At 37.5% G+C, this 72089-nt stretch overlaps 6 protein-coding genes across 6 annotated transcripts in view; 3 read left to right on the top strand and 3 right to left on the bottom strand.

Annotated features, from left to right (window-relative positions):
• Positions 1 to 3639, top strand: part of c2h5orf22 (chromosome 2 C5orf22 homolog) — a 7885-nt gene extending 4246 nt beyond the window's left edge. Inside the window, exons 8-9 of the mRNA XM_043253363.1 lie at positions 953 to 1092; positions 2257 to 3639. Of these exons, the coding sequence (XP_043109298.1) occupies positions 953 to 1092; positions 2257 to 2404 (288 nt within the window). The 3' untranslated portion in view covers positions 2405 to 3639. The remainder of the gene's footprint in view (positions 1 to 952; positions 1093 to 2256) is intronic.
• Positions 3640 to 11385: 7746 nt separating this feature from the next.
• On the bottom strand, positions 11386 to 13195 carry mc4r (melanocortin 4 receptor). Its single transcript, XM_043256894.1, has one exon. It carries the CDS (start codon positions 12871 to 12873, stop codon positions 11893 to 11895), a length of 981 nt encoding a protein of 326 aa, XP_043112829.1. The 5' UTR covers positions 12874 to 13195; the 3' UTR covers positions 11386 to 11892.
• Positions 13196 to 26952: 13757 nt separating this feature from the next.
• On the top strand, positions 26953 to 38066 carry gad3 (glutamate decarboxylase 3). The gene is given in 16 exon segments (XM_043254319.1): positions 26953 to 27085; positions 27624 to 27775; positions 28864 to 29106; positions 29181 to 29271; positions 29845 to 29957; positions 30075 to 30190; positions 30464 to 30543; positions 30633 to 30661; positions 30664 to 30686; positions 33549 to 33665; positions 33748 to 33812; positions 35074 to 35152; positions 36463 to 36612; positions 36920 to 37027; positions 37150 to 37239; positions 37360 to 38066. Coding segments are annotated over 16 exon segments (1638 nt in total). The 5' UTR covers positions 26953 to 27077; the 3' UTR covers positions 37534 to 38066.
• A 4252-nt stretch (positions 38067 to 42318) lies between these two features.
• On the bottom strand, positions 42319 to 48398 carry rnf152 (ring finger protein 152). The gene is made up of 3 exons (XM_043253375.1): positions 48260 to 48398; positions 43993 to 44100; positions 42319 to 43668 (listed from the first exon to the last, which is right to left on the bottom strand). Exon 3 carries the CDS (start codon positions 43540 to 43542, stop codon positions 42928 to 42930), a length of 615 nt encoding a protein of 204 aa, XP_043109310.1. The 5' UTR covers positions 43543 to 43668; positions 43993 to 44100; positions 48260 to 48398; the 3' UTR covers positions 42319 to 42927.
• An 872-nt stretch (positions 48399 to 49270) lies between these two features.
• Positions 49271 to 52462, bottom strand: buc (bucky ball). Its single transcript, XM_043261339.1, has 7 exons — positions 52321 to 52462; positions 52133 to 52190; positions 51903 to 52058; positions 50320 to 51828; positions 50146 to 50247; positions 49949 to 50050; positions 49271 to 49871 (listed from the first exon to the last, which is right to left on the bottom strand). The coding sequence occupies exons 2-7, from the start codon at positions 52137 to 52139 to the stop codon at positions 49840 to 49842; spliced, it is 1908 nt and encodes a 635-aa protein (XP_043117274.1). The 5' UTR covers positions 52140 to 52190; positions 52321 to 52462; the 3' UTR covers positions 49271 to 49839.
• Positions 52463 to 52613: 151 nt separating this feature from the next.
• Positions 52614 to 65893, top strand: LOC122360584 (E3 ubiquitin-protein ligase RNF31). Its single transcript, XM_043261324.1, has 23 exons — positions 52614 to 52860; positions 53595 to 53794; positions 54682 to 54828; positions 54901 to 55056; positions 55140 to 55196; positions 55446 to 55596; positions 55701 to 55860; positions 55939 to 56084; positions 56203 to 56345; positions 57102 to 57335; positions 57424 to 57738; positions 57846 to 58031; positions 58239 to 58445; positions 59080 to 59253; positions 59391 to 59489; positions 59650 to 59739; positions 59950 to 60064; positions 62090 to 62202; positions 62416 to 62526; positions 62683 to 62731; positions 63470 to 63566; positions 65021 to 65186; positions 65276 to 65893. The coding sequence occupies exons 2-23, from the start codon at positions 53597 to 53599 to the stop codon at positions 65324 to 65326; spliced, it is 3165 nt and encodes a 1054-aa protein (XP_043117259.1). The 5' UTR covers positions 52614 to 52860; positions 53595 to 53596; the 3' UTR covers positions 65327 to 65893.
• Positions 65894 to 72089: the final 6196 nt, after the last annotated feature.

Below are 72089 nucleotides of genomic sequence, written 5' to 3'. Positions count from 1 at the left end.
AGTCTGCACACATAAACAAAGCCAAAACTGGGATATTTTAGGTAATATAGAAATCCTGGCCAGGAGTCATCCAAAAAAATCATTCAATCAACATTTTAGTCATGTTTGAAATGTCAGTCATCTCCAGAGGCGGACAAAGTACACAAATCCATTACTTGAGTGAAAGTGTAGATACTATTGGTCAAATACTACTCCATTTATATATATATATATATATAAATATATATATATATATATATATATATATATATATATATATATAAATGCAGTATATATATATATATATATATATATATATATATATATATATATATATATATATATATATATATATATATATATATATATATATAAAATGCAGTATATATATATATATATATATATATAAATGCAGTATATATATATATTTATATATATATATTTTGTCATGTAATACTTTATGCCTCTGAAGCAACCTACTGAATAAACTGACTAGTTAGTAATATCCGTGTAATAAAGAGCTTAATAATATGAAGAATAGGAACATTAAATGGAAGAACATGTCTCCCACAGGTTGCACAATAAACAATAAAATAAATCAAAATAAGCATATGTTAGAAGTGCATTGCAGCAGTGTGAACTAGTGTTAGCAAATCTCTTCATTGATGTTTAATATCTGAGTCACCTCAGACCCTAAACATTAGCAATATTTTTTTATGAAAGATGCCTGAAGTATGTCAGGTTTGAAACCCCTAACCGACTTTGTCTTCTCAAAATCTTTTCTGCAAAACAAAACACAATACTATTTGAACATGTTTCGCAATGATGAGGGAAAATAATGAAGTATCAACCTTTGGAGAACCTCCAAGCAGAACATGAAGGATAACAGGTTTGCCTCCCTTGGATTGTAGTGCTGAGGCACGTCGTTTTGCTCCACAGCCTGATATATCTGTGCCTGTGGTTTTGAGTCTAGGTGCATCAAGCAGGCTTGACCTGTGATTACTCCGAGCTCCCTCATCACATCAGCAGCGAGGAGGAGATTCAGCAAATGATCACGGCCGTGCAGCTCTTCCTGGAAGCCATGCCCAAACCCACCATAGTCACTATATCCAGGTACATCAGTCATTAGAGCATACGGTCGTCTGATCTGTGTCTCCTTTTGAAAAGTACATTGGGTGCTTTAATCTTTCACTTATTATTGGTTAAATTCTCTAAGGTTAAAAGCATTTGGTGCTTCTCCCCCTCAGAGAAGCATCCTATTTCTTGTTTTCTTTTTGGTCTGCATTAATTAGCATTGTAATTTATGATATAATGATAATTCATAGACTGGTTGTTGCCCCAAAAGCAGATGCTTGAATGTGTGCCGTTGAGACAGATGGTGTTATGCGAGACTTGTGTCTCAGTGATCTGTTAGCATGCTTTTTAATGAGCATAGACTCAACACCACACTCATCAGTCACTGTCTTATCTTTACGAGTCAGGGGGAGCTGAGCCCTTCATGGTCCATGGGAATATTTTTTATTATCTAGTCTTTCAATACCAAGTTCTCTGACTGATGGTGCATCACCACGGCTGACATGCACCATTTTCTTTTATCTGTGTCCAGAAAAAAATAAATCAAAATATATGTTTTTTTTTTCTTTTTTTATATGTATTAAAGTATATTACAAATATATATTTGTGTGTGTATTAGGGATGACAAATGATTAATCACAAAAAATCGCACCCAAATAAGTTGTTTACGTAATAAAAGTGTGTACTTTGTGTATATACATAATAAATATACACAGTACACATACATATATAATGTAAAGAAAACTTGTTATTGTGGATGAGATTAATCATTTGACACGATGGATGGATGGATGGATGGATGGATGGATGGATGGATGGATCTTTCAGAGGTTTATCTAATATGCTGATTTGGTGATATTTAAAAATATATATTTTTTTATCAGTTGAATAAAGATGTGCTGCTTTTTATATTTTTGTTGAAATAGTTTTTCTCCTGAATCTTTAATGAATTTAAAATTCAAATGAGCAGCATTTGTTTGAAATGGATTCCTTTTCTACTGTCGCTTTTAATTAATTGTCTTTGCTGATTAAAAGCATTGTTGTTGTTTTTTTGGGGGGGGGTTTAATGCGCTGACATCAAACTTCTGAGCAGTAGCGCGTCTATCATTGCACGCATGTTATTATTGTATGTATAATATTTAAATTAGATTAAGATCATACTGCGTAAGATTTAATAGTTTCTTTTTCGTTTCTTCTTATCAGATCCAGTTTGGATGAGTATTGCCCAGCGGAACAAGTTGATTCCATCCAGAACTGTGTGCTGAACATTCTAGAGTCCCTGTTTGGCTGCTTAGATGTTCACAGAGAGTATGAATCAATACCTTCACAGAGCACATCACAGACCCCATGATAAGGAGGGGTTAAATTCAGCAGCAGCTGCAGCATGTTCTTTAACAGAGGCTGCTTTGAGAGGGTGGATGAAGCAAAGCTTTTAAAAGCATGCTGTGATTTGCCATGTACTCTGATACTGCCTGCATTGAGTGCATATATAACAATGAGACACATGGATGCGAAATGGAAAAGGAAATGAGTTTTCAATTTAAGACATTTTCTTCAATGTATTTTTGAAGTGCATGCATTCAAAATAAGACATGCTGAAACGCTGGGTAATATTTTTCTGTATCGTCAACAAAATATTGCTTTATTAGCACAGTAGATTAAAAAAGACTTTCATATGAATTCCGTGCTGCAGTCATCCGTCCCTCACGTGTGCAGACTTCAGTCTGGCCATAGCAGATATATTTTCTTTTACAAGACTGCACACTTCCCTTCTTCCTGTGTGGCCCCTTGTGCCTCGGCTGTCTTTGTCTGAAGCCTGAGGCGTTTACCAATTCATCTGAGCTTTGTACGCGGCACCCTCCTTTATTGCTCCATGCCCGCAGACTTCTAAACTGCCCCGAATATGCCTGACCTGCCTTTAAATTTCACTGCATAACAACACAGCTATGAACTATAGTAAAAAAAAAAATGAATAAAAATTAGTGGGGTCCAAAACAACAACTTTCATTGCGGACAGTCACAATTGAAATATATTCCAAAATATCTCCTCATACGTGCCAGTCATACTAGACAGACGGTATTTACCAGTTGAATGCACATGAACGCCACCAAGTTGTGGAAGTCTAAATTTTCTATAAGGGCGTGTTAGTGAGTAAACATGTCAGATGCAATGCTTTTATTTTGATGGTACGTTTGTTGAAGTGAATAAATTTGACAGCTAATGTGCAATAAAACTATATAAGTTAGCCTACAGTACATATACAAAACATACTAATTGCCATGGAATATATGATTGAATCACTTTCAAACATGAAACGAAAAAAAGCATTCTTTGTTCATCATTTTGTATATAAAAAGTACATTGTTGAATTTTGTGTATAGAACTTAAACTGACATAAATTATTACACTTTTGACATTCTATTAACTATAATTAACTTTGTAACTACATGTCTACTAACTCTCAAGACTGTTTAGGGGAGGTTTAAGGTTATAAGTTGAGTTTACATACTTGCAAAGTTTCAGATTGAATGTTGTAGACCCATCAAAATAAAGTGTGCATAGTGTTATAGATGCGAAAAACTTTACCTTGGCATGTTTATTCTGAGCAAATGGTAGGACTTTGGGAGGTAGATGTGTAGTTCATGCAAACGAAAACTGTCCATTTTTGCGTAGCAGTTTTTATTTTCATTCAGCATACTATTTATACACATTTTCATGAGATCAAACTGTCTTGTTTTGACCAAATGTGACCTGAACGCACCTGAAGTCGTAATTACGAATTGTCAACAATATGAATTTCCCAGGAAGACTTCAACACAGCTTTATTTTATGGAAACGCAAACATTCAAGTCTTAGATTGCATTGCATGCCTACCACCTCGCCAAATGATTTCAGTAGTTTTTTAAAACATCCTTACCTACAACACAAAAACAACCCAAAAATTCACAACGACACAGACGAAGCAAATAAATATACATATGTACAGAAAGAGCACTCTCTAATAAATTTGTTAATAACTCTTTTAGTCCATTATCAAATGCTCCAGCCTGAGTAGGTCTAAAATGACTTTATGGAAGTAGCATCAGAGGCGTGGGATGTGTAAGAAAATAATCCTACACACAAGCGCTGATGGGTGTCTTGAAATGCAGCGTAAACAATGTCTTGACGTGTGGTAACAGTAGTATAAGCGGAATAATTGACTCTGAAAAATAATGAACACCTGAGGTTTAATGTGGCCAGGATGCGGAGTCGTCGTCAGTTGCAGACAGGTGTGGGGAATAAAAGATGACGACCTTCATTTTTGACAGAGTTCCTCAGCTGTTCACAGGCATTTTTTACCGTGATGCATTCACTTTTAGCAACGGTAAGAATTACAGAATAGAGGAGTTTGAAATTGTGGTGTTACATATAAACTCAGTTCAGGGTTGCACAGAGGGCATGAGAGGACACAATCATCACAATTAGTACTACCAGTCACTTAAAAAGCCCTGGCTGGTTGATTCCTCGGCTAATCGCTTGTGACAGTGGCTCTCCAACAGTAATTGGTCTGAATCCTGTGAAAAAGAGACTACTGCACTGCCAATCTACCTTTGAATCTTCAGTACAATCTATCCTCTAAACCACCGTACAGAGAAAATGTCCCCGCTTTCACAGTCAAGGCTTGAACCTACTCCTAGACTAAAATGTAAATCTGTTTTCACCAGTAATGCTTTTTTTCTAAGGCCCGTTTATAAAAATGACTTAAATGTCCTAACTGAACTATAGCTTAATCCTGGTTTATTCTAAGCCCCGTCTATGAAACCGAGGCTTATATTTTCAACACACTCTTTGCCACATAAGGCTGGAATTTATTCAACGAAATCTCAGATTTGTATATAATGTGTCCATAATGATCTGTTTTTTAATGCATACCTGCAAAGATCATCAAGATGTCTCTGTGCGAACTGATTTTAGAGTCTGGTAAGCAGTTATGCTTGTGACAAACGCTAAACAATGTAATACACGAATTAATTAGTAGGTCAATAGCAGGCCGCCCCAAAGACGCTTTAGCTTGAAGAAAACAGCAATTACTAATGTTCTGTGACATTTACAATTTCTCAACGTAGGAAAATACAATTGCATAAAAATGACTTTATTCAATTTAATTCAGATGAATGCTAGCTTCCGTGATAAATTAATATGACCTGCCATTTTAGATGCTCTCATAAGAGCAACTGTGACGCACACTGGCTTTCTCTCCACAAATAAATATGTTCCATTAACAGTAATCGCAGACTGAATTATGAATCCTCTAATATTGGTCTGAGTATATGGTTTGCACAAAATAACACGGTGCACAGTCTAAATTGTTTTGACCCTGAACTCAACCCAGAACTAACAAGTTTTTATTCCTCTTTTCTGACTCATGCACCCTGCAGAAAACAGCGGTGGTGGTTCGTGGCAGGAGGGTGTTAGATAAAATGCTTTTTTAAAGAAATACAATTAAATGATATTCAGTTAAATGTTACAAATGGCATTCAAACTCTGTTGAATAGTTAGTATATAATAAATAAAGACAAATTAAACCATACCCCATTGTAAAGATACATTGATGGACTAAGACACGAAACAAGCGGTTTGTGTGAGAAAACGAACAGTATCTATATAGTTTTTACCACTTGTACACCACCGTGGCCAAAGGATCTGAGGGCGTATGTGCTATATATAATATATTTGAGGCCCTTAGTGGCCCCTCCTCCCATCCAGTCCCCAGGAAAAATCTTATTCACAACGATAGCCCCGATCTGTGAGAAACGGTTCTGCATGATTTGTTCTATTCATTTCCTATGTTTACAAGTATTGGGTTGGTAACCAGAAAGATAATAGCATGTCATTAATAATCAAAGCTATTTTTAGTTTCAGAGAGAGATCGTTTGTGCGTAGAAGCATAATTATCAGCCGAGGGACATGATGGAAAGCATACTATAGTTTTATTTCAACACTGTAAGGTGAGTAGGTTTGATCAATATTCATTTACACTCTTGCCTGTAAAAATATCCCTCAGTCCGCCACTGCTAAACGGATCAATACAGTGCATTAATAGATTTACATGCATTCAATTAGCAGGCACTTTTATAAAAAGCAACTTCATTTTTGTAAATATATGTATTCTTGCCAAAGCCTTAATGTTGTAAATGTCGCGATTGTCAACTGCGCCTTCAACGTCATGGATGAGTCTTTAAAATGCGCAGTGCAGTTTGCATAAGGCTGGTTTTCATTTGTATTTTGACAGAATGAAAGCACTAAATGGAAGCGTCTTCTTTGAGGTGTGTCATACCGTTTTTGGCATCAGGTCTAAGAGAGCATCGTGCCAGGTTGTGGGTGTTCTCATCTGCACTAAATATCACTGCGATGAGATGCAGATAGGCAGCTCGCCACACAGAACGCCCCATTCCCACAGCGCTTAGACTCCCTAATGGATACATTTTATTCACATCTCATTCCCTATTTTCCTTCAAAGTAATCATGTAAGGAAAAAATAGACCTGCCTCAGCGGCCTGCCGTGATTGTGAATATAATCCTACACCATTAGCCTTGTTATCTTGCAGGTGTAATTGAAACTGGTTCTCATTTTCACGGTTCATTTTGTTTAAAAAAAAAAAATGCATTTTTTCTTCCTCTCCTGAATGTTTATTTCATAATTTTAAATTAAAATGGGGTTTCTATCCGTAGCTAATTTTATAATATTCATTTCAGGCTAATTTTATAAACAGTAATGAATGTTTTGCATTACTTCAGCAAGTACTGCAAAAAATGCACTGCTTTAAGCTTCAGAGAGGAACCAGCGCTTTCTCTCTCTCTCTCTCTCTCTCTCTCTCTCTCTCTCTCTCTCTCTCTCTCTATATATATATATATATATATATATATATATATATATATATATATATATATATATATATATATATATATATATATATATCTTTGGGGTTTCTTTTGACTAAGTTTACACATAAAACATGTACTAAACATCCATTGTTCGATCCTATATAGCATCTTATTTCTTTACTATTTTTTCTTCTCTCAGTGACAGGTTCTCTAAATAAGACACAATGAACAGTTACACATCTGCCTTTCACAGCATTTGTTTTTCTGTCACAGCATACTGAGTGATGGTGCCAGTTGGCTCGGTGGATGTATGTCGTGGGGCTGAACAGCCTGACTGAGCCCAGATGGATGTGGATGATGTTGCTATCCCACAGGTCCAGTATATTTTTCCAGATCAAGATCGTTCATCAAATGCATGTGCCATCAGTCAATTAAGGAAATGTATCAACATGCATGCTCTCTACAAAGTATACTTTAATGGAGTTTCTTGTTGATAGCTCTTAATGGTTTGGTGCTTTGAGTGTAAAAGGAGATGCATTTATTTTTAGTTTTTCCAGTAAATTCAATTTCCTAAAAGGCTCTGCAAATCACAAACTGAGAGAGAATTTTCCCAATTCAGTTTTCTAATAGAAAATATAATATCCTTTATCCTATAGGTTTATTTAATACAAAAGTGTCTGTGTTCTGCCTCTGAAAATTGATTCATATTATTAATTTATTAATTATAATTGCAATGTCTTTCTGTCACAGAAAGTGAATAAAGTCTGCATTTTTAATATAAATACTGTAGTAACAAATACAGATGTCACTGATTATGAAAAAGAGAAATCCCCAAAAATCTAAAACTTTCTGTATTCATGGTGGTTTCATACAGTACATATTTGGTGGTTTCATTCTGATAATTTTCATAATGTGACATAGCAACTACATTTAGATTATACTGGAGATTTCTTTCCCTGGTATATTGGTAAAAAAGTAAATAATATTTTTTTGAACTTGGTCCAGCTAACTTAAAATGACTAATAAAGTAAAATCACCATAATGATGTCTATATGTGAGTCTGACACAAATAAAAACACACTGAACAAAACAGTAAACATTCCTTTAATTACCAACAAATTTTTGCCATCCTTTATAAGCCGCCATTATCTGCCACATCTACTTAATTAAATATTTGAATAAAGGATCTATAGGCATTCCCTGAAAACAACTCATTCACATGAACTTCACTGGCATGAAACTGTTCAATATTTATGATTAATTTTAATTGACATATATTTGCTCAAAAAAAAAAAAAAAAAAACGCTTACTGGTATTTAGCAAAATCCAAAAAAATACTTACATTTTTAGCCACATTTATTTATTTATCCATTTAAAAGCTTTAATTACAAGATTTACTGTCAAGACCATCATGATGCTCTGTGTTCATTGCTGTATTTTTTCCCTTCGTTCTTTACCAAAAAGCCAAGCTCAGATCGCTAAGAATAAGAGTCTTTCGCAAATAAATTCAGGCTATTATGAGGAAGCCTCATTTACCGAGACACGGCCATGGGGTATAGAGCTAATGTGTCAATGCCCATGCTCAATTAGAGCCAATCAATTTGAGTGACCAGAATTACAGAGAGACCCCTTACGCATCTGCTTGCCTGTACAAGATGAAATTGCCTCCATTTCACACATTTGCATTACCTTTTCAAAGAAATCTTTTCATACCTGTAATGGATTTGAAGCTGTGAAAATCTATCATGCACGTGGAAGAAGCACTTATCATGTCACGTGTTAAGAGAAAAGATGTTTTTTTTTTTTATTCAACGAGGAGATAGACTGTGACCTGGGACCAGAAAGATGATTGTCAAGCTGAAATCTGAGACACTCATGTTTCTGGTTTTACATGTGAATGGATTGTGACGTCAAATCAAACGTAATGACAGTAGAAAATCCGGTAAAGCCTTTTAAACAGGGAAGAAAGCCTAAGAGGGGCTTTATGTCACACTTACATTGATCGATGGATTACTCAGAGGTGACCTATCATGTCCTAATGATGAATTCTTTTCTGCAACCAAACGGACTGGAACAACTAGAAAGGGTACCGTATCTAAATAACTTTTATTTGCAATAACAACTTCAAATCAAGTTAATAACAATAGGATAGGTTCCCATCAGATTAATGGGCTGTTTTAAAGACTTTTCAAATTCTTTGAGCTGAAAAGATGGCTGGGCCAGGAGGATCCCCGGGGTTTACAAATGTGAAATGGCTCTTAATTAGGCAGCTGTCCAGGCATATAAAAAGGGCAGGAGGGTAATTCATGTATTAAAGGAGAAGAGGGTCTGATTCAATAAGAACCTGACAAGACAAGTGTTTGAACACAATTCATCTATGTCTTAAATTCTGCCTCTGCTCTGTTTTAGTTGGTTTCATGTGTTATTACATTTGTTTTATACGTGAAACTAATACATTTTGTCATTAATCGCTTACCCCCACGTCGTTCCAAACCCATAAAAGCTTTGTTCGTCTTTGGAACACGATTTAACATATTTAGAATGAAAACCATGAGGCTTGCGATTGTCCCATTGACTGCCAAACAATTACCACTGTCAAGATGCAGAAATGTATGAAAGGCGTCGTCTGAATGCTCCATCTGTCACTGGTGGTTCAACCGTAACATTATGAAGCTATGAGAATACTTTTTGGATGGAAAGAAAACAAAAATAAAGGCCTTGTTCAACGATTCATCACCATAACATCACCGTAGCGCTCTGTTAAGTGCCAAATCATTGAATAAAGCTGTTATTTTTGTTTTCTTTCTGTGCAACAGCTATGGGAAAGTCACAAGCCTCCTGGTTTTTAATCCAAATAATGTTAAAGGTGACATATCATGGAAATCTAAGTTTTAGATATTTTAGGTGCTAAAATGAGGTCAGCGGTGCGTCTATTAACCAAGGAAATGTCAAAAAAAAGCATTAACACTGTAACTTTGTTTTAGTAAAATCTTGCGACAATGGTGTACCAGTTCAAATGCCATGTTGAAAGCAAAACAAAGCCTCAGAGGAGACAAGAGACCAGTGGATTTTATGGATTTTATTGCTGCTTCTACACAGATCTAACTTATTTTCAAATTTATTTTATGTGTGATTTTTTTTATTTATTTATATACAGTTTACCTTCACAGACATAATTAACCGACTGTTTTTGTGTTTTTGACGTAAACGTGAATGAGAAGTTTAGTATTCACACGCTTTTGACAGCCACTTTCTGTCCAGAAAACTGTAACATGGTTAATATTAAACTAATATGGTTTAAAATGCACAATTTCAACACTATAAACAATATAATCAGAATCAAAAATACGTTTTAGCAGGTAAGAGCTGTAATGGCGCAGGTTTGTTCTGGAAAAGGGGGCGGGGAGTAGCAGCTTATTTTCATATAAAAAGACTCTTATTTTTCTGCTTTCACTCTCAAAGTAGGCATTTTCAAAATAATATAATAAATGATCTGCGGGGCTTTTTGAGCTGAAACTGAGATTTAAATTACCTTATGTAAAATAGGGGCATAATATGTCTCCTTTAAATCCTGTTCTAAAGACAAACAAAGCTTTTACGAGTTTGGAACAACATGAGGGTAAGTGATTAATGACAAAATTTTCATTTTGGGGTGGAGTAACCCTTTAACTACACAATCCGGAAGCATCTATCTCCATTGACAGCCATTAAAAAGTATATCCCCATATTCTAACTACAAATTATTTCTTAAATGCATACCTTATATTCATATTATTTGTATTTAAAGACTTAAATTGCATATTGCAGAATAGGAAAATTGCTCCTGAAATATTTGAGACAGCGCGTCCTCATGGTGACATCATCTAATCGGTGGTCATGACATAATGTTCACGGTCGCTCCAGAGAGATTTGTCACATACAGCTCAGGTGATTGGCTCAAACCACCTATAATTAGGAAAGAGTGCCTGTGATCAAATATGGATCAAAATTGTGTACTCCTAGAGGCTCAGACACCAGCTGAGCCATTATTATTGCTAACAGGAATGCCAACTAAAAGCTTCCAGGCCTCAGCGTGCTGATAGAACTAATCTCAATATGTTCTTTAGTGCATTCAGTTGCACTGGCCTTGATTTAAGGTCAATTCATTTTACTGCAGAGAAGAAAATCATGGATATATGAGAGCTTAGTGGTTGTGCAAACTGACAGAAATCCTTCTTTTTTGTAAACGTACTAGATGAGAGTTTATTCAGCACAATGTGGTAACCTTCAAAACAGACTGATAAAAAAGATAGCTTCTAAGTACTTGAAGGCAGTCTTTTACTTAATGATATATGCATTTACTTTTTGAGCTCCATGACTCTGAAGCTGGAAAAGGAAGGAAAATGGAATAAAATTTGTGACTTAAGAACAAATTTCTTACCAGGCCATCAAATCTACTACTTCACAATAAAATATGTGAGCCATAATTGCTGGTTTTGATGTTTTATTTGCACAATGAAATGCCATTGCAAAAGAAAAATAAAATGATCTTACAAAATACAAAAATAAATTCAGAAGTCTGGAACACATTTATTAAGCTGCAACGCCTCTCAAGCTGAAATACAAACTTGATGAGAGAACATAATCACGGTTACCGAATGCTGTGCATGTGCTTGAGTCACTGAATCACAACACGGTGCCATAAATTTGCTGTCATTTAGTGATTTTAAACATTGGCACTTTTTGATGTCTTATTCAACAAGCAAAATGAATGAGACTAAAACAGCATGTCAATGAATCCTTGAGTCATTAACATTAGCATTTTTTCATGGTTAGCACAGTATCACATTTCTCTGGGTATCAAATAAATGTGCGCAGAATAATCACACAAGCTATGCAGCATAATTAGTGTAATGTTCTACAATATCAGCATCGTCCAGTGTTGGTTGCTTAGTGCTGTCTCACAATCAGGATCCTTAAAAGTCATCAAAAGCTTAAACACAAAGAGAGGTCAGTCCATACCAGCAGCAGCAGATCTCCTTGAAGGTCTTCCTCATCTCTTGGCTCCTGAAGGCGTAGATGAGAGGGTCTATGACCGAGTTGCACATAATGAGGATCAGATACATGTTGAAGTGGGACATGAAGCAGATGCAATAAGGGTTCCGGGGGCAGGAGATCATGAGGATGAGATGCAAGAAGAAGGGAGCCCAGCACACCACGAATACACCTAACAGAATAGTAATGGTGATGGCCCCTTTCATATTTGCCGCCTGCCAGATAGGGCCGTTGCCAGGAAGGGCGGCTATGCGCTTCATGTGCAGCCGGGCTAAAAGAAACATGTGGACGTAGAGCGAGGCCATAAGCGCCAGCATGGTGAAGAACATGCTGATAAGGCAGATGAGAACGGTGGTGCTCTCCGAGTACACGATAAAGAGCACACCAGAGACCGTGCAGAAGGTCCAGATGCAGGTGATGATGGTGCCTGCCCGCCGTTGGGTCATGATGTTGTGGTAGCGCAAAGCGTAGAAGATCGTGATGTAGCGGTCCACCGCGATGGCCAACAAACTCCAAATTGAAGCCAACAGTGAGCTGCAGATCATCGAATCAAAAATGTTATCCATGTTCTTGATGATGCTCTCGCGATTGGTTAAGTTGCCTCCCGTGATGAGCGCCATCACTACCGTTTCCGAGGCATTGGAGACGCTGACCAACAAGTCCGCTACGGCTAAACTGCATATAAAGAAGTACATTGGAGAATGAAGGTTCTTGTTCTTGACAATAGCCGCGATCACCAGAATGTTCTCCAGGAGACTGACGAGCCCGAGCGTGAGGAACACCTCTGTGGAGATGAGCAGCTGCTCATAGCATCCAGAGGAAGATCCTCTCTCACCCTGAGCAGGCTTTCCCACTGGTAAAGCTCCCTGGCTGTGATTCCGAAATGAATGGTGCAGTCCATGATGATGTGAGGTATTCATTTCCCTGAATATCCGTAGTCAATGATATGATCTGAGTCTACTTCAGTCTGGTGAATTCAAATTGAACATCATCCGTCACATAGATCAAAGAAAGCAGGTACTGTGTGAGCATCCGTCACCTCACTTCTGTGACAACTCTTCCTGTAAATCAGCAAAATCGTTCGACAATTGTCTGCAAGAGCCTCCTACACAACACAGACACACAGAGAATCAGAGGAGAGGAGACAGCGGCAATTGACCAAAATGCTGACTGTGTTTCAACACTCTTGAAGTGCAAAGAGCGTTCAGAGTGAGGCACTCAGTCTCCAGAGCATCCAGCACTTGGCAGGCAGGCAGGCGAGATACTCTTTCCTCTACAGCCACTGTCTGACATGCTGAGCACAGGCTCCTCCCACAGATTTCTCCACCAATCAGAGGCATTTTGATGGGTGAATATAAACTAATATCAGAAGAAGGGCAGTGTATGAATGGGGTTTCCACTGCTTGAAACAAATAGGTAAAATCCTTTAAGGCAGGCGTTTTCCTTAAGCATTTTGATTGTATGTTTGTAAAATCATCAAGTAAATAAAGGGACAATTAACTGTGCCTTGCATATATCATATTTAAATTTATGTAAATGATTCAGTGATTAATTAGGATAATTGCTTGTTAATTTCTGAATAAATCTGTGTTTTGAATGAATTGGCTACATATCAATAATCCAATGATTTACTCAAAGAGATTTTTTTAATAAATCTGAAGATATTAAATAAGGTGAATGAACTAATGTTGTTGAATACAGTGTTTTTGAACATATTGATTGAGTGAATGGTGCACAATGCAAGAGAGGGGCACGTTACTATGTGTGAAACACACAAGGACAAACAAGAGAAGTGATACATGTAGTGAAAGGTCACGGTGAACTGTGTATATGCTACTCCAATTCGAGGACCATAATTGTTTTATAATATAAATTATTGGCTGTTGTTTTATTTACAGGTTCAGATTAGCATCTAACAAATCTCGTTATTCACATTTTACAAATGCTTAACAAGGCTCATGAATCAAAGCTGACTCTTCTCTCTTTAGCCTATTGATTATACAGTTTTATGTCCAAATGTAGGAAATCAATTACATTCAAAAGGGCCCTAAGAAAGGGACTGACACCTTCTGTGATAACCACATAACTCTGAATACTGCACAAACAACAGTTTAGTGAAGAGTTGAGACAAACAGGGCTTTGTTGGGCAAAAAAAAAAAAAAAAAAAAAAAGAAAGAAAGAAAGAAAAAGCTTGGAAAAAAGAAACTCAATGTTGTTAATGTTGATTTGTTAAGCAAATCTGCTTTTGACATTAAAAGTAACCTATATGAAATAATCACGCTTAATAAAGCGTACTGTATAATATATTGTAATTTGTAATATTGCCTCATCTGTCTCATGGGAAGAAGGCACCTTCAGGCAAAATCTATACATAATCTCATAATCTACCTTATGCCATATTTATTTCATTATAGGTAAATTGCTGATGCCGTATAAATAAATAAATAAATTAAATAATGAAATTAAAAACTTCAACATTAAAAAGCAAATTTGATCAAAGTTGCAATAATGGTTTTTCAAGAACATAAATCACAAATGTTATATAATATACAAGCCAACACACTTTACGTTTCTTGTGAAAGCCTTAAGCAAGCTAGAAGGCTGAATATTAGATATGTCTGTATCAGAGCAGCTCTCTACACCCTTTATAGCTTCATGAGCTTCATTAGAAGTATTCCAACTTGTACATGTCACTAAATTCAGAAACTACCATGTTGTAAACTATAGACGGTTGAAAGTTTGCAATGTTTATCTCACACCAGCACTGTAACTTTATCTTTAACTTAACTTAAGTGTCATGACCATCTTGTACACCTCAGTGATAATACCTAAGAAATGCAGAAAAATATAAAGAAAATATTCTATATGTCTATCTTTCTATTACATATTATTACATATAATAGCCATTTTCAACAGTAGTTACATAAGTCTTGAGATTTTTGACATCAATAGCTCTATGAATGCTATACAGTCCTTGAACTAAACACAACATACATAGAATTTTTATTTTTATAAAATAAAAAAAGTGTGCAGAAAGAGCTGCAGTAGAAAAAATTGTACTTGTGAATGTAAGAAATATTTCAGATTCTTTCATGAAATCAGCAATAATAGAGCATTCTACACACACAAATATGTCAGTGCAAATGAATTTTTTGGCAGCATTAATACTGCTAACAAAAATGCATTTGGATTTTTAATTTAAAAATAAATAAATAAATAATAATAATAACTGGTATATTATTTCATTAATAAACAAGTTTACTGTTATAAAAAATGATCCTGAAACTAGACTGTCAGTTGAAGGAAGAAACATGTACATTTTAATATATATACCTATTCTCAAATTCCTAGCAATACAACATAAAATAAAAACTATTTGGTTGACTAAAGTGCTAATGTGTAACTTCAAGTAAAATACTCTATGTTAGCTCTGCCCATTGGCTGGTACGGGATAATGGGGTCAACCTTACTTGGGGGGATGTTGATGTTCTGGTACCACTCACTCACTGACAAAACATTTCCACATTTCAATGGATTCTATGCTTTATGTCAAGAAGACATGCCACTGTAATGGCAAAGGTCATTTCAATCTGTCATCCAAACTTGTGACTACATTTTGATGGTTATGAGTCATCTGCAGATAACATGCTGCTCAGTGTCTATCTGAAATCATATAAAAATGCCTGGATGTCAGATTCAAAGACAAAGACAAATGAGCTGTCACTAAAAAGATCTGAGGCTATAAGTGGGTTCTCTCTTAACATGTTTAGACTTGTATGCTCTGTAACATTAGTGCTTTACAAATGATTCTCAACATAACACAACATAACATAGGCTAACATAATGTGACATAACATAACATAATATAATATAGCATAGCATAGCTTAAAATAACATAACATAAGATAATGTTAGCCTGACCTAACATAGTAAAAGCCTAGGCTAGCCTAGTCTAACCTAACCTAACGCTGATTTGCTGATTTTATGAATCAGGATAATCAAATCATTCAGTATCATTAAGTAGAAACCCATGTTGTTGTAAAAGGGAGAACAAAAGCATCCTTGCAATTTTAATGCTGAAGTTGGAAAGTGTTTATGTGAAGGGGTATGAAGATTTGTTCTTTACATTTGTCACATAAAAAATGGACGAAAGAACCAGGAGGGTTACTAATCAATTTGTTTCTCACATGTAAGGAGCAAAATAAAAATCTGTAATGCAATAAGACTAATCTGAGAAGGGATATCCAAAGGAAAAAAAAGAGAGTAAACAACACCATCCCTCCCTGTTGCTTTATGACACCCTCCTCACCTCTGCTATTCCTGCTTCCCCTCCTTCTGCCCAAAAGACTTGGCTTAAAGTTCATTAGGAATAAGGCATTATATGTCATGTGTCTTGTGAACCTATTGTTCTTCACTTTCATGTTTGGTCTCATTTGAAAGGTCTCAGTGCGATTGGTAAAAGGTGTGTCTTCCTTTTGGGTCTCTGAACGTGTTCCAGCCAGGTGTGACACTGGAGCACGGGAACCTTAACACCAAAAGGTTTTTACAACTACATTTGGGATCTCTTTGTCTGGTCTAAGTATATAAGTGACAAAACACAACAAGGCGCAATTCTGTAGCCAGATCGACCCGTAGTGTGGTGTGTGTCCCCATACACCATACTATGTACTTTCTCAAGACCATGTATAATGACCTTTATTTTTTTATTTTATTTTTATTTATTTTTTTGTTTTATTTTTGTACTGCTGATCAGTTGTGCAAATGTTTATGAATTTAACCAATTTGGAAACTATTCTTGCCTGGCAAAATAAACGTTAATCTTGGTTAACTTATAATATTGTCTGGAATATCTTCTCTAGTAGGTTAGTGACTTCTGAGGTTTTCCGCATTGTTTGGTGTGCTAGGGTGAGTCCGATCAACGATCGATGGATGGAACCGGGGGCACGTTTTTGAGATCTTGACTTCTGGCCACCAAACTGGCTTAGCATGCTATTACTTAGGGAACGCATAAAAAAATGACTCTTTTTGAGTCTATTGAGGAAATGGCTGCATTAAGGTAAGCGATCTACGGGGTAGCCTCTGACTAAGACTTGGACTAGCCCAGATGTGTCGTGAGTCTGTTCTGGCCAAACAAGGTCTCTAAGCGACCCAGACTCCTAACGAACGATAAGTTGAAACTAGGAAGTTAATTAATGATCCAAATTTAATCACAACTAGAAGGAATCAGCAGTTACATTTAAATATAACTAAAATCACGAAAAGATTGGAGAACAAAATTATGTGAAGGGTCAGAATTAAAATTGGAAAAGCAAAAGATTAATAAATATAAGTGATTTTAAAGAAACACAAGGAAAGGGGAACATTCCGGTCAAAGGGGAAAATTCCGTTCTTCAGGAAAGGGGGGACCCTTACACACAATTAGTCTTTGTAATGATTAATGATTTCCTAATAATCAAATAATGTGTAAAACAATGTGTACGGGCAATTTGGTTTATGAAATGATAAAGTTTTAGCACTCAAATAAACAAAACGACATAATATAATAAAGTTTAGTTGATTTTACTGGATGAAGTTAGGTTGAACATGAGAGTTTGTAACATCACTGATATAAATCCCACTATTTAGAGACATTAGACGATACTGACAATGAATAAGTTGGTAAGAATGATATTAACAAATTATTAAATGTAAACCAAGCTGACGTAAAGGTAAATCTGTAAGGGATAATGTCAGGCATTACTGCAAAATAAACTGTAACAGGGTGATCTGCCAAATATAAATGAAATATTAGAGAAATCTACCAAAGATCAGGTCTTGATGTCTTCACTAATGAGCTGATAAGTGATAAATGTGCTGTGCTGGGCTACAATGGCCTAGATAATTTAGTCATCCACTTGACTTCCCGTTGATGGATACGTAAATTAATTTGTTTCTGAACGATAAACAGCTATGCTTTTCTGCATACCAAATAGATATTTGTCACACTGATATAATGAAAGCAGCTGGCTAAATTGTAGTATTCTCTTAAATGAGGTACTTCATAATAGGCTAATTTAGTTCCTCAGATATGTTTAGACACCGCAGATGCAGTTCTTCTTCACAGGTATTAAGCCTGCGTTTTTAAGATTTACTATTTATGGATATTCACACATTGCTTGTTCACACATGTGGAACTTCATTTTGATACATTTCAGGCACACAAAGCAAGGAGATAATGAGAAGTTTATTTCATTATATTTACAGTCACTAATGTTGGGGAATGAATAAGGGTTGTTAAATAAGACAGCACTGGCTGCAAAAATTGTGGTGTTTCTGTATAAAGCAACATTGTTTCACAATAGGAAATAACAGCAAAAAAAAGTCAGGTCTCACCTTTGAGTAATGCATCATTATTGGGATAAGTTACTTTTAAAAGCAACACATTACAGTATTGCATTATCACCTAAAAAAGTACACTGTTACCTTTAAGTTACTGGGAGGGCTTGCTTGTTTGTGTTTAATATATAAAGTTGTACTTTTGGCAAATGTAAAAGCGGTTTTACACCAGAAGTAAAATAAATATGCCTCAGGCTGAAGGAAATGTCGCTCAAACTAATTGCATGAAGAATATGACACAGGAAAGTTCAACACTATTGAAACTAATGAGAAATCTTTGGTAATTAGCAGTTGTTGTTTTTTTTTAAGTAATGCATTACAATATTGTGTTACTGCCTGAAAAAGTAACTAGTTAAGTTAGTTACTTTTTATGTGTTGCATTACTTTTGTGTTACTTTCACTTTAATATGAGCAGGGCTTAATTGTTTTTAAAATTTGTAGTTGAACTGAAAAAAACGTGTTCGGTATATATTATATTTTAAACAATCGTTACTAAAGCATAGGACGTCCCATTATTTAAAGAGTTTAATTAGCGCTTAGAGCTGAAATGTGGCAATGTCACACTGGACGAATAATGGCTGTGGTAAAGAAGAAGCAGCTGACACATATCTTGAGTTATTACAATTAGTATGGAAATTTAATCATATATTCCAATTATAGATTTTAGATTTTTGCATATGATTATAATGTGCGCTTTCTCCTAATCAGAGCTGATGGCTGATGGCACTTGTACACTACAAGTGTTCTAAATAATCAAAGCACACATCTATAGTTAAAAACTGAGAGACATTCTGACATGGTAGAAAGATTGTTTTAGCAGTCAGGTACATCTTTGGAAACAGCAAATGCATTATGATGGGGAAAAAAAAGCATTTTTTCCCTAAATGTGACAATCTACTGACTAAAGTCTTTGAACATACAATGCAAAGCAAAGTGCTGTTTTGTCTCAAAAAGTGCTTGTCGTTCTCAAAATATCTAACAATGTTTTGAGTTCTCTTCTTGAACTACTGTAGCTAATGCACAATGTGAACCAAATGGTATAAAAAACCATCATGATTTTAGCCATTTCAACCACCATCTATTTACCTGCCACTAGGGATGCACTTAATGAGTTTTTGAGAGGGGCATTTCTAGAGGCTCATATGATTAATCCACAAAGAATACATGATGCAAGTAGTTTCAATACTGTACTTCATATTTTGTCAGGATATGAGATCTTATAATAAACATAATGCTTCATATATTTTTGTCCTGGGGTCAACCACTAAAAAATGATGTTTAAATGAATGCTGCACGGAGACCTTTGAGAAAATATAGCTTTGATGTGACAAAAACAAAGAAATATCTATTTATTATATTTATTGGGTTGCTATACAACGTGCACTCTCTACCAGCACAAATCTTTAAATTGGTTATGTATGAGAAAGCACAGCCGGTCTTGAAAATTCATACATAGTATGCCAAATAAAAATTAAAACTTGCATTGATGCGCAAAAATGGACTTTGGCATATTTACGTCTTTCCTTGTAGATAGGTCAATAGATGACGCCACAACCCAACACAGCCAACTAAAAAAGAGCCAGTCATATATCAGATCTGATTACTGGCTGCACCTCTGCCATTAACACTATCCTACTTTCAGAATCAGCCAGCTCCTCCATTCTAAGTAGCACCTATGCAATGCCTCTTCAATCTTGACTACATGCCTTCTCCTATTAACAAGTACACAGGGTCACCGCAAAGAGAAAATGTCCGGCACATCCTGCAGTGTTGTATTAGGAACAACCTGTCTCTCTACACACTCACTCACAAAACCTCAGTGAACCTCAAGAAGCTCACTCCCACTGGCTTCTCTATCATTCTAGACGTCTAATCGTTCTTTAACAAATAAATTGCGCATGAGCATATTTACTTCATAATAAGCCTATAAAACTTGCAAAAGCCCAGCTTGTCTAGTAAAAGTGTAAAAACAATGGGTCTGTAAAATCAAAAATGCTCTGGGATGCATTTCCCCAACATATCGTGTGCATATTTAGAATACTGTACAAAACATTGACATCACCAGGCTTACATGCGGAAATGAAAAATAGCTCTATTTGTTTCCGCATCAAAACCAGTTTGACAAGATGTATAAGCAGTGGTTTGGGTTTGAGGATGAGGGCATCTGTGGCTATAATGGGAAACATTATTAATATCGTTTTAGCTGCATATTAACATTTGTCGAGATCTACTGGACAACAGTGCATTAGAGCTTATGTACAGCAGCCTCTTGAAGATGTTGTGTTCTTAAAGCTGAAATGATTTCCTGTTTGAAAGCCACACAAAAGCACACGTACAATAAGCTGCTCGGACGAGTAACATCGCTTTTCAAGCGAGAAATGAGTCTAATAAGAATGTGAGGAAAGAGAGACCGAATTAGATGACATCCTGCGATGACCCCTAACATCATGAACATTCGCTGACATAAAGAATTTATTCCCTTTTCATGTAAAAGAGTATACATTAGACATCATTTTTTTTGCATGTGTGTTTTTAAAGTTATTATAATGATATTTAACCTGCACTCAAATCTGTCTGTCACAGGTCATGGCAGTGTTTTGATTCATTTGAGTTGCTTCTTATAATGAATCACTCCAACAGACCTTTACTTGAACGAACGACTGAAACAACAAGGCTTTGCTTTTATAAACAGAAAAATTGGTTTATAGATGGCACAAATAATTTCTGGTCTTTTTAAGTTAAGTTACTGTATCCAACAAAGACTTTACTGCTATCACACTTCACTTCCATTTCAGTGATATGTAGCCATTAGGATGCTTATGCTTTGTTTATGTATTCATTGCAAAAATAAATGTAACTCTAAAATGTTTTTTGTGGTGTTGAAATTACAAAACTATATGAAATATGAAACACTGTATGCAAACAAATTCATATTCAAGTACGTTTGCATTTCTTCATCTGACCTTACAGAAATGACCTTGAATGAAAGCATCTAGGTAGCTTTTTTAATGTTGATGTTTTTAAGTTTTACAGATATTATAAAAGATAGCACTATTCAAGTGACCTCGCCAAATCAGATATTCTGTGTATGTACCTTTCTGCAAAAAAACATATCTGTTCTCTCCCACTTTGTTGTCTTGCTACATTTCGAATCAAAATGACCACACAGAGGTTCTCCTTGGTATCCCTTTCATTTAAAGACCACCCACTCACAAATAAAGCATACCCATGTTCTTCACACCAGGAGGTGCAGAAGAGTGTAAGACCTATAAGAAATTGCATATGAAAACTGCATACTAAGTAGAGCTGCTTTTAGGAGATGAAAGGCATAGCCTAATAGCACACAATAATAGACTTAATGCACTCATCCGCTCTGGCTAATATAAGCATAGGCTTGCTTTTAATAAAATGAAATGTGAATTTATGGTTTGTGTACATTCAACATGTTGTTGATAACTGTGCTGCTTTTTTGGTTTGAAACAGGACATTTTAAACCGAAGCATATATAAATCACTTGTACCATATGTTTGTACTATACGACTGGGAAGTCTTTGTGGAGTTGTAAATTCCTTTCTCACGAGCACCATTTTGCCATTTGCTCATTTTTCAGCTTGCATTTACCGATCCTAAATTTATACAATAACAATAAATAATATCATTTTAGCAAAATTGCATTGATGGAAAAATGTAATACTAATATATATATATATATATATATATATATATAGAAAAAAATCCACCAACGAAATTTTAACGAAATGTGTTGAAACTTTCTTTCCTCGGATGAACTACCATGGAAATAGAAGCAAATTATACAAAATCAGGAAAATGTCATTTAAATTGCACAGGACATCAGAACATGCAAACAACTAATTTGCTTCTAGGAGCATCGCAGTATTATTATGGGTTTTCATTGTTCCTTATTTAAAACTGTTAAGAGTGCCTGCATGTGCTGTGTGTAAATGAAAGACCAATAAACTGAATACTTTTGTTTCAGGGATTTTTTCGTCTGTTAGTGTTCTGTATGTACTTCACATTTAAAAAAGTTTCAGCACTGCTATACTGGTAACATAAGCAATTCCGGAAGCATTTCTGAAGCACTTCTCTAAGGTTTGAAGATCCTTCACTTAATTTGGCTAAAGATGTACTGACACTGACTGCCCTTCTCTTGCTGCTTCTGTTCAGTCCCTGCATGCTTTCATAATCAGCATTCCTACTACAACTCTCTCTAACCATAAAACCCAGGACAGTTAGGCTATTAAAAACACTTTTGTTAGTTATATGGAGTGCGCATTTGGCTCACAACGAGACCATAGCTCACAGATTTTTCATAAGTAATTTTGGTCTCTTCTGAATAACATAACACATGTTTAGTTCTGTGGCAAAGCAGTTGCACAAAAACAAGGATTTATTCCTTGTCATAATATGGCAGCATCTTGTTTGGAGAGAAACATGATGAAAACAGATTTTCCATGACTGTAACGCTTGTTGGTGAAACACTGACAGGCTGGCTGGTAGTTTGTAAGAAGAAAATTGCATCTCAAACTGAATACGCTCAAGATTTTTGAGATGTGGAATAAAAGCTTTCTTATACAATTAAGATCAAATGTGTTCAAAAAAAAAAGCCAAATGTTGCTCTCTCTCTCTCTCTCTCTCTCTCTCTTTCTTCTTTTTTTTACTCCAGCCTTGTAAATATAATGTGGTATTTTCTACTGGCTTTAAACCTAAAATATTCTAAACAGTCAATTAATAATGGTAACAAAAAGGACATCCCTGACATATCTCACTGTAAACCCCTAATCTTTTAGACGTTTACTGATTTAAAACAATAATATCTTTTGAAAAACAAACTTTGTTTTTAAAAGCAAACATTACTTAATTATTACCAAAGCAAGCACAAACACAAATATGTTTATTAAGTTTGTAATAAACATATAAACACAATTGTCCTCATTAGATCAACTGCGAGAGGATTGTTTCAGGCTGAGGACAGTTTTGAACACAGATGGCTGGCTATGACATCATGAACTGGCAAAGCCTTAGATCATGAATGTTAATAAAGTGCAGCATGAATAATTAAACATGTTTTTTTTCAGTGCTTTGATGTAACGGATCAGGTTTATAGCACAATTCTCTCATTATATGAGACATGTATGAAACAACATGATCTCCTAAAAGTACTAAAATGATCTCAGGTTATTATCTTAAAACAAAGCCCTTTATGAACTACTAATAGTTCTTAAAATTTTTGTCAGTGAAAATAATTTTGTTGACTTGTATATATATTAAGCTACCTAGTCTCATGGCATATACTTACCTTGGTGCACTTTTTAGCGAGACACATGTACCAACAAGTACATATCACTGCAGTTTCCAAAAGAAATTAACACTAGATGCTGTAATACTTATTCTTTTTTACACAAATGTAGAGTTTCGATTAGTAAAGCATATTAATATGCTGGGATATTTGAAAAGTGATGCTTTTGAACGTTAACATCACACATATTCAGCTTCAGTATCTATGGGTTTTCGTAGACGTTAAGTTAGGTTGCCATGTTTGCAACATGATAGAGCATCAATTTTTAGCAACAGTCCACAGATATTTCAATTCTCAACCGCCGCAATACAATGCCAAAATCAATGTAATAAAAATGTGCCAGGGTTCACGTCTATGTTTTAGAGCCGGTTCTCTTTAAAACTGTTGCGAAACATAAGTCAGGTAAATACGGTGCTGCACAAAAAGTGCACAGAGGTACATATTTTTATGAGACCATGTTGGTATTAAGACGTTATAAACATGTCATGCTAAAAAGCATAAAATATTAAGAATTCTTAAGCCATTAAGTTTGTCTGCATGAGTGCAGATCTGTAACGGGTGGTTTGAAAAACTCCTTTCCTCAAGTAATTTCACATGGTACGAGGCAGCAAAGCAAATTCATGTAAATAGCATTTAAATTGCAAAACACTGTTTTCAAATGTCTACATTTGCTTAAGTGACTTGTCGTTTACTTTGTTAAAACTTTTATTTACGACCATGGTGCATGTCATACAGACCATTTGGACGGTTCAGAAAAAAATATTTGTGAATCTGCTTATTCATAAAAACTGCCATTAGCAAGCATGTCGGTTGATCCTAGCTTACGTAGCTAATTAACACTAAGCTTGGGGAACTTTAAAAGCTAGCTTATAAACCGTACAGGTGTGCGGTGAATACACAATTTTCACTGTGCATGTGAAATGCTAGGTGCTCAAGCAAGCATACCAGACTGCAAGGCCTGCTGGGATGTGATTACTGAATGCCTGCTTGATAAAACAAACTGCTCTTCAACTTGACTGTGCGCTGGAGGAATGATTTTCAATAAACAGACCTCCTGCGCTGAAGTGCAACCTTTAGATCTAGGAAAAGGAATGAAAATGTAGTTTATTTATTTATGGTCACATTACATGAAATATTGGACAGCGGGCTAAAACATAGGCCAGCTCCTACGTTTTTCAGTCGTATTTGCATACCTCTGAGGTTCCTGAATCTAACGCCAGCGGCACATAGGCCAAGTTCACACAGGAGAAGTATAGTAAATACACTCAGGTAGGCTATAAAATAACAGCAGTGTTGTTTGAAATATTAATACGACCTTGATGTGCTATGGCAAATAAATAATTATACTTTCAATATTTAACAAGTAATTATATTGTTGTCAGACCTATGTCTCAGTGTCTTGTTTTTCTCTCCCTTGTGTCTCCCCATATTTGGAGTTCCTGCCTTTGTCAAAGCTGGCATGATGCCACTTTTGGTGCGCGCTTTTAGCCGGGGCTGGACGACGAGACAATCCGCTGCAATCTTCTTGAGTGTGATTATCCCCTGATCAGGTTGATTATTCTTATTTTCTATTTAATTTGGTTCCGAGGTTGTCATTGAAGAAATACAAAAGGATTGTCAGTCTCGTCGTCGAGTCCCCTCTGAAGCACGCCACGTCTTGCCACCTCACCCTATGCCAGGAACCCCCGCATAGCACCCCAATGGCTCGGACCACCTGCCCAACCCAAAAGATCCCCATGTCTTCCGAAGCTCCAGTGCATCACAGAGATGATTCACACTCAGTGATCCCAGCAGACAAATCAATATAATGTCAGGTTGACGTTGGACATGACGTCAAACAGACACTGCATTTTGGTTGAGAACGAAAATGGGTTCGATGTTAGTATTTGCTGGCAATCTGACTTAACATTAGATTTTGGTTACACAACCTGAAAACAACAAATATCAATGTCAGTTAATGTCGGTATTGGACTTTAAATTATGAATTTTGGTCACTTGACGTTGCAAGTTAAATTAAATCAAATATCAACATCTTATGATGTTGTATGCCTGCTGGGATGTATATATACAACACACTGATCTTATTGATCCGTTTTCCACAGTATTTCAAAGTGACAACACTGAAATGTCACAACTCATTTAATGCAGCAGTGTGTGCTTATAATAAAGAAATATTGATATCTGTTTGTGTGAATGCTAATATAGTTATTATTCTAGTGATCTTAATAGTTTTCATTCTTGGCATAAATAAACATTTACGTGCCCCCATTTTTTCCCTTGTATCTTCTCTCATCTTGATTTGAAGCAAAAATCAACCATAAACATTTACATACTCTTGCCATATATTGGGGCATAATGAATGATCAAAATGAAGTAGTTAAAAAAAAAAATACTGTGTTCTTAAACACAAGCAGTCATCCGTCAGCCAGTGTTTTATCAATACGTGGAATCTTCATTTGCAGATTAATGTACAAAAGGACTATATTCCATTCAATGAAGTTTCCATGGTTGCGCTTGTGCCAGTGAAGGTAACATTCAAGGACTAAACATAGAAATAATTTAACCAGTGAGACTGATGGAAGCAGGATGGTCTGATTAAAACCATGAAAATAAATAATAAAAACACGCCTTCATATCTCACTCGCTGTTCCCTCCATTCAGTTTGCCTAAGCTATTTGCACACCATTTGAAAGACTGGGCGCCTTTGTACTCCTCTTAAATAGGATCTCTGCTGGCCTGCCTTCGCTGAAAAGCTAAGATACCAGCTTTTATATATCAAAATGTAGACATATGGACAAAATGAAATCTGATATGCATCAGAGACAAAACATTTATATGTAATATATAATATAATAAATAATAAAACATCTGAAGAGGTTTTGCATTGTGTCTGTTTATGCAATATTGTGGCATGTTTTAAAACGTGTTTGTTCCCTAAATAACAGTATGCATGGTGGATTTTGAATATAAACAGAAGCCTTCCTAACAACTTCCTAAAATTTGACGTCAAAGTTTTTTGACTTTTTCTTTTCCTGATGTATAGAATGTGAAAAACGAGCGAGCAGGATGTATAAAAGAGAAGCATTTGGCCTTGAAGAGTAGTGTTTCTGCTGTCCGAATGCTTCAAGATTTGACCATCTTCGCATAAACCTGTTTTTTTTTTTTCACAATGCCTCTTACATCTGTCAGTGTGGATGCACTGAAGAGCTCGAACACGTTCATATCAATTAACAAAAGAAGAGAGAGTGAATCTGAAAAAGAGATGAGGTTGTGGGCGGTTTCATCCTTATGTAATAGCGTTCTTTCTATTTGGATGGAACGCTGTGACCACACCTATTTTGACTGAAGGTTGGTTGATTTTTAACCCTGGGGCAGAGGCTAGGACTTTTAGAACTCAGACTCTACATACTAACAGTCTGCAAGAGAGCCTCAATGAGAAGGTAAACTACACTGACCTATTGTTGCTGTTTTTTTTATTGTAAAATGTTAGAATGCCATTCAGTAATTTTCTGAATGTACAATTTCTGAATAATTTTATGCAGTTATTTTTGTTAACATAATAAGTGATTAGTGCTCATGTTCAAACAAAGGGCTTTTCACTGTGCTGATCTTTTTCTGAAGTTGTGTTTGTTTGTATCTGACAGCGTTGTTATTGTTAACTGAGAAGGGTAACGCTTTATTTTAAAGTTGGACATTCTTCTAACAGTAGGTAGCTTTGCAACTACATGTCAACCAGCAGTCAATAGAATATTAGTAGACTGTCTGCTTAATATCTTCTAACACTTTATTTTGATTGGTCCACAGCATACTGCATACTGACTATCAGAAACTTGTTCTACTAACCCTAAACCTGCTCTAACAGTTTATTCTGAGCGTTAGTAGACATGTAGTTGCAAATGAATGAGAATTAGTTGACATGTAGTTGTCATGTAGTTACAATATAGAAATATTTGAGCTTGTATTTTGATGTGTGCGCAGGTCTCCAGGAGTCATTATGGAGTTAACGCAAGCTGATAGGTGCCATTTAGACAAGAGCAAACAGGACACAGGTTCTTTAGGAAACACTGATGACAGCCTGAAATTTGATAGTGGGCGCGTAGCCCATGACTTCAGCTGCATCCACGGCAAAGGTACAGCAAATACTCAAATGAAAGGGTTCATGGTGAAAAGTCTGAGCTTCTCTCTTGCAGCAGAACAATGGTACTAGAAACAATTTCTGAAAAGAAATATGGTCCAGCATTGTGGGATAATTCAGTCTTTTCAGTTTGATACTAAATGTAATGAATGTTTTGATTAAAACATGTTCAAACATGTTAAAGGAAGTGCAAATAGTGTGGTTTGACATTCAATTATCTATTCAAATATTGAAATGAATTGATAGGATGTATAACTTGCACTAAGCCTTTTTTGATAAAAGCTTTTCCACATGAAAAAGCAAATGCAAGTGTAATTTTGACTTAAATTTAATTAAACTAAGAGATTTATTTTTAGTTTAGCTACAATTACTCAGACAAAGTAAATACTTTTTATGCATTCAAATTATTTTCATTTAGCAGTGCTTGCAAAAGGTTTTCCAGTTTCCAAATGAAAAATGCAAATTTAACCACAGAACTGTGTTACAACGGCTCTAGAAACAAGCTGCTGTTGAAAAAATAATGACGCCATGCTGGTAAACAGTAAATTATAACCTTCAGACACTGATTGACAGCCCAACCTAGGCTAACTTTTTGAGCAATGTTGACAAGCAACTTTGGTTAATTTTGGCATCAAAGGCCAACCAGGTCTGACACAGGTCCCACAGCTGAATCCAGATATCATTTTGTTACTCGTTCTCAATAAGAACCCAAGCAACATTGCTCAAAAATGTTGAACCATGTATAATCTGCCTTAATGTCATGCAGATAAACTAAATGTTGTTTTCAACTTCCCTGTATCTAATTCATAGTGCTTGATGATACCCTTGTGAAAATTATGGTTTTACAACCAAAAAAGGTTGTTTAAACCACGTTGACCACAGATTAACCATAGTTTGCTACACAAATTATAATTTAACCATGCTATTTGAAATAAAACTGAGGTTATACAAATCGTAATCAATATGCCAAAAAAACATGGTAAATGCATTTTAAAAGTAAACCAATGGTTAACTTTCATGAGGGTACTGAACCTAAATCACAAATAAGTTGTTAAAACAAATTTGCATTTTGTGTTTGTTTAGATTTGCTCCCTGCTGAGGATGGGGAGGAAACAACCAAGCATTTCCTCCAGGAGCTAGTAAACATCTTGCTGGCCTACATCAGTAAATCTCTCAAATGCAGCTCCAAAGTGCTGGATTTCCACTATCCTCACCAACTTAAGGAAGGCCTGGAGGGCTTCAGCCTGGAGCTCCCTGACCAACCAGATAACCTGGAACAGCTGTTGGTGGACTGTAGAGACACACTTAAATATGGAGTTAAAACAGGTAAGGACGAGCAAAATAACACTGGGTTGTGTTTAGTAGAGAATTTTGTTAATGTTGTCCTTTAATGTTGCCAGGTCATCCAAGATTTTTTAACCAGCTGTCAACTGGACTTGACATCGTTGGTCTGGCAGGAGAATGGTTGACATCCACAGCAAATACGAACATGTAAGATAACGGTCAAAGTATAATTATGAATGAAGAGAAAAATAAATTTAAGGGTGGCTAGAGATGGATTAAACACATTTAAAATTAGGTATTGGGATGAAAATAATTATGTTTCAACATTGATTTACTGTATTCTTTTAACCAAGATAAGTTTAAAAAACTCTTAGTGAAGCCAAAATTGTAGACAGTAGAAGATTTCGAAATGACTATTTTAAGAGTTGAGGGTGAGTCAACGTTGACTCATTATAGGTGAACTATTCTATTAAGTTCCAGGTGTTCCTGGAGGGCAAAAGCCCTGCAAAGTTCAGATTCACTTCTAATGAAATGCACCTAATCCAACTAATTGAGACTTTCAGGCTTATTTAAAAACTACATTGTTTGACACCCCCGCTTTTAGTGGACTAATTGAAAAATCCTGACATTTGTGACATTTTCATTACAAACTATAAAAAAAAAAATCTTAAAATGAATTTAGAAAAAGCATTAAAGCAAACATTAAAGCAAAGTTTGTTTCCATCATGCCCTATTTCTTTCACATTTTATCAAGGCACGTATGTTCTTCTCTGTTTACAGGTTCACTTATGAAATATCCCCGGTCTTTATACTCATGGAGGAGGTAGTTCTGAGAAAAATGCATTCAATTATTGGATGGCCAGAGGAAGATGGAGATGGCATTTTTTGTCCTGGTAACAAGCTGAAAGCACAAAAATACAGGAAGCATTTATATTTGAATTTTGAAAAATGAACATTGGAACTTTTCCATCATTAGTAGTTCATTAAACAGCTAATGGCTTTCTCCGCAGGAGGCACCATGTCCAATCTGTACAGTGTGTTGTTGGCTAGATTTCATCTCTTTCCAGCAGTGAAGACCCAAGGGATGTCTGCGATACCTCGCTTGGCTCTGTTCACCTCCTCGCACGTATATGATCTCATTATTTTTTTCCTCCACTCTCAGCAGGCGTGCTATGACAGTTCCACTTACTCAATGAGACACATAGCACAACACATTTCAGCTATTACCTCCTGACCCGCTGATTGGGAGGTCAGACGTTACGTGTCACAGCAGTGTTTTTTAAAAGTGCTCGTAAACTGACGTTAATTCGAATATTTCATGTCTTGTTATGGTAAAGCAAAAGGTCAGATCATGTTAGCTGTTTGCCTGTGCATGTTTAACATACGCTTTCCTTATTAGAGTCATTATTCAATCAAGAAGTCTGCAGCGGTTCTCGGCATCGGCTCTGAAAACGTTATAGTCGTCAGATGTGATGAAAGGTAAGACCGCTGGATGGAATCATAAGTTCATCATTTGCTATGTGTCCAGTTTACCGAGATTAATCAAACGTTTGGTTTCTCTCTGTGAGGGGGAAAATGATCTCATCGGAACTGAACTCCGCATAGAGGCAGCAAAGTCTAAGGTTGGTCAAATGAGCTGACTTGAGTTTTAGTATACGGACCAGTTATGGCTATTATGGCTATTATTAAAACATTTAAAAATGAAACAATTAAAAAAATTAATTTAAAACATTTAATTGAAGAAGAAACAACAAAACATATAAAATATACAATATATATATATATATATATATATATATATATATATATATATATATATATATATATATATATATAATTTATATGATATTATAAGAAGGCCAGAAAAAAAAGTAATAATAAAGTTGAACCTTACGTAACTGTTCCTGATAATCTGAATGAAAGGTAACATATAAAGGTAACATATAAGCATATTGGGAGATTGTTGCAGAGTTTGGGTGCTAAATATGAGAAGGATTTGCTGCCCTCAGTTGATTTTGATATTCTAGATATTATCAAATGGCCAGTTTTTTAGAACGCAGTAGATGTGGAGGACTATAATGCGATAGGAGCTCACTCAAATAGGAGCTAAGCCATTCAAGGCTTTTTAAGTTATTAATAAGATTTTCAAATCTATACAATGTTTAATAGGGAGCCGATACAGAACCGGTCTAATATGGTCATACTTCCTGGTTTTAGTAAGGACTCTAGCTGCTGCATTTTGGACCAGCTGTAGATTGTTTACCAAGTATGCATTACAATAATCTAACTTTTAGCGTGAATTAGCATTCCTGCATTTGACATTCAGAGCATAGGTCACAATTTGTCAAAATGTTTTTGAGTTGGAAAAATGCAGTTCTACAAATACTAGAAATGTGTCTTTCAAAGATTCAAGATTGATCTGCAGTTGGGTCAAGTAGATTTTTTTTTTAACGAGAGGCTTAATAACAGCCGATTTGAAGGTTTTGAGGACATATCCATATGACAATGATATAATAATAATAGCCAAAAAAGGATCTATGACTTCTGGAAGCACCTCTTTAGTTTATATGGAATAGGATACGAACATACATGTTGTTGGTTTAGATGATTTTATATATTTAAAGTTATAGTTTATATATTTCTTCCTCTCCTGTAGTAGAGAATGAGTGGAATCTGATGTGATAGTGTAGCTGACGGCTGCATGGTTACAGTTTTATTTCTGATAGTATCGATCTTAGAAGTAAAGTTCATAAAGTCATAGCTGTGCTCTTCAGAAATGTCAACACCTGTGTGCTCATTAGACCAGTCAGATCTTCCCTAAACGTAAAGGAGCAACTGTATCTAAAGTGCTAGAAAAGAGAGAGACCATAGTTTTTGTTGCATCATCAAGTTTTTCTGCTCTGTTGGATGTGCTGACGAATTGAGATAAACCATGAAGATTACTCACGAAGCAGTCTTTTGTGGTAGAAGTGCTGGTTCTACCATACATGTAACAAGAAGTGGAATTTACAGTTTACAGCTATATGGAGTTTACAAAAGACTAGATAATGATCTGAGATATCATTGCTTTGCTGCATAATCTACCTACTGACTATAGGTAACCTTTCAAGAACATGTCAGCTTATTCTAACCCTAAACCTACCAGTCTACTAATACTCTACTAACACTCTAATGAAAGTTGGATGACATGTAAGTGCAAAGGTACTTATTCTTAACAGAATGTTCAGAATTTTTTATTTGTTGAACATCAGGGGACAGACATAGTCTCTATAGTGTAATATGAAGGTGAAAGAGCTGAGAATTAACTGGCAAGTCAAGTCTGCTCAAGATTTGAGATAATTACCAGTATTTGTCTGACTAGTAAATGTCTGAGGTTTTATTTAAACAGATTCTATTATTACCATTCTTATAGTCTCAGATTCAACCAAGGTAAAAATATCTAAACGTAATAATGGACGGAGCATAATTGTCTTGTTTTTAGCAGATTTCAGATCTAATATTTATAACTACAAAGAAGCCAGCAAATTCATTGTGCATTGTAAAATAAATGCAATACAAATGCATTGTAAATGCAAAAAAACCTGTACCTTAAATACACTAAAAATAAAGTTCCCGTATAGAATCCATTGCTATTTGCACTTAGTGTAAATATCATTTAAGAACACATGCTATTTTGACTTATTGCAAACAGCATCTAATGGCTATTTACGCTTAGCCTCTGTCTTTATTTACACTTAGTACAAATAGCCCTTGTCTAAAATAAATGCCAGTTCTACTACTTTAAGATGTAAGCTTTAACATGATAAACTGATGGTTTATCTGTTATACTGTAGCCAATTTAGATTTGAATTTATCCTGCAATGTGATAAATGTTCATGAATGGGACATTTTTATGCTTTTCTTTTCCTTTTTCCTAAAATTATCTTGTAGGTTAAATACAGCCATTCCATATTTAATTAAGTTCCAATAAAATGTAAGTTTCTGGATTTTTTTTTTTTTGCACATGAAATTGCTAATGCATTTCGTAAACAATTACTAAGAGACAGTAAGTAACACTGAATTAAATGTGAAATTTTGTATGAATAGTATTTTGATGTAAAGACCAATTCATACTGCTCAGATAGATAAACAGCAAAAGCTTTAGATTCAGGCATCTGTTAGCTTGGGTGTGTGCTTATTTTTGTTGACCGAATATATTGAACTGGCGTTTGTTGGGTGTTGTAATGTACTGAAAGTAATATACTGTAATCTGGTAAACTTAAAAAAATTTAAAAACACGAATAAAATATTATTAGAATATGTTAGACAAGAATTTCTATTTCATTCTCATTCTACTATAACATGTCATGCTTCGTTTAATGTGTTATTTGCTGTTCCTTTGCAATTAATTTTCTTTGGTAAAATAGTTTCAATACGTTTTTTTTTTTTTTTTTTTTTTTTTCAGTGTGTGATATTTTTTCTACATCCCTCTTTGCTGTGTATAGGGTCTGGTGCCATTCTATGTCAACGCAACTGCAGGAACCACAGTCTATGGAGCTTTTGACCCTCTGAACGAAATTGCAGACATCTGTAAAAAACATGGCATATGGATGCATGTGGATGTAATATGTTTTATCTTATCAGGTACGTTTTATTAAATATAGTCAGTATGATTTAGAGCTTTAATGTTGTCACTTCCTTTAGGCTGCTTGGGGTGGAGGCATGCTTCTGTCCAACAAACATCGTGTGAAACTGCAAGGAATTGAAAGGTAGGCTAAATCAGTCATCTTGATTGTATAATGTGTTGCTCAGTGGCATAAGCAACGCCAAGGTCATGGGTTTGATTTACGGTAAATTCATGAATTGATTCAGGAAAATTTACACCTTGAGAGCAGTGCAAATTGCTTTGGATAAAAGCCTCGACTAAAAGCATAATTGTTAACTGGGAAACATTCAGTCCATTTAACAGTTGGGAGAGCAGATATCATTGTTTAGTGGTGTAAACAACTCGGAAAGAGTCCAGTTTAACTCTATTAGAGATTGATTGATACCTGCAAATTTGCAGTGTGCCACAGAACAATAATGGGGTGATTGTTTTCAAGGCTTGTAACATTTTCTGATCCCATTGATGAAATAATGAAATATATATAAAAAAAGGATGAATACATGGCCAATGGGCAAGTAACTACTAGCTAATTACAATTAGTGTTCCATATTCTAAAGTTTTACCACACTTCATATGTGGTAACACTTTATTTTAGGGTCTCTTTATTGGAACTAATGGCTATTCGCATGTATATTACTAGAATATAAGTAATATATTAGTACTAATTAAGCACATATTAATTAAACCTATTCTACATTTACTTATTCTACATCCCTAATCCTACTCAATACTTAAACTTACCGACTACCTACTATTGATAAGCAGAAAACTACGAATTTATTGTTCCCTAGTCTACAGTTTTACCTAGTAAGTTTATGTTCCCATGCTACCGGTTTATATAGCTGGACTATCTAGGTGCTTTCAAATCTTGTTAGCTAATGCAAGCATGGGCTGCTTCAGCTGCCTTAAATGTCAGCATTCAATTCTTTGGACACTTCTTCAACATCCCTCTGTTTCTTCTTCTTTTAATCAACACAAAGTGCCGCCTTCATTGCTATTATGTATGCTGTTCAGCGGGATAATTTATGTAATTTCTCTACAATTTTACCTCCAAAAGGAGTGTGGTGAAAGCACATTGACATTTACTCTGCAAGACTGTTAAAATGTATAACCCACTCACCCCCCATCAGCCTAAAAACCTACTTTATTTCTTTCATTTCTTTTGTACTGCTGGTTGGTCAGAACCTGCAATTACAGCCCTGCTCCTAGAATACATCAAACTGATACAAAGTTTCTGTCTAATGGATTCCACCTCCACTTTCACCTCCATTTCAAAAATCATTTTATATTTTGAATGTGTACTTTAAATTGGTGGAATTATTTCGACATCTAACGTCATCAGGCTATAATATGCTTTCATCCAGAGCCCATTCTGTGACCTGGAACCCCCACAAGATGATGGGCGTCCCATTGCAATGCTCAACCATTCTGGTGAAGAAAAAGGTGAGCTGAGCTGGAAAGTTTAATCAATGCTGTTAAGATTGAATTAAAAATAGTATTTATTTTAAAAATATTATAATATTGAAGAAATATTTTTCACACCATAGGACACAATCCAATTTTTATTTGTCAAGTAATATATTTGTATATATATATATATATATATATATATATATATATATATATATATATATATATATATATTACCATTTTGAAGAAACCGAAGAGTTGTCAATAGAGTGGACCAGCAGGGTTAAAGTTTTCAAATTGCGTGTTCAATCTCGAAATCTCTCAAACGCCTCTACACAATCCCAGCCAAGGAATTAAGGTCTTATCTAGCTAAACGATCAATCTTCTTCTAAAAGAAAAAAGAAAATAATAAAACGCCTTTTCGACTTCATGCATTACATAATCACACTGGAAAGGTCACTTGTGATGTAGGCGGAATCCAGTGTTTACAAAGTAAACGTGCAAAGAAAGGTCAAATGCCCTTTACAAAAAAACTTGAACAGAAAAAAAATGAGATTAGTTTTTGGCCCTACCGTACCTTTTTGAAAAGTCAAGCACGCTCATCGCAGAGCTAGTGCAACATGAGCATTTGTGGATAAAATGGTTGATCATTTTGTTAGATAAGACCCTTGTTCCTTGACTTGGATTATGTTAATAGTTCACCAAAAAATGAAAATTAGCCCATATTTTACTCACCCTGAAGTCATCCTAGCTGTATGTGACTGTCTTCTTTCAAACTAACACAGTCAGAGTGTTTTAAAAAAGAAATCCTGGCTCTTTCAGGCTTGGTAATGCTCGTGGATAGCAGCCATTATTTTGAAGCTCTGTAAATCGGATATATCTGCAGGTTCTGCAACGTAAAACTATCCTAAACGCCTTCTGGGGTTATCGCATATCCCATTTTTTTAAAACTCTGACTGTGTTTGTCTGAAAGTGATATACACCTAGGATGGCTTCGAGGTAAAATAGTAAAATATGGCCTACTTTTTATTTTTGGGTGAACTATTCCTTTGACATTGCGCCTCAGTGTCGGTAGTCGGTAGGCTTATATGATTGTTGTATTTTTCCCCCAATTTTCCTGAGTGACACAGTTGGATGTCAATATCAATATCTGACCACAAATGATTGCAGAGCATGCAAGAAAGTCAAAGAAAGATTCAAGGCTTTGTCAAGAACAGTGGGCAGCTTTACTGTTTAGGACGAACCAGGAAATCATACACTTTCACAACAGGCTGTAAAGAGTCATTGATGCTTTAGGAGGTATTGAAAAACAAGGCTATCTAAGGGCCGTGTGTTGTTCTCAGGGCCTCCTGCAGGAATGTAATCAGCTGTGTGCCGAGTATCTCTTCCAACCTGACAAACACTACGATGTGTCCTACGACACCGGAGACAAAAGCATTCAGTGTGGACGGCACGTAGACGTCTTCAAACTCTGGCTCATGTGGAAGGCGAAGGTACGACACATAATCTCCTCACACAAACTAAAAATGTGTTTTCAACCACCATCAGCGAAGTGAGCCGGGAAATGACAGCTCCCACACAAAAGAGATAAGATAGAAGTAGAGATTGCACACCAATTATTTAAGATAAATATATTTTATTTATTCTTTTATATAACTATATTCTATTAAAAATCTACTTTTAAAATGTGTATTTCTCTGTTGTGCATCATAAAAACACAAAGGGGCTACAAAGATTTAAATATGACAAAAATCATCCGAATCATCATTTTCTTTTCTAATATTAAATAATTCTTTGTAGGGTTCCGAGGGTTTTGAAGCACAGATCAACCACTGCTTAGAAAATGCAGAGTATCTTTACTACAAGCTAAAAAGAAGAACAGACTTTCAGCTTGTATTCAAAGGAAAGGTATAAGTGTCACGTTTCTGCAAATCCTTAGCATATTTTAAGATGGAAATAGCTGAATAATTCTAACAGTTGTTAGAGCTCATCACTTCATGATTTCATATGCATTTCATGTATTATTTCAGCCCGAACACAGCAACGTCTGCTTTTGGTATCTTCCGAAACGACTGCAAAGCATTCCTCCAGGCCCAGAGCGAGACAGAGAACTTCACATGGTAAACCTTTTCATTTCTTACTTAACCAGCAAATGCAGGAAGATAAATTAGTCCATCTTTGCTTATTTACAGAGCGCTTACCGTTATCTGCTTATAAGATGACATTATGAATTCCCACAGGTGGCTCCAAAAATCAAGACAAAGATGATGGAGGAAGGATTCACGATGATTGCCTATCAACCTCTGGAAGACAAAGTCAATTTTTTCCGCTGTGTTTTTTCCAACCCAGCCACTCAGAGAGAGGATGTGGACTTTCTAATACGAGAAATCGCTCGTCTGGGCTGTGAACTCTAGAGATTCTTTCTTAAAAAAAACTACAGGATTAATATTTATTTATAGCCTTCATACCTCTTGCAGTTGTCATACAGCACTTTTTTTTTTTTTTTTTAACATCTTTGAACATTTATAATAATATTAGCAATTATGAATAATTCATTCTTCGTCTAGGTGAAGTGTATTATACCTGATCTCCGTTACAAATCCTGTAGTTTTGACGAACATCAACTAAACTTTATTATAAATGAGATTTGAAAGGCATATATAATACTAAAATGATCATATAAATAATAATTTATTAAATAAATAATATTGGAGCTACATGACCAAAGGGAATAGTTGATCGTTGCTGGTTTTCATGAAGCCAGCGTGTTGATGTAAGATGAGTCATTCCCTATATACCATGTCTATACTGCACCTAATCAATGTTACAAATGTTTTGTGTGTGTGTGTGTGTGAATTTTGAAGGGAATTGCTCAGGTTTCTGTCGAAATGTTCTGCAGTCTGCTAGTGCCTCCTGCTGGTAGGATCCAATAAAGCTACTAAATGAATAGGCCTTAATTATGAGATTGTGAAATACCGAACACTGAGGGGGGAGTCAAACATTCATGACGGCATTCATTTAAATAGCATGTTTAAATTAACTTGCTCAAATCGAGCACATCTTTGATTTTTATCACATTTTCGTCTGAATGTGTAGCTTTTCATGGTTCACTCGTAAGCGCGAGAAAAGGATTTTACACATTTATTTATTTGTATACCGCCTGCTGTTCTAGCTCCATTAAGAATAAAATTCTATAGCATGCAGGTCCGTCTGAATTTAGGTTTGTTATTGCAGCGCAAGCCTGGGATTAATTTGCCTTCAAGCCTACAAATGACAGTTAAGATTGAAAATCGGTCAGAACAGATGGGTTTTTTTTACGCCTTTTATCCCAGGCTCTTTGTCCCGACAATATTTTTTATCCATATATTCCCAAATATATATTTCAAAAGCATATGACAACATCCTCGTGCAGCGCGTAAGAGGATTTGTGAGCGTGTGACTGTGAAGATGGATTGTGTCAGTGTTGTGTGTTAATGGCCTGTTAAAGGCCCCTTTGGATAGGTGATTTACTAAAGTTAGAGGAGAAACCGACATGTGGACAACACCATCAATCATGTACAGTGCAGCCTGGCGCTTTGCATGATTTTAGCAAATGCTGGCAGTTCTGTTGCATGTTGACAGATGCAGGCCGAGGTAAATGATGTGTGCTCTTTTGGCATTGTTAGGCAGAGCTCTAAATATGCATACTGACACAAGAACATGGCCAAAAAATGTGGAGTCTGTTGGAATACCGCATCGATATATTCATTTTGTTTTAATTAAATTAATCTTTTCATTTTCAAGAAATGGGATTAAAGAGATGTCCTCCTGTTGTTACTGTATGTGTAAAAAAACAGGGCATAATGTGCTGTAATAATACAATTGAATTTTCTTTTTGAATTGAATAGGGGTTTTTTAGGTGTTTTACCTGTATTTGAAATTGTGCATTTGCATATGTATATAACCAGTAAAAATAATATAAAATAAGCAGTACTTTTTTTACATTTACAGGTTTGAAATGTAAAACTAAATATATAGCAGGGTAGAAGCACAAATGTCAAAATTTTGCATCTAATGTCAAATTTATCTCACGATTTTCAGTGTTACGTTTTTAACTTACGTCAATTATTATATAATTATGATTTACCAAAGCATGTTTTTTTTTCTTATGTGGCAGAATTAAGCTTCTATATTAATGGGCTTTCGTAGATCATAGTGAATATGTTTAGTTTTCTCTAACGGCGAACAACGTTTGGGCAAAGAGACAGCATGACTATATGCTTTATGCAGCTGTGGTAAAAGGGTGTTAATTTTAAGTACAGCATGTACAAAATTGTACTGTCAAATGCTTGTCATTATTTTGCCACAAGATATTTTTCTTTCATGTCACATGATTTTTCATACCACATCAGGTCCTGTTGTAATGCTAGCTGGCCTGCTTGATCACAATTTAAAAGCATTGCAGAATGTATTTACTATATGTCCCAAGATTTGTAAAAGCATTGATCTGCATCACAGTATGAAATGATAAAATGCATACAACAGAGATTCATGCTATTTTTATAGAATTCCAAGAACAAGACGTGGAAAAAAAGTACTGTCATCAATCAAGTGTGATGGGTGGTGTTGACAGCTTTTGATGCAGATGGGTGAGCTGCATTGGGCCAGAGCTCATCTCACATTTGATATCAATATACAAATGCGATAAATCAGAAAAAGTAGGAAAATTACTATTTGGTTTTAATTTTATTTAACTAATGCATATACAGGGAGTGCAGAATTATTAGGCAAATGAGTATTTTGACCACATCATCCTCTTCATGCATGTTGTCTTACTCCAAGCTGTATAGGCTCGAAAGCCTACTACCAATTAAGCATATTAGGTGATGTGCATCTCAGTAACGAGAAGGGGTGTGGTCTAATGACATCAACACCCTATATCAGGTGTGCATAATTATTAGGCAACTTCCTTTCCTTTGGCAAAATGGGTCAAAAGAAAGACTTGACAGGCTCCGAAAAGTCAAAAATAGTGAGATATCTTGCAGAGGGATGCAGCACTCTTAAAGCTAAGCTTCTGAAGCGTGCTCATCGAACAATCAAGCGTTTCATTCAAAATAGTCAACAGGGTCGCAAGAAGCGTGTGAAAAAACCAAGGCGTAAAATAACTGCCCGTGAACTGAGAAAAGTCAAGCGTGCAGCTGACAGGATGCCACTTGCCACCAGTTTTGCCATATTTCAGAGCTGCAACATCACTGGAGTGCCCAAAAGCACAAGGTGTGCAATACTCGGAGACATGGCCAAGGTAAGAAAGGCTGAAAAACGACCACCACTGAACAAGACACACAAGCTGATAAGTCAAGACTGGGCCAAGAAATATCTCAAGACTGATTTTTCTAAGGTTTTATGGACTGATGAAATGAGAATGAGTCTTGATGGTCCCGTGGCTGGATCGGTAAAGAGCTCCAGTCCGACTCAGACGCCAGCGAGGTGGAGTACTGGTTTGGGCTGGTATCATCAAAGATGAGCTTGTGGGGCCTTTTTGGGTTGAGGATGGAGTCAAGCTCAACTCCCAGTCCTACTGCCAGTTTCTGGAAGACACCTTCTTCAAGCAGTGGTACAGGAAGAAGTCTGCATCCTTCAAGAAAAACATGATTTTCATGCAGGACAATGCTCCACAGCATGGTTGGCAAGAAAGGGTCTAAAAGAAGAAAAACTAATGACTTGGCCTCCTTGTTCACCTGATCTGAACCCCATAGAGAACCTGTGGTCCATCATGAAATGTGAGATTTACAAGGAAGGAAAAAGGTACACCTCTCTGAACGGTGTCTGGGAGGCTGTGGTTGCTGCTGCTGCAATGTTGATGGTGAACAGATCAAAACACTGACAGAATCCATGGATGGCAGGCTTTTGAGTGTCCTTGCAAAGAAAGGTGGCTATATTGGTCACTGATTTGTTTTGGTTTTATTTTTGAATGTCAGAAATGTATATTTGTGAATGTTGAGATGTTGTTATATTGGTTTCACTGGTGAAAATAAATGATTGAAATGAGTATTATATTTAAGTTGCCTAATACTTATGCACAGTAATAGCCACCTGCACACACGGATATCCTCCTAAAATAGTTAAAACTAAAAACTACTTCCAAAAATATTCAGCTTTGATAGTTTTTCGGGTTCATTGAGAACATGGTTGTTGTTGAATAATAAAATTAATCCTCAAAAATACTACTTGCCTAATAATTCTGCACTCCCTGTATTACACACATTGAATTAAAACCAGTAACAGTAACAAACCATTAGTAATGAGTTCCCAGACCCAGTAACATTGCAAGGACATAGGTAAAACATGTGTATGCTTTCCTCTGAACATTAACAAGGCGCAGCACATGCATGTTCTCCGTCAGCAGCGCCATGTTTACACGCAGAGGAAAGCATGCGCATTTGTCATCATACATAATGGCGGATGCAGAATATATCCTTACATTTCTATATCTGGTAAAATTGCATTGCTGTCTACGGCGGAGCAGAGAGCTATGAGATTACATCAAAAATATCTTAATTTGCGTTCAGAAGATTAACTTTAATTTTTGAGTGAATTATCCCTTTAATGGTATGTCCAACAGGTTTCTGATAACATAATTAGTAATACCTGAGAAACATGCCTCTGTGAGACATACTACCAGGGTCAGATTGGGGTCACAGAAGTTACTTAAAGTATGCTCAATATGGCTGCATTTATTTGGTAAAAAATACAAAAAAAACAGCAATATTACGAAATATTACAATTTAAAATTTTAAATATATATTCCTGTGATGGGAAAAGATGAATTTTCAGCAGTCTTCAGTTTCATATGATGCTTTAGAAATCATGCTAATTTGACACTCAAGAAACATTTCTTATTATCAATGTTGAAAACGATACTTTTGTGGAAAACATGTTTTTCCGGGCAGGATTCTTTGAATAATAAAGCTTAAAATATCTAAATCTGTATATCTATATACATTTTTGTTTTAAATGAAATGTAAACGTCTTCACGTTTTAATTTTGATCAATTTAATGTATCGTTGCTGAATAAAAGTATTAATTTCTTTTCAAAACAATCTAACTGGCCCTAAATGAACAGTAACATCTTTTTAAGCAGCATGTAGAAGAGTCAAAATGTTGTCATCATATTAATTTGTTTTAAATGACGTAAAAATTATGCCACACAAACCAAAGACTGATGTTTTCACTCTTTTAATCAAATGCAAAGTCAGAACCCATTAGTAAAAAAAAAAAAAAAAAAAGGAACAGTTTCTTACCATAAAAACATTTGATTTGTGGAATTTTTAAAGAAACCGCTTAGCTTAAACACCTTAAAACATACAGCAATCCAACACAGCAATAAACAGCATTTAAAGGCAGTGCAGCCATTTATGTAGCAATATGCAGTTTCATTTCTACATTTAGTGTTCAGTCACAAACTCCTACAGACTGTCAATAACGCACAGCTCTACTGTAGTATTACAGACCAAGTTAATTTCCCTCAGGTACATACAAGACATGCAAATACAGAGTCAATACTGCTAGATTCTTTAACGACATTTCTGCACATTATCTGAACAAATTCCCAACAAATTAACAAATCAGGGCTTTCAAAGACTTCTGAAATACCACAAATTGCATAGATTGTGCCCTTGACTTCTTTCATTCCCTTCTTCTCATCCATCATATATACACACACAAGTCACCATAGCTATGTGATATACATAGATCACAATCACATCTGAAATCAGAAGAGATTCCAAACCAATAATCGGTCCCTCACAAGTGAATTTCATGAACCCGTCTCACCCGCAGGAAATAATAGTGAAGCGTTTGGACACGCAGGACATGTTATGCAACACGATCCCAAGCAAAAAAATCAAAATGAATGCCACCAGTAGCACAGTGCAAACCCCCGTCCAAGCCGTGTTTTTAACCGCCACCACCTCCTCCACCTCCTCCTCCTCCTCCTCCATCCCCTCCTCACCTGCGTCGTCCCCCAGCCCGAGGCTCCCCCCGTCAGAGACGTTTAACCCCCCAACACTTTTAGGGACAAACCGGCACGCCGGCTGTCCGGGAAGCAAAGCCTCATCGGTGTCCAGAGGGACGGGCAGCAGGTAACAGCTGCTGTTGGGCAAGTGTATAAAGATGGGAGTGTGTTCGGAGGAGTGTGACAGACTGATAATGGAAAGTACTTCCGGGTCGTCTGGAAGATGGGAAACGGAAAGTCCGTTGGGGATCTGCGTCACGCAACGACACCAAGGACAGCGGAGCTCTCTCTGGCTGAGCCTCATCTGGCTCAGACACACGGAGCAGCAGGTATGCTGGCAGTGCAGGAGTTTAGGACGGCGCCATTGGCTGAAGTAGTTGAAACATATCTGGCACTCAAGCCTGGAGTTCTGGGACAAGGTGTCCATCATCTTTAAAACGCTCTTCGCTTGCTTTAATGACAGTATTCTTGTCGATTTGTATCACCAATGCACTTCTCCGTCAACCGCTCCGCGCCGATTGGGGCCTTCAGCGTTTTAATCCACGTCTGGCTCGGCCTGCGGAAGAGAGACAAATATGTTGTATCAAAACAAACCGTCAAGAATTTAATCCAGGGGATAGTTTTTGGCACACGCAAGGAAGAGGGGGTTCGTTTATTATGCTCTAGCTGTGAGCTAGATCTAAATTCTTGTCAGGCTTGACTTCGATGTAGACGTCCTGGATAAGTAAACAAATCAGCAGGGATTAGGACTGACACAGTCACCCTAAGCCGAGACAACGATGGTGAAGAATGCTTAGGCTAAATCGCGTACGCGAGATGAAAACAAAACAGCTTAATTGGATAATTATCTGCGAGCATGTGAAATGACTTGATAGCTTACCATGGGTTTAGTATAGATCCAAGCAGGGCTTTGAATCATTCGATGAGCGCAGTTGGAAATAAAAGCAGTTCACAGGAATATCTTTCCCCATCTAATGATGAAATGGCTCTGAAAAAGGAAATAAAATAATGATAATAAAAAATAGGTACTTGCTGTTAAATGTGCCGGTTTTTAAGTTGTGCCCTAAACGAGATGATATTGAAGGTGAACTAAAGCTTTTTGAATATTTTTTAATATTCTTAAATGTATTATTTGAAAATGGAAGAATGTATCTGTAACGTATAGCCACAGAATGCATCTTTACCAATAACACAGGGCTTTTTTTTTTCCATTTATTGGTGAAGTGTGTCATAAGATTAACAATCACTGGGGACTAAACAACAAACTAAAAAATTATGAAAAAAAACATTGAGTAATTTTGCTGTGCATTGTTCATATTACATAAAACAGTATGTATGAAAACGGTGAATTGATTGTGTTTTATTAGAACAAAAAAAAAAAAAAAAAAAAAAAAAAAAAGTACATTCTCTTAGCTTACCTAAATGCATCTGATATACAGCTACAATTGGTTTAGATTAATTATTTAATAAATCAGTAATCTTAAAACAAAAAATTATGGTTTTATAGACTGGCAATTCATCAACATCTACAATCTTTATACCCTAACAACTTCCATACTTCAAATATTTCAAAATACACAGTTGCTATACAGTAAGTGAATTGAAATGTATTTCAAGATTGAAAATGTACTTTCTGCCATTAGAAGCATTTGCAATACTTTTGGCATAACACTTTATTTTGGTTTATATTTTTATGAACATGTCAGCTAAGTTCGATGGAGTGCAAGTAGACTGTCTGATCATTATCTGCTCACACTTTATTTTGATGATCTACCAACAGACGTTCTACTGACTATAGGAAACCTTTCAAGAACATGCCAACTTATTCTAACCCTAACCCTACCAGTCTACTAACTCTCTAATGAGAGTCAGGAATATGCAGCCGCAATGTTATTCATAGTCAGCAGAACGTGTTAAAGGGACCATTAAAATAAAGTCAAACCGAAGGTTCAAAATTATTTCAGATTTTAAAAAATTGGCACTGTTAACAACATGCATTTAGCATAGATTTGAAACATTTCTGCCAGAAACTATTTTTATTATTTTTTTGCAGAACAGATACATTTTTGCTGTGTGATGCATAAAAAAAAATTTTTCTTGAGAAATGCTTATCACTTTCTACATTTCTCAATCGGAGTAAAAAAAACGTATTTCTAAACACATGATCACGATACCTTGCCAAATGAATCAAATATACGGTTTAATATTTATAATAAAATACATCACTGTTTTCTGGTAACAATATAACCTTGTAATCAGGGTTGCTTTATTGCCATAAAATGCTGTTTTACTCAATGGCTAGTGTCATGGTTAATGGCTTAAGAGTGTTTATATGGCTACACAATGGGAGTACAAATTTTCACTAGATGAAAAACTTCCCCTTACAAGCAACAGCAAAATGTGACCCAGTTCAGCTGAGCCCATAGGCACAATTTCTGAAACCTGCATGACACATGACTATTAGCATGCATGAAGCTGACCAATGAACGAGAGTTCAAAACCCCTCCAGCACTCAAACTTCCTTCTGACCTTAACCAGTTCAGAGCTTAAAAACATTTCCTAACCTCATCTAAAATTTATTCGAGGGCATTTGTTTCCTTCAGGTACTGTACGGCTAATATGCATTTTAATTGCTTGGCTCAATGCTTGTCACTAAAGGAGAAATACTCAAGGCAAAAATGAAGTGTACACGTCAATCACTAAAAAAAAAAAAACAAAAACAACGAAAGCTTATCAAGTAAAGATAAACGACTTGTGGCCACGTTTTCAGCATAAGCCTCACTCCAGACTTCCTGTTATTACACTTACAGCCATAACATCATAATTTGCTCATGTGACCGTGACATGCAAAACAAAACAGTTCTTCTCTTTCAAGTTTATACCATGTAAGTAATTGCTCATATACGTATAATTCCTCTCCATCCCTTGAGGAGAAAAATAATTAATAATGCAATTAAGCCTGCTATTGTAGTATGAATGGACGGACGCCCCTGAGGGCTCATCCGTTATTAGGTGCACATTATCTTGTGATATAGAAGCGGGAATATTTCCCTCCTCTTTGGGACTTCCTATCAAAACGCATTAATGCAATCTCATAGACGGCTTTAGAAAATTACAGACATGAATACATTTAATTTACTAATAAATCTAAGAGGCTTTACGCAAACTTTTTTTGAAGAAGAAGAAGTAGTCGTGATTATTTCACGCTCATCAAAAAAAGCGCACGGAAAATAAAACAAATGTGGATGCTACGAATCTAGATCACCGTTATACAGAATCTGCTCGCTTCTCGTAATATTTCAGTTACCGTGAAAACCAGTCCAGCACAATTTCCTTCAGCAATTCTGGTACGGCACACAGGGGAGAAAACGTGCCAATCTATTAAAAGTCCTGTGGGCACATTTACTAAATCATGAAATATTTGAGAAGGTGTAACCTTGAGAACATGTCCTTTGAGTTCTCACTTTTGTACTGGCATCAATCTTTCATTTTATGCTGAGCAAGCTGGCTTTCACTTAACGTATTTTCTACCCGGATTTTTTTTTTTTTTTTTTTTTTAAACAACTAAGGATCAAGTGCACGACTAAAGAAATACAATGGGATTGGTACACGAGATGCGCCTCACAAGATATTATCAAATGAGAAACTACGCTTTTGTGATTTTATCTTTAAAGAAACATGAATCCCATGGTGGAAGCTTCACTGAGGGTCAACCTTCTGTGCCGTGTCTCGAAAACGAAGACAATGAAACAAGCCGATAACAATCCATCAGCTGTGCTACACAGCGTCAACCTGACGGATGCAGCTGAATCTGAGGATTTGTCAGAAAGGGGGTAAAGAAAAGGGGGGAAAAATGAAAACGTCAATTAAAAACTAAGGCCGTGAGCCGTTTCTCAAGGGCAATGCGCTGACTAGAGCAGGTGGGGAGGGGCTCTATTCATGCATGCCCTTGGCCTTTACTTTTTGGTGCCTTTTTTTTTTTACTTCATGCAACATAAGACGCCTCTGAGATGTTGGCGTTACAAATCATCACCTCCCAACGTTAACCTGCAGAAATGAGGAGCATCCCAGGGCAACACATAGTTAATGCGGCAAAGTCGCACAGATCTTCATGCGTGTTTATTTTTGAAACGAAACTTCGGCTCAGCAGGGTGTGTGACAGGAAGCAGATAAGCGTTTAACTTTGTACCGAAATGCTGTCTGAACGGGTGTCAAATTAACAGACCTCTTACAGTGATTAAAGCACATGCCGATCATCAACAAACCCCCACGTTAATAATAAAACCACATGTATAGAGGAAAGGCAGCCCGAATCCTGAGTGCATCAAGCAGTTGTCTGATAGCAAAGCTCTGAGATTAGATAATTAGTAAATTCCACAGATATTATCTTGCATTAAGTCACAAGGGCAAAGTAAAGACAAACAAACTCTAAAAAAAAAAAAAAAAAAAAAAAAAAATCAACATTTTTGTTGAGGTTGAATGACACATAAACAGACTCGGTGAGCTTAGGTTTGGGATTCATAAAGATAACCCAGATATTTTGGATTGTGTGACATGTACAGGCACTATCAGGGCACGTCTGTTTTGAAAAACAGGCATATTTAGACTGGTTTCCATTGGCTGCGTTTCAAAACCTAACAAGATGCTTGCATTTCTGTGCATCTACCACGCCTTTGTCACCCAGAAATGCTGTCTAGTTAGGCGGCACGCAATATTTTGCTAAGCGGCCATTGTTGCGTGTCTCTAAAAAGTCAAAACAAAAATTAAACCGGAACAGAGACGGAAAGCTGCCCAAAATAACCATGCTGCAATGTGAAAGAGCAGGTTCTTTCCGTACTGCACTGATGCATAACACAACAAAACAATACAGAACTTAATGGGTTGACACAGAGGCTGAACTTGCCTTGAGCAGATGTGCTCCAGTAAAGTTACACGTTGAGCGCGGTTTATGAAACCGCGGTTGAAACGTAATGCAGCAAATATGCATCGATGCAATGGAACAAACAAATGACCTAGAGAGGTTTTGTTTGCTGTAAACTCTGTTTAGGAGTACAGATTTTCTCACAACAACTTTGACGCAGATGCACAAATAGGAAAGCTAAATAGTGCCACCTGTTTCTCTGAAAAGAGTCGGGGGGGAAACTCACCTTGTACGTCGTGAGGTGTTTTCATCTATGCAAACGGTGAACATCGCGTGCAGAGCAAGACTCATCTGTCATACTTCACTCTGCCTTCTTCAAAGGCTGTTCTGTAAACGTTCTCCGCTACTCCCTCAGCGCAGCCAATGCGGAGCGACGTCTGCGAAGAGAACAGCCAATAGAAATGCCCGCTAATATTTTGCCACGCCCCTTTACCAGAACAGCTCGAGTCTAAACAGGTCTGATCGTTTAGTCGTTTGAAGGAGGATTATATGCGTTACAAAACAAATACGTACTTGTCTTGCACGATAAGTACAACAAACAAGCTTTTTAGTCACATAATCCTCAGTTTAAGTAAATATTGCAAAAATGTTCTAACTTTCCGTTGGTTTTAGCATATTATGTGCGCTAAAAGTGTGATTTATATTAAGGTAGGAGCTATAATGTGAACTAGCCTGGTGGAGATGCTCACAATGCTTTTAAAAAGTTTTATTTAGCTCATTGTTGAACAGTATGGCATGACAAGTTGTTTATCCATTTCTATACAATTCCTCTGGGCAAAAATCAGATTAAATTTAGAGGAAGCCATCAAACCGACTTTTTAAATGTCAAAGCTGTCATTCAAAGCGACATAACGTATTGCAATGCTGAAATATAAAAATCCGATGAAGAATGAGAAGTTTGTGACATTTGGGCTAATAATTTTAACCCCCCCATATAGAAATAGTATTATCTCCTGCAAATAACCAGGCTGAAACCTTACCTGGGCATTAACTATTTAAATAAATAAACAGTTTAAGAAAAAGGCACCTTTAGAATATTTGGTGAAAAACCTATAGTGCCATATTAAGTTCACCATTCCAGAGGTGTTGGAATCATAGCAAGCCCACATTAATGATCTAGCCTTTGCAAATTAAAAACACATGGACAACAAGAGGGAGGGAAGTTTTTTTCCATGTGTGTGGGTGGAAAAAAAAAAAAAAAAAAACACAACAAGAACACACCCACACTGGATACAGGTCAAGTGCAATGCTGAGGCTTTAATGACACAATAACACTGTACAGCTATGGAGTTGTCTGCATGTCAACATTACACTGATGTATAAAAATAGCATAGTAATAAAAACAAGACACATCCGGACTAAGAGTGGCCAAACAACCAAAAGGTCCACTTTATTTCTCATCCTCCCTTCCCCCCCACTGCATCACCCTTAAACCAGCTATACCTCCAGTGCCCAAAATTTGAAACCGGTCACAGTGGGCCAGTCCTTAACCATATGAAGATTCTTAGCCTTGCACAGACAAGATCCACACCTCCCAGATCAAGCCACACGAGAGAAAAAAGCTTTCTAGGCATAGGTCAAGGCCTGATCCAGTGGGAGCAGCGTAATATTAAGATGAATGCATTGCACCCAAAATAGAAAGTTAACTTGAGCACTGGATGTGCAGCTAGGTGTACATCACTACCACGGTTTTTTTTCTTTAAAGTTACATACAGTCAAGAACAGTGTCCATGTGTACATTCATAGTGAAGTGCATTTAACAAGTTTCGGGTAATACATTGAAGTATTACAGCAGTGCATTGTGGTTTAGTATCTTGTGCCTCTTTTCTTCATGGCACCTGATGGGACAAAGATAGCACAAATTAAAAAAAAAAAAAAAAAAAAAACGACAACTTGTTTAAAACACTAAACTCACCTCTGCCTCTCTGGCAGTAGGTAAATTCAGTCTCATCATATTCACTTCTAGGCCTTTGCTGGTGGACTGTCTTGCAAGTTGGCCTTCTCAATGGGGTTCTCCCTTTACAAGTCAGAAACACCATTAAGGGACAAGCCATACTTCACACAAGTATGCAAAACCCCTCCCCCACCATTTAAAAACCATCAACAACCCACCTTGATCTTGAGGTCCACTAACTTGCCTCCAAGCCCTTGGTTTGGCACCACAGCTCACCCAAGTCTCTTGGTCAGAGACAACACCATCTCTCCACTGTTGTTCTAAAAATATTTCTGCATGAGCCGATTACCTTGTGACTGCATTAAAATGCAAATTCAAAAAGAAACCCTTACCAATACAAGGTCTGCACAAGGCTCCCTTTTGAATTCTCTTATCTGCTTTAGCCAGAGAGCCATACTCATCACAGCACTCTCCTTTGGGATGAACACGAGCCTGTTCGCGTAGATCACAGCTCTCTTGGCCTTCACATAGCAGCTTCCTGTGCCGGTGTTTGGCACAGTGATGCCCACAAGAGGGCAGCGCATGCCTACTGCAACACTTCCTCTTGGACACTCTCGGGGACTCGCAGTTACTCCGCACCTCTGCGTCGAGGTCATACTCACAATCTTGATCGGACACCTCATCCCTCTCAGGATGGCTGCGTTCAGCCATTTTGCACATTCCTACCTCCTCCTGCAAGCTTGAGCCACAGCACACGCACGTTTTCTGGCAGCCAGAGCAAGCTTTTTCCACGCTCAAGAGCTCTTTTCTTGAGCGCACAGGAACGTCACTGGTTTCAGCCAGCCTGCCGCCACCGACATACACATGCCCTGGAACAAGATCGAGATCCTCAACATCAGTGGAGAACATTTCGTCTCTGGAAGAGAGCTCATCTATGGATGGACTCAGGACACTCTGGCGCTCTTGGGTCACTTGAGGATAGTAACTGTAGGAATATGCACCACCGATTGAAGAGAGATAGTTTTGTGGAGGCAACAGAGTAGTTGGAGAATCAAAATAAACAAGTGGGTCAATCTCTCGTTCAAGACTGAGGCCAGTTGTTGCCTTATTGCAGGGCAGGCGAAGGATTTGATACTGCAGGTCAAAGTCTTCAGAGAGCTTTATAAGAGGCTCCAGAACTGCAGCAGCATCAGTAGCTGCTATATTCTGCACCTGCTCATCACCTGGTTTCTCAAAATTCAGGTTCTCTGTTGGATCAGCAGCACTTTTGATACCACTACAGAACACATTGCCAGTTGCACTGGTTGTTGGCTTTCCATTTTGGCAGCACAGTTCTTCAGCAATACTCTGTTGCTCATTGTCCTCATTGGCATCCTCTTCCTCATGGACAGAGGAACTGTCAAGGGGTAGCACGTCTGATAACACGCATTCATCCAGTCTACCCTGGCTAGATTCAGCATCGTATGCTGAGTCACTGTAGGTCGTGGGCCTTGTGACCTGATTAACCTGTTCCTCCTTATCTTCCTGAGAGTCAAGCTCTAACTTGGAGCCTTCATTTAAACCAGTTAGTTTCTCTCCCTGCACTACATCAGGAGTAGAGGAGACCACAGCATTAAGCCCCTTGTCACCACCTTGTTCACAGGCCTTCAGACTCTCAATTTTGTCTATCAGTTTGTTGACTGAATCACTAGGATCTGTTTGGACCTCAGAACAGGCAGTCTCCCGATGCATCCCTGCATGTTGAAAGTGCTGGCGGACACGCAAATCATAGGATGCAACAGAGGGGAAGTGGGGATTGATTCTTCTGTAATCAACTGGCTGCATGGGTGCATGTGGGATCACGTACCCAGGATATTGCATAAACTGATAAGGGGCCATGTAGGGACGGCCGAAGTGCATAGCTGGAACAAAGAAAAAGATATGGTTGTAATCAAATCAAATGCAACTCAAGCAATGTCTCAGAGGCTGAGCATACCTGGCCCGGGAAAGCCATAGTGGCCATATGGATTCATGGGCCACTGATACATGAAATAAGGCTGAGATGGTGGCTGAACATAGAAAAAGGGTCTGGTGTGGTTTACGGGATGGTGAGGTTGTCCAACTCCCATTGATTGTGAAGTGTTGTTCATTCCTGAAAGAGATTTTAAATTATATTGTACAATATTTTGTCCAAAGGCGCTGGCAAGAAGTTGAGAAGAACATTACCTTCCATTTCTTATGAAGAGATGAAAAAAAGACAACACAGGATACAAACACCGCAATACTGTAAAAACAAAAGGAGATTGTCATAGATTAGACCAAACAAACAAAACCAGCAAAGGGCAAGACAACCTAAAAATGGACACGCATGATATTAATACTGTTCAAACGGAACAACAACAAAAATAACTAACCTTAGATGTGAAAGTGACAAAGTGGACTTTAATGTGCATAGAGCGAGAGCGACTAACTCTGTCGCTAAAGCTTTGCACTTCGGATTTATAGTTTGCTTGTTTCCAGAGCCCCAGGTTAATACAATCAAATGGCAGCCAACAGGTGTGTCCAATTGATCCTATATTCAGGAAACGCTGACGTCGGGTTTTCTTATTATTTTAGCGCCTCTTACATTTCTCATTTATTGCCGTAGTAGTAGTAGTAGCAGCAGCATTACATTGTTAGCTTAGTGCCATTTGGCGTTACAATTTTACAATTATATATATACATAAATATATATATATATATAAAAATCTCAAACACAGCATTTTCTGGAAAGAAACCTGGGAGTATCACAGCAGCCATTCCCTCTTTTTACTTATCCGTTTATTCATTTAGAAGATTTTTTTAATGGAATGCAGCTTGTGTTTCCTCACAGCGCCTCTATGCGGGTAAAGTAGACGTATGTTTCAGTTTCATGTATGAGTGAAATGAGAGCGCTGTTCCTCTGTCAATAAGCGGTGAGTACGTTAATATTTATCAACAGCTCATAAAATAATTCAGACAGTTGACTTTACTAAAAGTATTGTCAGAGACCCATCTCGATGTTTCTCTGTAATGTCTCTGACCAGTGTTTTGACTGTAATTCCTAAGCGTTAGCCTGCTAGCCTACTAGTATTCAATAGCAGCGAGCGAGTTAAACCAACTGGAGGTTTTATTGGAGTATGTAAACACGTCTGTGCGTAAAGGATAGAGGGGCAACAACGAAGACCTTAAAACATCATTTTATATCTTGAAATTGAGATTTAACGTTCATTTTTAATAAAGAAGTAGATAACTAGCTTCGTGTGAGTTGTTATGGTTTCACTTTCATTCACAAGGCAGCTAACGTTAGCGTAGTAAATTAGCTAACGTGATTTTTTAAAATTAAAAATACTCATACGTTATTTAAAGAATGTGACAGTGATGTATATGCATAAAATATTAACAATGACTGCAAATAAAAGAGAGAATTACACAGTATGTTTGACAAGAGAATCAACAGACGTGTTGTTGACTCTTGTTGTATGCTTCAGACGTTATGAAGCAGTAACGTTAAGCCACTTTGTCTAATGCCTCTACACTGTAACTATAAACGCAGCTAAAATCGAATTTGTCTGTCACCTAATGCTTTGGCTTGAAATAAACAATGATCTCGGGTAATGTAGGCCCTGTTTGTTTTTAATCACAAATCTTTGATGACTTTCACTTTCAGCTATGGCCTCTCTCAGTGATCAGCTGGAGGAGGTGAGGGTGAATGCGGAAGGCAGCTTGTCTAATCCAGGTTCTGCCCAGGAGATGAGGGCAGGGGTGGCAGCCATGGCTGACGTCCCCCTCCCGCCCTCCAGCAAATATCGCTACATTGCTGCTGAAAGCATGCTGATGGAGAACAGTAGTGGGAATAACAGGAAGGAGGTGAGAGCCGGTGTAATGATTCATTTTCTTCTGCAGTTCACAGTGTATGATTACACAACAGGAAGCAAACATCTGACCATTTGATGATCTGACTCTTTGCACGTATTCACTGCATGCAAGGCCATGACCCATGTCTTGATGATTGGGGGGACCAAGGGGATAGTAATGGTTCTTTTCATTTTAAAACGAATTAAGTATTTGAAGGAATAAACAGAACTAAAGAAAACTTTACAAGTAGAACTAACAGTAAAACTATTTGCAAACTTAATTTTATACTGAATATGATAAAAATGGCTCATTTATGTCACATTATACTCGGTTATGAATTTTATATAAATCATTTAAATGGTTAAATATTAAATGTTAAGCTACTTTTGTATCTTATCTTGCAGTCTTTACTGTTAAACTGTTTTGTTTTTTTTATTTGATTGGCCACCTTAGTCACTTTGACATTGAGGGGCACTGTGACACTGCTAAGGCCTACCTGCTTAAAGTATTTTCAACATTTATGTAATTTCACCAACAAACAAAGTATGCAATACAGTGCAGCAGAGAAACCTCATTAATGTCAGATATTTATGAGGTGACAATTTGTCCATTGGGCGATTATTGGGAGGGGGAAATGTCTATGACGGTTACTGGCATGACCGTATGCATTGGGAATCAATGGTTCACCTCGACCATGTGAATGACTGACATAAAGCGCATAATAATATATAGCACTGGGTAATCTGTCACATCTTTCTTAAATGTTTTGTGAAAAATTGTTCTGTTTCCGCTCATTTGTATGCACATAAAAGTTCCTAGTTCATTTTTACAAACTGTTGCTGTATTGTATTCTTCTTCAAACTATTCTGTTTTACATTAATATATTCTGATCCTTTTAGTCCCTTAGCCTGCTGCAGAAACTTTCCACTGCTCTTAACATCTTGGAGAAATATGGCTCAAATCTTACCAATCCCAACAGGCCGAAGTACTGGCGTACTGTAAAGTACAACAACCCTGTCTTCAGGACTACCGTAGACTCTATTCAGGTGTGTGTTGGATGAGATTATGAGTCTTTTTTGTATGCGTACAAAATTACTATTGTATATCTTGACTTTCAGGGTGGCAGAGCAGTACTCGACCTGTACGGCTACACCTATCAGCAACAAGATGGCTTGAGCTTTCCTGATGATGTTGTCCAGCCGGATGTTGAGAAGGTGGCATCTGTGACTCTTGAGGTCATGTGCCTCCGTATGGAGCTGGACATGCTAATCAAGGTCTGAGGCTGTAAAGTATAAGCACTCAGTGAGTTTTTCACCAAGAACATTTAGATTTCACAGAATCTGTTCTTTCTATGTAGGGTACCCATCCTCATCCAGAGTTTTTTGAAAGACTTATTCCCTCCCTCGCTGTGCAGGTACAGTTTTTCACCATTCTGCACATAATTAAATGTGGCTGATCATTTATATGGTTATAAACTAATGACTTTTTTTTTTTTTTTTTTTTTTTTTTACTTCAGAATCACATATATACACTACTATTTAAGGTTTTGGGTTTTTGTAAAAAAAAAAACTTGTGAATGTTAGTTTATGTATAAATGAAAGGGCTTCTATCAGATTTTGACTTCATTGCACGTTACTGGAATGTCCATATAATGTCTATACAGGATGAAGAAGTCAGCGCAGATGCAGCTGCCTTCTCTCCTAGTGAAAGACCATGGGAAAAACAAAGTGTCTCGCCTGCATCGACTTCTCAGGCTAAGTCTCCGTTCAGTCCAGCCCTCTCTCTTTCTTCTCTCGTGCCCTCTAAACATGCAGGTGAGCGTGTCACATGTACCAATCCTGGTTTTCCTTTTTAAAGAATATATTTGTGAGTGTCCACTTTTATGATTTCTATTCTATTTCATTGCATTGCTCTGCAGAGAACTGCACCATATGTGGTATCTTTCCAGTGTCTGCTCACTGTCCCACCTGCACTCAACGGCTTTGCACAGAATGTGACAGGCTGTATCACTCCCATTCAGGACGTTCCACACACGTTAGGATTCCTGTGACTTCCTCAAAAGCCATGAAACGGCTCAGGTTAGCACCGAAGAAAGGAGAGAATATTTTTGTAGGGTATTTAATTCAACAGATCTGTATGTCTTTTTCTTTTCTTAGCTCATCATTGTCAACGTGGCAGTGTTCATACTGCACTACAGTAAATACAATGCAGCAGGTTTTGTGTGCAACCTGTGATCGACCCCGCCTGTCCTCTGCTGCTCCATCTCTACAGGAAGAGCAATCGCAGCCCTCTACAATATCTGGTTAGTCTGTGCATCCTTTTTTTTTTTTTTCTAGTTTACTCTCACTTTTTCCACACTAAATAGCAGTCAGACCTTCTGAACGTGAAAATTTCCTTAATTTAATTTTCTTTTAAATTAGAGTGGCAGTGTAAAAGCTGCACCGTAGTGAATGCGGGCAGCAGCATTCTGTGCGAGGTGTGCGAGCGCCCCCGACTGGCCACCAGACCTCCTGCCGCACCCTCGCGCACGACCCCCCCTGCCACAGGACTAATGGACAGCCAGGTGCGATCCACTACATGCGTATACATGTCACCTTTAAAATCTATCAGTAAACAAAACTCTTTCAGAAAATTAATACAGTACATCAAAAAATTCCAGTACATCAGTGACCTTTATAGTGCCGTATACAATACAGAGCAGTTTCATAGTAATAAGCAGCAGAATAACTAAATCAGTTGTGTTAACTTGTTTGCATATGAGAAAAATTCAAATTCTGCTTTAAACATATATAGTGTCATGTTCAGTGTTGATGAACTTCAATTCATTAAGTGTGTTTCATTGATTATGAATGGAGTTCAGCTATTACCAACTCTACAGAAGGCAACCGCATTGTTATTTATCTCAAGTCGATTCAGTAACAATATTGAGGTTGCAGAATTTATAAATTTATAAAACTAATTTTATTCAGCTAAAAGCTGCTCTAATGAAGACTATAGTGTCATCATGCAGCTCGGTTTAGCTCAGTTGTGTCAGTGCATTTAAACTAATAATATAACTGAATGAAAAGTAATGTAACTCCACTGTTTATTAGGAAGTTGAGATTTATAAACTGAACGAGCCAATGTTATTACGGTGTCCTAAAAAAGGATCACATTTCTTTTTGATGCTGCTGGTGGGTTTTACACATAATCTATTTAACATTCATTAACTGGTGAGCATATTCCGATTTGTCATTGCAAATGAAATGAGTCTCATGCTGAGTTTTACCCTGAATTTAGGTGCCTGTTTTGACTTTCTATTTTCCTTTATGTCATTCAGTGGGTTTGCCAGTTTTGTACGTATGTCAACCACACGCCATCACCTGTATGCGAAATGTGTTGTCTTTCAAGAGCAGAGCCTGCTCTGTCACCCTCTAAGCCCCTCCCACTCTCACCAGTCAAGGACGTCACACCGCTCCCAGCCCCAACTAAAGTCATTCCCACTGAGGACCCTGATTTGAAAAGGCAAAGATTGATGAGGGAGGAAGGGCTTAAACTTATTCAGCTCATTCGTGTAAGTCTGATATTGTTGTTGTTGTTGTAGCCTGAGTATTATCCTCAGAAGTTTACAAGCTTCCTCATTGTCTCTATCCTTTTCTCAGGAGGGAGAGAAGAAAGGAGTGAGCCCGGAGGAGGTTTACACCAGCATGTGTGTGTCGGGAAACAGTAATGTAACGCCGCATGATTGGCTGAAAGCAGAGCTACCTCATGTGCTCGATGAGATCTGTGTGATGGCTGCATCCTGTCAGCAAGAACCCAGTGCGCAATCAAATTGTTCGGGGGGGAACAATGGCCAGGACGGACAAAAGAGCAATGCTGTGCCCCTGTCCAGAGCGGAAGCCAAATGGGCCTGGCTGGCAGCAGGGGGAGATAATGAGAAGGCTGTCAGGCAGGCTCTCAGAGACCGTAGAGTTAAAGTGAGTAAAGTCTGGCTTTGTGCATCCAGTCATAACGATACCGACACCGACGTGCAGAAACGGGTGCATTCCAGGTACGTGACATTTTGTCTGTATTTGTTTGTTAGGTAAAAGAGCTTGGCTCTCTGGGATTTAATGACGTGACCCGCTGTGAAGAAGCCCTGCGGCAGAGTGGAGGGGATGTGAGGGGGGCTCTTGTTCTGCTGCAGCGCCCTTTACTAGAGCCTTTCCATCAGCGCATGTGGAGCGACGAACCAGAGCCCCCCATCGACATCAACCATCCAGATAAACAGGTGAATGGCCTTTTACCTTAATGGACCTTCGCCGAGAAACTGCATTGCTTTCTTATCACTAGATGTGCAAAACGGTATTGCGTGAGATGTGCGTTTAATTTATGTAGTTACGTAATGCTGACCGTCAAAGATGTTCGAAGTGGTCAGTGTTGAAAATGTTATGTTATTAAACATGACTTAAGTTACTTATTGTTCGTCCGTGTTTAGCATGTTTGCCGTAGGCTGCTGGCAGTGTTTGATCTTCCCAGCTGGGGGCGCTGTGAGCTGGTTCTGTCTTTGCTGCGGGACCCTAAAGCCACATACACACTGGAGGATGTGGTTCAGGCCGTGCGTGAATCACATGATCGGGACTTCATTCGCCGTGTGCTGAATAAGGAATGCCCCATCTGCCTGTCAGTTTTTCCCCACAGCAAGGTACTTTGCGTCAACTCCTTCTCTGTGATTTGCTCCAAATCTTGCGCTTGTTACATCAGAACACCCTTACCTTTAGGCTCATGAACCGTTTACCCAAACATCATCCACTTTTTATTCGCCATAATTTTGTTGCAACCCTTTACGGCTTTGTTCTGTGGGACAGAAAAGAAAATATTTTGAAGAATTTTGTTAGCTGAACAGTATTGGTTCCCATTGACTGACTTGCTTGTCTGTAATACTCGCCCAAGTCAATGGCAAACCGAAACAGTTCTGCAGAACAAAGATGGTTAAACCGAAGAAAGTCAGTTGTTTGGAGCAACATGAGGGAGCTACAGAAAAACAAAACCAAATCAAGTCATCATTTAGTCAACATCATGTTATTCCAGATTTGCATGTCTTCAGTGGAACGCAAAAGACACAAATTTTAAAAATGTCTACCTGTTGACATATTCTACCTTCTGACAGTTTATTTTGTCATACTGCATACAATCCTCCTGGGTCTTGTTCACAAATAATTTCTACATAGGAAAAATTGTTACTTTTTTGTGTATGTGTATATGTGTGTGTGTGTGTGTGTGTGTGTGAAAAATCCTTACATTTATGTCAGGAATATTTTTGGTGTGTCTTTTATTAGATGCAGTCTTTGACATCGTGCCAGTGCTCTGTGTGCTGTGGATGTTTCAAGCAGCATTTCACCATAGCAGTGAGGGACAAGCACATCAGAGACATGGTGTGTCCTGTCTGCTCAGAGCCTGACATCAATGACCCTGAGCACCTGAACAGCTACTTCTCCACTCTGGACATACAGGTACTGAAAGATGGGCAGTGCAATACTGAGCTTTAACACAGCAGCAGTTTAACTGGGCTTCAAACTATTTACTGTGATGTATGAAACTATCCTCTCTGTGTGTGTGTGTGTGTGTGTGTGTGTGTGTGACTGACCAGCTCAGGGATTGTCTTGAGCCGGACGTGTACGATCTTTTCCACAAGAAACTGACTGAGCAGGCTCTCATCAAGGACCCAAAGTTCCTGTGGTGCAGCCATGTGAGTGACACTACCTCCCTGCACTTCCCCACTCTTCTCTTCTTCTCATGCTCAAACGGCTGTAGTCTCTTTCAAGCGCATTTTACAGTGATCTGAAAAAGAAGTGCATGATGTGACTGCCTTCATGTTTGCATCTCTTTCCCTCTCCTCATGTTCACAGTGCTCATATGGCTTCATCTACGATGGCGATCAACTCAAGGTCACCTGTATGCAGTGCAGGAAAAGCTTCTGTGCTCAGTGCAAAAAACCGGTAGGAAAACGTAGTGTAACAACCTATGTTTTTCCGTAGAATAACGGTAATCAGTAGCTTTAAAACAGTGTTATAAATGCAATAATACATTGTTTACCAACAAATCCAAAACATACTCTTATATGTATGCGTAATGACAAAAAATGAGCAAATACTTCATTGAATTATGGAAGTTAATGTTTCATTCTTTCTGTCTGCCTCTCTTTGTAGTGGGAGGCGCAGCATATGGGGCTATCGTGCGAGCAGTTCCAGCTGTGGAAGCGAGAGAATGACCCCGAGTACCAGAAGCAAGGCTTGGCCGGATACCTACGTGACAATGGGATCAGTGAGTCATCTTTTGATCTGCTCTAGAAGCCTGTCAGACCTGGGCTTTCACTCTTCTAATCCACGTATACCGACAGCTAACCATATCGCTGCCATCAGCGCCCATGCCCCACTCCGACTGCCAGAATAGATCAGAGCAGAATTAACCTTAAGAAACATGTTGTCTGCTCATACAGTCTGTTTGTGTTTTTGTTTTGTTTTGTTTGGTCCAGTGGTGAAGGAAAACCAAATCAAATATTAATGTTGGGTATTTTTCACTTGTAGGCATTTTTATTTTGATTGTTCACACCTCGTGTGTGAGAGCGAGCGAGAGAGAGAGAGAGAGAGAGAGAGAAAGCACTGATTGCTTAGTAGTTGTTTCTAATGTAGCGTTTCACTTAAGACTTCTTCTCTCCCTCTCTGTTGTTCTGAATCCATCCTTCTGGCTTTCTTTTTATCTGTAAATCTGTCAGTCTGTCTATACATCAAAAGATAATTTTACTGATTCAGTATGATGAAATATTAAATACAAAGTTCTGTGGCTGGCTATCTAACACAGATGAGTATGCAGCATGTGTTAAAGGGATAATTCACCCAAAAATTTACATTTTGTCATTTAATTACTCGCCTTCATGTTGTTCCAATCCTGTAAAATCTTTGTTCATCTTCAGAACACAAATTAAAATATTTTTGATGCATTCTGAGAGCTCTCTAACAGCAAGAATCCTTACGATCAAGGCTCAGAAACCTAGTAAAGAGATTGATTTAAAATAATCCGAATGATATCAGTGGTTTAACCGTATGTTAAAAAACTACAAGTGTACTTTTTGTGCGCTAATAAAACAAAAATAACAACTTTATTTTGGAAAGTAACACATATGTAAACCATACATGTATGCGGATACTGTTTACAATGTTTACTCTTTAAACTGAACACAAATACCTGTAGCATATCAGTGTACATGAGCTGTTTACGTATGTAATACTTTCTAAAATGATGCTATAGGGTAATGCGGAGGAGACAAATTGTTGAATAAAGCCATTATTTTTGTTTTCTTTGCACACAAAAAGTATTCTGATAGCTTTATAACATTAAGATTGAACCACTGATGTCACATGGATTATTTTAACAATCTCCTTGCAACATTTTTGAGCCTTGATCGCGTAAAGATCCTTGCTGTCTATGGGAGGGTCTGCATCTAAAATACCTTACTTTGTTTTCCTAAGATGCACGAAGGTCTTACATGAAGGTGAGTAATTAAGGTGAGACAGAATTTTCATTTTTGGGTGAATTATCCCGATTAAATAATATTACCTGTATATGTCATTTATGAATATCAAGTGGTGCAATCGAAAAGTGAAAGCAAAAATGAAATCACATATATGGTCAATTGAATAATACGACTGTTCTCTTCATTCACCACGGCACCTGTTAGTGGGTGGGATATATTAGACAGCAAATGAACATTAGTTAATGTGTTAGAAGCAGGTAAAATGGCTACGTGACTAGGTCAGAGCTTTTCCAAAACTGGGAACTTGGCCTTTGGTGTTTCTCGTATTTACAATTCTGTGAAACAGGAAGCCTTGGCTGGAGAGTTTCATGCTTCTAGTCACCCTGCTGTGCTAAGAAAATTCAAAGTACGAATAGCAATATAATTCAAAGATATTTTACTTAAGAATTTCTAGGGGGGCTAATGATTGTGGCCCACATGCATTGGAGAAAAAAATATTTATTTCGGCATGAGATTTCCTCCCAACTTTCTATTGTTTTACTTCAATGAAAGGTTAGCTAAATTTGCTCATATTTACCAAGGGTGCCAATATTAGTGGAGCGCACTGTGTGTGTGTGTGTGTGTGTATATATATATGACACACACACACACAATGTATTTGTCTGTTACCAGTTACAGGATTTACCAGAATTTTCTGTTTCAATTGTCACGACAATAGGTGTGTGGTATTATGTAAATCATATTTAATGTTACAAATGTGAAAAAACGGTAAGAATGCTTTGTGCGACCGTCATGCAATGTTTTCTGTCTTGTAGCTTGCCCTAACTGCAGGTTCCAGTATGCTCTGGCCAGGGGCGGCTGTATGCACTTCAGTTGTTCTCAGTGCAGGTATCAGTTCTGCAGTGGATGTAACAACCCCTTCCACACAGTGAGTTCCTGTCTCATCTTGTTGTCTTAGGATTGTTTGTGCCTATTTGTAGCTCTATGTTCACGTGATACGGCGTTGTACGTGACTGTGATATTCAGTTTGAAGCCAGCTATGGCTGGGCTATAAGTAGAAGCCTTCTCGGGAGCACTGTTTCTTCCCTCTTTTTTATTCATCCTCTTTCCCTCACACTCTTGCTCACTCCTTCTCTGGCAGACGTGTGCAGTGAACCAGTGTACTGTGACAGGTCTGCATGCCCATCACCCCAGAGACTGCCTCTTCTACCTCCGAGACTGGGAGCCTGCCAGGCTTCAGGCCTTACTGCAGGTACACACACATTCTCGATTTAACACAGGCACACACATTTTCTCCTACACATTCACACGCACAGCACTCGTGTGCCAGGATTGGTTGTGAAATATCACTTCTCATCTCAACTGTTTTATTTCGGATACTTCTTTGAACGTCATTTTGTTTCCTCAGAAAAAGGGGGTGAATTACAATACTGACACTGCACCAGGAGCACAGACTGGTACGTCTTTATTCGCAAGGATTATACTTTTTGGTTTGTTTTTTTTTGTGCACACAAAGAATGATACCTATATTAGCATCCATTCCATGGGGTAGAAAAAGGGGTTTATTTTAAGTGCGCGCTTAAGTCGTCTGTTGCTTCAGATGCTTAAGCTGAGAGGATTCTGATTGGCTGTTAATGTTTTTTTCAAATGCTGAGCTGGAAAAAAAAAACTATACCACCATATCGTACTCCTGCTATTTTTATAGCTGTGGTGTGGACTTCACTGTTCTCTTAGAATTAAAACGATTAAAAAAAGAAAGCTATAAAGTTTTAATAAGTTATCGTCCTTTGTGTGAGTGGAACTTAACTGTGTGGCCTTGTTTCAGTCGGTCTTATCTACCCCTACTTCTGTAATCTTTTCGTCTGTCCGTCTCCGTCTTAAAGAGTTAAATTGGAATCAAACTAGACTTTATCTCAACTGCCCTGTGGAGCAAAATTGCTTTTACTGTAATGAAAGCCTAAAAGCTGGACATCATAAAGCAAAGCACTGTTTTCCGACTAAACGGCCATCCAATTACCACTTCTCAGACCGAGACTATATTTGTACCATGAAATCGTAGTCAAACACACACGTACACCTACTCCACACAGCTTTATTTCACACTCTGTTCAACTTCTTTTGAAGACTGAAAATGTCTTTCTTGAAAACTGCCTTTCGCCCCCAAATGCATCCTTGCTGTGGTGTTTTTGCGTCAGGTGTGTGCGGAGTGATCGAGCAGAAAGATGAAGGGACTCGTCAGACTGATTCGCCATGTGGGGCTCAGACTCAGCCGGGCCAGGCGGGACTCTGCGAGTGAGTGACATCATTGTTACCGTGTTGACTGCTCCCTGTGCACTCTTAAAAATAAAGCTTCTTTTATTGGCATCCGCGAAGAAGCTTTAAAGGGGTTACGACTTGCCTTTGTTTTCATTTTGTACTGTTCTCTGAGGTCCGCTATCGAGATTTAACATCAAAAAACATCACCATTTAGAAGAAATAAGCCATTTTCTGTCCTGTTTTTAACCCCCTCATCTCAACGTTCCATTTGGATATGTGTAGACTGCTATGATTGGCTAATAGTTGCGTATGTCTTATAGCGTTCATTCCTCATAGATGGACGATGCTGTGATTTTAGGCCAAAAAACGATATAAATATATCTCGGACAACCCAATGCAAATACTGTTTTCTCACAACTTGGAACTGCACAGCATCTTGTTGTCTTCAGAGGCATCATTATCATTTGGTTTCTTCGTAGACCTGTGCATTCATCGTGTAAACACTACATGTAAATTGGTGGGCGGTGCCAAACAGGCAGTCCTGTTGATCTTCGGCGTAGGCGGTGCTTATCCACACTATTGCATCGAGTTGAACATTCCACTAACTGCCTTTTTAATATAAGCTGTTTTGAGTTCTGAAACTTGTTTTAGATGGGTATTTTCATGGCATAATGAACTCTTATGTCAAAAGAACACGGGAATTTAGTTGACCCCTTTAACATCAATGGAACCTTTCTATTCCATTCTTTCTAGTAATTCAATGTGAATAATTTTTAAAGAGAGAAATCCTGTCTTTCTTTCTGCCAGTAGCCAGAAGTAAAAAGATCAAGATGGGCTATAAATGAACTGCAGCATCACCCCCACTAAGCTTCTGAAAACCTGTCAGTCTTTAAGATCTACAATTTTGAATGAGAATAGTTTTGCAGTATCTATGTTCTCAATGAGGCTGTTAAAGCGGGCTAGTGAGTATGAGTTTGCCTGGTCGGCACGGTGACATTTGAAGTCTTTAACAACCACTGTAGTTCCATTTAGTCACTTGTTAACGGTGGCTGTTAATAAAAGCCTAGAAAATCACGAACAAGGTGTTACTGTATTTTATGTTGTAGAATGAAATGTTAAAATCTTGAGCTGTTGTTATCCACAGATGTTAATTCAGGCTTTCAACCCAAAAACTCATTTAAAAAAAAAAGAAGTACTATGGAAACAGCAGTGCAGAAATGAATTTCTATGTTTCAAAACCCCTTCCTGCAGCACTTTATAACATACAAATGTTTAAATTCTTGGAATATCTCAACAGTAATATGCAGTAGTTTTTTTTTTTTTTTTTTAAATCGCCAGTTTGTGGTTGAACTAAAATGTGTATCATTAAAATTTATGTAATGCACTAATCTTAGTCTTAGCTCTTAGTCTAAGGTCGATCTAGTCTTAAACGGGATTAAAGAGACTGCCAAAATGCAGTAAATAAAATGGTCCTAATCGCTGTGTTTCAGGAAGCATTACCGAGAATACCTGGTCAGCCTCATTAATGGCCATTCTATTGACCCCGCCCCTCTTTATGCTCTCGTTGAGCTGACTGTGGCCTGCAGGAGGTATCATGTGGACATCAGACAGGGGGACGGAGAAGACGAGAGAGCGTACTTTGCCAGACTACTTAAGGTAGGTTGATGCTGTCCTTTCTTTGGGGATTTAAGCATGACTTCTTTTTAATAAGGATATCAAACTTTCTTTGCCTTTCCCATCTGCAGAAACTCATGGATGACGTGCCTCTGGGTGACAAGGTCCCTCGCAAGAAGTGAAAACCTTTTTTTTTTTCCGTAATCATTTAATCTGTACTGACTATTTTAACTGTAGCTGTTTTATGATGCGAGCTGCGAGGCCGACAGAATGTTACAGTTCTTCCCTGTTCTCAATGTGATGTAGGTGCACACATTTGCACAATGCACACACTGGTGTATGTTTTCTTGTTTTCTATAAGGCTTTGTGATTTTGAAAATTCTTGCTTTTAATCAGGATTTGATTTTAATCATCCTCAAATAGCATTATAGCTGTAACTTGATTTGAACAAAACAAGAAACACTTTGACAGCTTATGGTTTCTGCATATGCAAATAGACAAGTATTTCATTAATTCAATCTTAATTTTGAGCAGCAAAATTTTAAAACGTCATTTTAAATGGTTTTATGGGTTGATTGTACTTTAAGCTGTTTATTATCAGTTTATTTAATCAGAATTAAGTTTATTTAATAAGAAACTAAGTTTGCAAAATGATAGGTCTCAAATGACATACAATCAAAGTTATAATGGCATGTTTTACATGTTTATGTAAATATATATATAAATATGATTAAACATAATTTATAAAATGTTGACTCTGGTGTGTTTTAAAGACGGCAAAATGCTCAATAATCATTAAAAAGACAAAGCATTAAAACCACAAGTCATGTTGATATCTCGCAAATACATTTTCTTTACTTTTCCATCCAGTCGTATCAAGGTTGTCTCTGAGATCAGAGACCTTAACACATTTTGCTCATCTCTGTAGAAGTCTTAAAGCCATTTACAGTGGGGTTGTAGTCAGGGAAACCACTGATCAGATGCTATTTTTAGTCAGAGGACATTTGTGCAGCCAGATATTCCTGAATTTATGAATTTCATTTTTGAAGCGCATGATCGTGGAAGAGCATGGGCCGTTTAATTATAGGCAATAATATGATATCAGTGATTATTTTTAAGAGGTCATTATTCTTAGCAATGAGAATTATGTGCACTGTAAAGTTTTATGATGCTGAATGGTCACATGCAGTTTTTTAACGTCACACTATTTGTTACCTTAAATATGCAGTATCACTTTATCTATACAATATATAATACTCCACACAGCTGTTGTTCACAAATACAGGGTTCCTTAGAAGCACACTTAACTGCTCAGCTGTGAAATATTGAGTTTCCTATCAGGATATATGATATCCCGCCAGCCACTTATCCAGCCTTAATGAGGGCAGTTTGCTGCACGACAAAGGTATAAGATATAACTGATGGAAAAACACAACTGGAACAGTTGCTTTGTGTGACAACGATTCTTCTAAGTTCTCTTGTATCACACAAAAACTTGATAGCTAAGATACAAACTGAATCGTAGTTAGCGTGTAGATTGTTTTGTTTTGTCCTGTTTTTCAGCATATTGATTGGCTCTGCAGAAAGCAGTGACATAATAAGAAATGCATGATGGGATATGGGGATAGAGGAAACCCCATGAGGAGCAGAGGACAGACTGACACATGTTCTGAGGTAACTCTCTGTGTGAACGAAGAAGCCTTTATATGATTATTTTGAGACGCAGTTGAGATCCAGTTAGGCAGGCCTACGTTTTTCATTGTTAATACGTGTTGACGAATGTAGTTAATAAACAGTGCTGGAGAGTAGCTAGTTCAATATAATGGTTATGTGATAAAATAAATACATGTAACTAATTTGTTACGGTCACTGAGAAAAATGTTGAATTAAAATTGAAGTTACTTGACAAAATTTGAACGATTGATTTCTTTCCCAGATTGCTCTGGTTGCTTCAAAATACGAGACGCCAACATCTCTGTGTCTCTTCTGAATAGACCTAAACTGGAAATAAAAGAGCTATCAAATAAGCCTATGTACGCTGCCTTCCAAAAGTTTGGAAACACCTCTGGCAAAGTGTGCTTTTGGATGATATCCGCATGAATCCTTGTACTTTTTTGGTGGGTGTACTGTACATTAAAGTAACTTGACCTTATCATTGAACACCAGCAATAATAATTTTCATTTTGATTACATAATAACGCCAATGTATACATGTCAACTGGACTGGAACTGGACCGTGATGTCCATACGAAGTGTCCAACCACTGTGTATCATCTTTGGGCAATACTTTAGGAGTGATCTATGTAAGCTACTGTAAGGTTAACCCTGCCTGCTTTAAAAGTTACTGACAACTGAAAACATTCATTAGAAATTTATAAAAGTAATCACATGTAATCCATTGCACTACTTTAGTAATTAAAGTGATGTAAATATAAAGTAACCGAAATAGTTAATCATTACATTCTACATAGGTTACAGATTAAAAGTTATCCTATTACATTTCCAAAATAACATTCCCAGCACTGTTAACAAACCGACTCTTATTGTAAAGTCTAGCCATTTAGCTTGGGAACCGTATCAGTCAAGCAGGGTTAAAGGTTAAAATGCAACAATAAGTGTAATCGGTTACAATGCAAAGAGTTCAACATCACACTGTCTGCGACTGAGGCCACAGTTCAGGGTTTTACCCTGAATAAGCACCCTCATATTGGCTGTTTTCTCCACAATTACGACAGTTGTGGCAAGCTGTGACGTGACGTCTAACTTGTTTTGACAGATGGCCTCTCTGGTGCAGGGACCTGTGTCTCTGGGGCTTTTGGGATAGATGAGGTTCTAGTCTGCAGCAGAGGAGGGAGAAGAAAGAAAGAGACAGAAATGCAGCTCAGCCCAGCTGGGTCTGTGATTCTGCTGAAGTGTTTCCACGTCTTTGACACCCCGAGCCACCTCTCCCTCAGCGAAATGGAGCTAGTGTAGTGTGCAGTCGCAAGATATCTTTATAATGAGTTCTATTGCTCAGTTTCATGCAGTAGCGTTTTCTCATTGATTTGCATATTTTAATGTTTACATTCCTAATGCTCCATTCATTAGTGCATGTTGTTGCAAATACACTCTTAACTTGTCATGGTCTAGTGGGTAAAATCAAGCCCTGACCTATACTGAATATCATGTTTTATTTGAAAATATGCCTAATTATGGAACTAAACCGAGTTGGGCTTTTTATGTTGATTAAGGACGTCTGTAAGCTTAGTTGTAGCAGTGTAGATACTGTATGTGTACTGTATGCTCTCGGTAGACAGATGGGACTAGGAAATGGGCCCTAGGAAATGGGTTATACATCACTAGGATCATTTTTGATGTGTCTTAAGGCCTTCTTTCTTTTTTAGTTATCAAATTTGGATAGAGCCATTAATAAAGAGAGTCATGGATATCATGATACAAGCAAACAGTCAGTCTAGCAGTGTTAAGAGTCAGTCCCGTGCTGCAGATGAATCATTCATTAAAATGTTCAGTGAACGCGCCATTTCTATTTCTAACATTACATGTGGTAACATTAAGAACTAGTGAAAGGGATGCTCCACCCAAACGCTTTAATTCTCTCATCGTTTACTCATGCTACGCCTGATGACTTTCCTTGCTCGGAGGAAAAAAAATCCATATCTTGTTATATGTTATAATGCAAGTGAATAGTCAACGCTTCGAATGACTTCAGTTTATACTTTTCTGCTACAGTACAAAACAAAAAAAATACAAAAACATAACTTCTGACTGGCCGATTAACGTTAAGTAGTATACTGATAAAAACATTATGTAATTAATTTTGTTCAGACATGAATTAATAAGAGTGAATTCTATATTAATACTTCATTTAAGCTTGCAGAAATAACATTTTGAGACTGAGAGTATAGTTCCTAGGCATATCGGCTTAGAAAATCACAAATTTTCATTTTTGTTCACACAATGTAACTACAGAAATGTCACATTTTAAATGGGAAAAATATCAAAACATTTTGATAATTTCTGAGCGTGATGATAACGATCTAATCAGATTCAGTTATCTATGCTAAGCTGCGCTAAAAGTGCTAAAAGACCCAGAGGTTGGGTAAATAGATTGGAAAACTGTAAAACTCAACTGTTAAACTGTTAAAAATGGAGTGTTCCTTTAAGAAGATTTTACTCAATTCAATACTTAAAATTTACTTTAAAAATATGTGTGCAAATGCTTAAACTTAAGATTGTACTTTCTTTACTTTTACAGACTGCGGACTTTAGTCAATACACAGACTTTGTGAGTGGGGTCAGAACCTTGTGAATGGAGCGGCAGCTCTTTAACATGCATCGCACCTCTCCTTTGACCTTCATTATCTTGCATAACCAGATAGCAGCGCAAAGCAAATGTAGTGGTGGAATGCTGATCAACCAACTGTATCAAAATAAATTGGCACCAGCAGTCAAATTAAAATGAGAACATTCAACGCTTCAAAAAACTTAAGCACCATATAGACCTATTATGTGAACGCCAAACCACACTTGTGATGGGGAACAGATATAAACAACATTATTTAAAAAAATTATTTCCGTAATGATTAAATATTTGAATAACATTCTGACTTGATTAAATTCTATTACTGAGAGAGAGAAAAAAAATCTCTTCAATTCCAAGCATATCCTAAAGGGGGATATAAGATATTTTGGCTGAATCCATTATATTGAAATGAGCAACTGTGGCTTCATGCTTGCTGGCTTTCTGACTGGCATTATCTACACAGCTTTGACTTTCTAGGCTGCAACTATTATTAAGACACTCACGTCTGTTTTGGAGCTGTGCAGTATTCAAAAGTTGCTGATATCCCACAGGACAGTCAAATGCTAGAGAGAGGAAGAGCAAAGAGAGGAAAAGACAAGGGGTGAAAGGATAATGTGGGCATTGAAAATCTTTCTGTGATGGAAAAAGACAGCTTCTGGAAACTGTCACACTCAACTTGATTGTGGAAACAAATGCATTGCTCTTTGGATTTGGCATGAATTATTAAATAAGCATGTTATTATTCAGTTTTGTTTAATGAATGCATCTGTGCATGTTTAGTAAATCGTTTGTTTCTGTTAGACCCCTCCAATCAAAACCAAAAGTTATGTATTGTTATGTATTGTTTGGATGTACATCGCTATTTCTATTTTATTGCAACCTTAAAGTCAAGTAAGTGCATCACTGATCTAGGATCAGCCAGTAATCGAAACCAGTTTTGTTTCAACTGAGGCATGGTTCTCTCCAGGAATCAGGAGCTAAAGGGACTTCATCAAGGCCAGGCTGCCTCCTCCTGTTGCCCCACATGAACCTTGCACAATCTCCCTGGGGCTCTGACCATCCAGGCGTGTCTGTCCCTTTCCCTCGCTCTGTCTGTCTCACTGTCGCTGCAGGGGAGCTTGGCACGCAAAGCCATTCCTCCAAATATACATGTGCTCAAACCACTCCATTAGTAGGAACGGTGGGTACCTATTTTCACACTCGGAGGTCTCAGGGTTACCTTGTCTAGCTTCTCTCATGCGAGCACTGCAAGCGCTCACAACCTGCCGATCTCGGAGTGAGATGGGATGAGCTACCGACTCCGCCGGGGGACTTCGGCTCTTTTTTATTGCCTTACAAACACAGCTGTGTGAGAATATGGACCTTAAACGTGATGATGTGACAATTTCTGTGATTATCGCGGGCGCCTGATGTTATGCGGCGTAATGACAAATCGTTTTCCACCAAATTAAGTCACTGAGTTTGAGTCAAATTATGATTCCCATTACAGCAGCTGTTCACCCATGACATGGTTTAAATATAGTGTCTTAAATGGCTCCCTAACAAATGTCATTTGCACACATGCTGTACAAGACAATTCTGTTTCAATCATGTGGCTTCTTCCTCTCGCGTTCTGTATTTAGCTACAGATGACGATGTTTCATTTTGAAATGCCATGGCAATTAGGGCTGAGCTAATGAATCGCGCGGTCCCCTGTGCCCAGTTGTGGTTTGACATATTTCCTCCGGTGCACTGACCGTGGGTCGCAGCACTATACCACACTGCCAGCAGTAAGTACTCCAGCATGACAGGCTTTCAATGCACACATGCATTTATCAGTATACAGTGGCCACATATGAGATCTTTTACTTTCATTAATCTGTTGATAATATTCGGTGGATATCATCCCAGGTCCATCTTGTTTACGGTGTCCTAAATAATACTTATACATGCCTTCCAAAAAAAGAGTGAAAAATTGTGAAAGGAGATCAAAGGCGTGGGGATCCATTTCCAGATTTAATAAACACAGGCAGGGTCAAAAACAATGATGAACAAGTATAGTGTAGGCAAGACGAGAGAAAAATCCAAACCGGGCCTGAGTCAGGTGACAGCAGATAAACGGGAGAGAAGTTGACTTAGTCTTTGCATTGTGTGTCTGTGTGTGCCACACTAAGCATGGACAACAGAAAGAGGAGAAGAGAGCTGTCTGAGGACTTGAGAACCAAAATTGTGGAAAAATATCAACAATCTCAAGGTTACAAGTCCATCTCCAGAGATCTAGATTTGCCTTTGTCCACAGTGCGTAATATAATCAAGTTTGCAACCCATGGCACTGTAGCTAATCTCCCTGGGCGTGGACGGAAGAGAAATTGATGAAAGGCTGCAACGCAGGATAGTCCGGATGGTGGATAAGCAGCTTCAAACAAGTTCCAAAGAAATTCAGGCTCAGGGTGCATCAGTGTCAGAGCGAACTATCCGTCGACATTTAAATGAAATGAAATGTTATGGCAGGAGACCCATGAGGACCCCACTGCTGACACAGAGACGTAAAAAAGCAAGACTACGGTTTGCCAAAATGTACTTGACTAAGCCAAAATCCTTCTGGGAAAATGTCTTGTGGACAGATAAGACCAAGATATAGCTTTTTGGTAAAGCACATCATT

This window comes from Puntigrus tetrazona, chromosome 2 (assembly GCF_018831695.1).
Source record: "Puntigrus tetrazona isolate hp1 chromosome 2, ASM1883169v1, whole genome shotgun sequence".
Lineage (NCBI taxonomy): Eukaryota > Metazoa > Chordata > Actinopteri > Cypriniformes > Cyprinidae > Puntigrus > Puntigrus tetrazona.
Note: the sequence above shows the minus strand (reverse complement) of the source record. Positions and strands in the feature narration are given on the sequence as shown.

Excerpts from the sequence above, each read along its gene's own strand:
- mc4r (XM_043256894.1), bottom strand. The coding sequence starts at position 12,873 with ATGAATACCTCACATCATCATGGACTGCACCATTCATTTCGGAATCAC.
- rnf152 (XM_043253375.1), bottom strand. The coding sequence starts at position 43,542 with ATGATGGACACCTTGTCCCAGAACTCCAGGCTTGAGTGCCAGATATGT.
- buc (XM_043261339.1), bottom strand. Across the intron at positions 51,829-51,902 it reads CTATGGCTTTCCCGGGCCAG|CTATGCACTTCGGCCGTCCC; the intron begins GTATGCTCAGCC and ends TCTTTGTTCCAG. Across the intron at positions 50,051-50,145 it reads TAGTGGACCTCAAGATCAAG|GGAGAACCCCATTGAGAAGG; the intron begins GTGGGTTGTTGA and ends TGACTTGTAAAG.
- LOC122360584 (XM_043261324.1), top strand. The coding sequence starts at position 53,597 with ATGGCCTCTCTCAGTGATCAGCTGGAGGAGGTGAGGGTGAATGCGGAA. Across the intron at positions 59,254-59,390 it reads TCTCCACTCTGGACATACAG|CTCAGGGATTGTCTTGAGCC; the intron begins GTACTGAAAGAT and ends GTGACTGACCAG. Across the intron at positions 59,490-59,649 it reads AGTTCCTGTGGTGCAGCCAT|TGCTCATATGGCTTCATCTA; the intron begins GTGAGTGACACT and ends TCATGTTCACAG.